At 42.2% G+C, this 69470-nt stretch overlaps 5 protein-coding genes across 9 annotated transcripts; 4 read left to right on the top strand and 1 right to left on the bottom strand.

Moving 5' to 3' along the window:
• Positions 1 to 1408: 1408 nt before the first annotated feature.
• sbk1 (SH3 domain binding kinase 1) lies at positions 1409 to 15172 on the bottom strand. The gene is made up of 4 exons (XM_080872079.1): positions 14489 to 15172; positions 7703 to 7944; positions 6795 to 6997; positions 1409 to 6367 (listed from the first exon to the last, which is right to left on the bottom strand). Exons 1-4 carry the CDS (start codon positions 14524 to 14526, stop codon positions 5543 to 5545), a joined length of 1308 nt encoding a protein of 435 aa, XP_080728205.1. The 5' UTR covers positions 14527 to 15172; the 3' UTR covers positions 1409 to 5542.
• A 4737-nt stretch (positions 15173 to 19909) lies between these two features.
• Positions 19910 to 25015, top strand: LOC308390403 (retinol dehydrogenase 13-like). Of its 2 annotated transcripts, none has more exons than XM_080872359.1 (7): positions 19910 to 20084; positions 21542 to 21660; positions 21775 to 21930; positions 22004 to 22108; positions 22211 to 22423; positions 22552 to 22653; positions 24395 to 25015. In XM_080872359.1, exons 1-7 carry the CDS (start codon positions 20020 to 20022, stop codon positions 24715 to 24717), a joined length of 1083 nt encoding a protein of 360 aa, XP_080728485.1. In that variant the 5' UTR covers positions 19910 to 20019; the 3' UTR covers positions 24718 to 25015. The 2 variants fall into 2 exon arrangements, with proteins under 2 accessions (XP_080728485.1, XP_080728486.1); XM_080872360.1 differs by having other exon boundaries at positions 19936 to 20084; positions 21444 to 21660.
• A 1290-nt stretch (positions 25016 to 26305) lies between these two features.
• Positions 26306 to 30749, top strand: decr2 (2,4-dienoyl CoA reductase 2, peroxisomal). 2 transcript variants are annotated; one of them, XM_080873587.1, is made up of 10 exons: positions 26306 to 26483; positions 26990 to 27099; positions 27185 to 27253; positions 28161 to 28212; positions 28297 to 28432; positions 28819 to 28943; positions 29134 to 29227; positions 29326 to 29430; positions 30069 to 30330; positions 30444 to 30749. In XM_080873587.1, exons 2-9 carry the CDS (start codon positions 26999 to 27001, stop codon positions 30287 to 30289), a joined length of 903 nt encoding a protein of 300 aa, XP_080729713.1. In that variant the 5' UTR covers positions 26306 to 26483; positions 26990 to 26998; the 3' UTR covers positions 30290 to 30330; positions 30444 to 30749. The 2 variants fall into 2 exon arrangements, with proteins under 2 accessions (XP_080729713.1, XP_080729712.1); XM_080873586.1 differs by having other exon boundaries at positions 30069 to 30257.
• An 879-nt stretch (positions 30750 to 31628) lies between these two features.
• rab11fip3 (RAB11 family interacting protein 3 (class II)) lies at positions 31629 to 58669 on the top strand. Of its 3 annotated transcripts, none has more exons than XM_080872841.1 (14): positions 31629 to 34528; positions 40535 to 40628; positions 43223 to 43299; positions 46573 to 46745; positions 50211 to 50411; positions 52264 to 52401; positions 53217 to 53252; positions 53395 to 53488; positions 53664 to 53908; positions 54320 to 54401; positions 55124 to 55261; positions 55421 to 55576; positions 55687 to 55827; positions 55903 to 58669. In XM_080872841.1, the coding sequence occupies exons 1-14, from the start codon at positions 32933 to 32935 to the stop codon at positions 56014 to 56016; spliced, it is 3285 nt and encodes a 1094-aa protein (XP_080728967.1). In that variant the 5' UTR covers positions 31629 to 32932; the 3' UTR covers positions 56017 to 58669. The 3 variants fall into 3 exon arrangements, with proteins under 3 accessions (XP_080728967.1, XP_080728969.1, XP_080728968.1); XM_080872843.1 differs by having other exon boundaries at positions 31629 to 32525; XM_080872842.1 differs by lacking the exon at positions 52264 to 52401.
• A 1937-nt stretch (positions 58670 to 60606) lies between these two features.
• On the top strand, positions 60607 to 67623 carry telo2 (TEL2, telomere maintenance 2, homolog). Its single transcript, XM_080872524.1, has 20 exons — positions 60607 to 61303; positions 61382 to 61659; positions 61762 to 61830; positions 62253 to 62400; positions 62506 to 62608; positions 62684 to 62752; positions 62870 to 63011; positions 63358 to 63494; positions 63608 to 63693; positions 63900 to 64001; positions 64125 to 64213; positions 64308 to 64399; positions 64505 to 64621; positions 64707 to 64778; positions 64872 to 65042; positions 65122 to 65213; positions 65294 to 65393; positions 65470 to 65534; positions 65634 to 65749; positions 66099 to 67623. Exons 1-20 carry the CDS (start codon positions 60963 to 60965, stop codon positions 66218 to 66220), a joined length of 2511 nt encoding a protein of 836 aa, XP_080728650.1. The 5' UTR covers positions 60607 to 60962; the 3' UTR covers positions 66221 to 67623.
• Positions 67624 to 69470: the final 1847 nt, after the last annotated feature.

The following is a 69470-nucleotide window of genomic DNA, read 5'->3' on the forward strand; positions in this document are numbered from 1 at the left end:
GTTCAGTATGTAGGCCACTGAATTTTGTTAAATAAATTTTTGGGGGGGGGAAATAGAATAATATCGATAGAATCGATATTTGGATCAATCTGCTCACTTTGAGCGATAGATGGTACAACCTGGACAGGTCAGCAATCTAGTTGCATCCACCCACATGCAACTTTTAGGATTAACTTGTGCCGTGTTTTCTTTTTTTATGTTAAGCCATTCAGCTGCACCTGGTATACATGCTGCAAGTGCACCTGTCCAGCGCTTTGATTCAATGAAACTGCAAGGTTCTGCCAGCCTCTTTTTTTCTGAGAACCATTTCACGCTGTGATAACATAAAGCTGCCAACACTTTGAAATCTTGCCACGTCTGCTTGAGCGGTGTATAGAGGAGGTGAAACCTGGTAGTTAGTGGTTGAGATCCAGTATTCTGACACGAATCTGTGAATGGTCTCCTTGTCAGTCAGCCGCACAGGCCCCTCACGCTGAGGAAGCATAACCAAAGAGGATTTAACACTTGATCTCACAGAGACAGCTGCATCCAGGGAAGATCGCTTTCCTTTGTGAACTATCTACTGAAGGCTTAACATCCAGCCATCTCCAGCCCTGGGATTCAATTTAGTTTAGCTGGCAGTCTTTAAAAAGGCTACAGTTAAGGAATAATCTGGAAAGAAAAAAATGCTTTTGGTATTTAGCCTCTCAGATTGTTGTGGAGACAGCTAATAATGAAAAAGTGCATGTCCTCAGAAAGCCCGGCAGGTCGCTGTGAGGGATAATGTCCTGTCTTGTACATTACATTCTTCAACTTTGAGTCAGTTTGACTGTTGCAGGTAACACAATTACCACACCACCACTAGGGCGGCTGTAGCCTTTTACAGGTGGATAATAGGCCATCACAAAGGACAACCTTCCCCCTACTACACAGGCCCAGTGTGCCAAGGCTGACCTTTCCTTTTTCTTGCAGTGTCTGAAGTGATTAGCTTCGCTCTGTGGCAGATATGCCACCCCACTGTCTAAAGTCAGCCTGATAACAACTTGAGCCAACTCCTCCACTCTGACAACAGTTGAGATGCAGCATGGACGGCTGGTGGGCTGATAATGGTTCCCATCTTCATATTCTAACCGTCCTTGAACTCACTTGCTCTTTGAGGGCCGTAGATAGCTCCTATCTACAGATGTGTTAATTGAGCTTTTTCAGAATGAAGTCAGCATATTCAAGTAGTCTGGGGGCTCGCTGGCAAACCAGACGAAAGCCAGAGCCTTGGGAAATCACATGATTGTAGCTGACCTTCATCTAATGGTCTTGGGACAACACAAAACTGCGGTGAATAAGCTTTGCCTGCAGTGACAGAAAAAAAAATCCCACAGTATTTTAAATTACCCTCAGAAATATCCAGCAGCCATTGCATGTGGTGCATAAATTTATTTCAACATATATTAACATTTTGTATATTCCTTTTTAAATTTTGTTAAAGACACAGTACATACAGTATTTACATGAGCTTCTACGATTTTTCAACAAAAAAACAAAAAACAGGCTAAGACGAAGGCTACTCTCTCTAGAGCTAAAATAAAACTCGATAGATTTTGACACCTCATCATTAAACTTGACAATTCCTGTCATAACAGTCCATGAGAAACAACAGTACACATTAGAACAATAGATAGCAGTTTGATGATGCTAATGGCTCTGATTTAAAACAAAACAGCAGCTGCTCACATCTGAAATTCGCCCCAGTTTACGCACCGTAATGCCATGTTGAACTTTGCAATACACCTTACTCGGTGTTATGCTGTATTAAGTTAGACTACTACTTTACATTTCCTAATGCACACTGAAGGTCAGTCTAATCCCTGTCTTTTTCTTTTATGTAGATCCTACATAGAGTAAACAACAAGTTCTAAGGAAGAGCTAATTCACATTTCACTACCATCTACTCTAGGATTACCCTTTGATTAATTCTTTGAGGCAGCCAACATCTCAGTATACAGTACATCCTTCTGAGAGGCCTTGATATGGTCAACTCTACAGAACCACAAGTAAAGATGGAAAGAGACAAGGAAACTGATAGGGACCATCATCAGCTTTGATTATTTGCTGGAGGAAAATGTGTCATTCAGTACAATAAGTTAAGTCAGTGGTTCCCAACCCTGTTTCATATGACGTGATCCTATAGCCTCTGAAAAACACTTCAAATCCATAGCTTTCAAAATCAGTCCGCTTTTATATTTAAAGGTATTCACCTGAAATAACTGAAACTGGACAACTTTAGCTTGCTGTACGCTCAGCTAGTCAGTTAGGTATTTTGGCCATCCATTACTACTATCGTCGTACTTTAATCCTACATTTCAGTACATTCATTTGCTACTTGTTTACTACTTTTAGCAAAATGATTTAAATGCTATTATCTACCAGTTTCACAAATTATCCATTATGTTTAGGTAACAATTTTGTTGCTACTTTTAGCTAACAGATTCAACTGTGAATTATACTTTTATTATGCTATTCCAGTTGATACTCAGTGCTGTTATCTAACAATATAACTGCTAGTAACAATTTTAGCATTGACAGTTTAAAAAATTGGCACAGCTTCTAAAACCCTGCATTTTATCGGAACACCAGCAGGTGGCGCTAGCCGTGGCTGCAAAAAGGCTACCAGTCGTGTAGAAGTCTATTTACCTGCTGAGTTAAGGGACTCCATCATTTACTTTGGTTTATGCTGAACAAAAAATTAAGTCTGTTTTGTAAATCTTCCTCATACTATGTTTCAAAATGAAGATTAAGTTTGCCGTGAAATCAAAAACTCATTAGCTAGCGACCCGGCAATCACAAGTCGCATCTGTTACTTTGCAACCAAGATGACAGCAGCTCAACTCGAGGCTTCAAAAAGGACTTCAGCAACCAGGAGGTGATGTAGCAATAACCACATCCATCATACACAGTTTTTAGTAATTTTTTTTAGAAGGTACTTTTTTGTTGTAATCTTGCTAGCTGCTGTATTCATTAGCTAACTGATAAATTGTTATCCAATATACTTGGCAACATATTTTTGTCTTTTTTTAGTTCTCTTAACTAATAATTCATCCATTAGCTATTTAAACAATCTATTTTAATCATTTACTTTTCTATTTTTAGCTTATCTGGCCCAAGAACCACTGAGCTTATGTAATCCCCCAGGCCCTCCATAATTAACCAAAATTACTACTCCTCTTAAAGTATTGGTCAGGTTATAGTTAAACTTGTACACTGATGTGTTTTAACCCAAATTGTGCTCAAGACTAAATTAACAATTGTTGTTTGACAGTCACTTATCCAGTTTAGTAGGAATTGCGACTCCTCCTAGAGTAGTGGCCAGATTTTGTCCAGGATACGATTAATCGTGAGCCTCCTTGACTTTTCAGATTATTTTAATTCATAGTGTGTGAAACACAACCAGCAGATTAATTTAGTGCATGATTTGTGATGGGTCATGGGCCGGATGAGCTACTATATCAATGATAATCTGGTGATAATTTATACATTCTGTTTGGTTGCCATTTACTTCTCAGTCCTCTTCAGCTTCTTCACCTAATATTTCTATGTACCCTGTGACTACCGCAGAAGTAGCCAGGGTTCATGAACTCAAGGTTAGGACTCACTGAGCTAAATCATTGTCATGAGGAGCTGTGGATGAGCACTTTTTTCTCTTTTCTTTTTTGTTCACTGGAGCTCAATTAGTCTTCGAGAAGCGGGCAGAAGCTATTAAACCTGAGGAGCGCTGGTACCGACAGTACAGGGACAGAGGTGATGAGCTGTCACAAGAGGAGTCGTTACATGAAACGAGAACACATTCGCACAAAGCTGAGGTGGACACACACACCTGACTGACATAAGAGTGAAGCAGTTCAAGCAGAGAGAAAAAAAAAAAGGTAATTAGCACGCAGTGAAGCGTAGAACACACTGCTCCGGTTAGATGCATTCCTAATAAGCAGTATCTCGATGGAAGCTGAAGCCGGGGCTCTGCTCCGGTCGGGAACAATCAACGGCTCGCTCATTGTTAATGGCTGAGACTTAGGTCATCCTTCCAGACAATGTTTAAGTAATAGAGGGGCTGCGGCGACATATACCGAGTAACAATTGCAAGGTGTCGACCTGCACAGGGGCTCTCGTTAGCCTTAACTTAAGACAGTCTGCTGCTGCAATTGACAAACAGGAAGCATAATGATTTTTTTTTTATGCAGGGAATGTGTGTTGCCCGTGATTAGGCTGGGGTGAAAGGACATGGCAGGAATTAATTAATTTGTGTGTCTGGCCAGGGTTAAGACCCAGTCAAATTAAAACCCAAAACAGTCAAAGAAGAAAAACGAAAAAGGGGACCAGCAGCTGCTACGATGATAGAGAAAGTGATATTTCTACATAGCACATCTATTTTTTTAATGATAGACTCTACACTCTGTCATGTTTTGATGCTACATATGATGCATTGACCCCGGCAGTAACCGTAAAACCCTTTCCTGTTGTAGAAAATTAATACAGCTACATCATTGAACTACCTGATATTACGGTGCCCTCCTATCAAATTATGTACAATATCGACCTTTTCTCCAAGAGTTCATTTACAAAAAAATCTTGTGCTTTTTTTCCTGTTGTTGTATTCCTCCGAAACACACATACACGTCCAAAAACGCACACGGCTGGTAGAAAAGAAACAATAAAAAGCCTTTTCTCCTCCTCGCCTCCTGTGTTCCTCCTCCATTTTCACTCAGAAAATGCACAATCCCTGCATTCAGTTGCGTTTAATTGGAAATGAATCTCACTGAGAGCAGTTCAAGATGTGGCAGATGTGTCTTCCAGCCACTCAAAGGATTCACGTTAATAATAAAACAGGAAGTGACCCACTGAAGTGTCCTGAGCTGATGCCTTTTCGCTGAGAGTCTGCCTCTCAGTCTAGACACCTACATGAAAAGATGCTTCATACAGACTGCTACATTTTTTTTTTTTCATTTTTATCTTTGTAAAACTTTATCTTGAAAACATCTATGAGTTTTATCCACTGGAAGTTTGCAGGAAGTCCGAGAAATGGCAGTTGAATGTAATTGCGTAGATTGCCTTCTGATAACAAGCTTCCGTCTGAAAAGGTCGCCTGTTCAGAAGAATTTGGGGGATCTCCTGGACATAAATAAACACTAAAGTAAAGAGACACGAAGTAAATCTAAATATAATATCATAAGCACCACCACAGTGTATGGGCAGGAGAGCACAAATGTTAGGGTGGCAATAATGAGCTGCCTTGAGGAGTGACAACAGACTCTTAAACACGGCTTCTCAGCTTGGGAAGCAGTCTTTGGTCACAAATCAAAAGCTGAATAGTATTGAATGTCAGTGATAAGCTGTCCCAGTGTGCATCACTGACTGATGATGTCCATTTCCACTGCTTGGGATTGGATCCTGAGCTTCTCTTTCATGTCTAAATTCTCCTTTTTCACTGGGCTCTCTGTGCTAGTTATTAACACCTCTTCACAGCTTGTTATTACTGTGAAAAGCCCTCTAGTCTCCAGTGCTAGCGCTAGTGTGATCACACACAGATTTCTATGGCCGTCGCCATCACCATCTGGCTTTTGTTCTTGTCTCTTCCCGGAGACTGGTGCTGTCCGGACTCCTCTCTGGGAGACAACGGGTCGGAGAGGACGCTCCTTTTGAGGGGAGCCGGGCGCAGGCAGGATGTTCCCGGAGGCGTGGAAGGCTCGGGGTGTCTGTGGGAGGAACGCGAAGAAGTGGACGTCGAAGAGGTGCAGCTGCCGGTGCACACTCCAGAGCTTGACCTCTCACCTCTCTTGGCTCGACAAGACGCTCTGCGCCTGAGCTCGCTGACCAGCTCGTACTTGACAAAACAGAAGACATCCTTGACGCCGCAGCGTTTTTCCGGCTCAGCGGCGAGCAGCCTCTGAAACATGCGCAGAGCATCGTCGGTGAAGCGGCGCCACTGAGACGGGTAAGTTCCCACGGGACACCCCGCTTTCTGCCAGCGTCGGAACTCCTCGTAGAAGGCGTCGGCGGGCATAGCTGCCTCCCAGGGGAAGTTGCCCGTCAGCATACAGAACACCAGCACGCCAAACGCCCACACATCCAGGCTGGTGGTCACCAAAAAACCCTCTGACCGGTTAGCGCGGCAAACCTCCGGAGCCGTGTAGGGGATGGTGCCACTCACCCGTTTCACACGGCAGCCCACACGTCGGGTCATACCAAAGTCAGCCAGCTTGATGCGGCGGCACTCGCGGTCAAACAGGAGCACGTTCTCGGGTTTGACGTCGCGGTGCACCAGGTTTTTACTGTGCATAAAGTCCAGGGCCAACCCCAGCTGCTGCATGCAGCGTTTGACCATTTCTTCTGGAAGACCCACCTAAGAGACACATACAGAAAAGAAAATCAGGCAACGTCGATTAATACAATCTGACGGGTACATTACATGGAGGAGGTGAGAGGTGACACAGAGAAAAGAGCCTTATGGTGAGAATACAGTACCAATAAAACATCGATGTTATATAAAGAAAAACTGAAACACGCAGAACCTCAGTTCTAAGTCCCGGTCCAGCCATTTTTAATGAGTCTTCAGAAGAACCTTGAAGTCGAGCATTCCCTGCACATCAGCCGGAATAGCACTAAAGGAAAGTGAAACGCTTTGCAGAGAGAGGAAACCGGGACAAAGACGAGGCTCCTACCCCAAGAGAGCTTGTTAAAACTGCCGTGACTGAACATCATGACTGATTGGAGCAGCTCAGGCTGACTGTGAGGCCGGTGATTGGTGGAAGGATGAATGATGGCGTTACCTGTGGGGGTATGATGTCGAAAAGGTCCCCGGCGGGGGCATACTCTTGTCCAAACACGTAGCTGTCCTCCGTTTCAAAAAGCACGTCCAGGACTTTGATGATAAAAGGACTGCAGCTAAGTGAGCCTGTTAGGCTGTATTCCCGCAGGAAACTTTTCAGCTTTGTCTTGTTCTTGGTAACAAACTTCAGGGCCATTTTGGTGCCTAAATAAATAAATGAAAAAAACAAAATCACACATTAACACAGAGAGCACACAAACACAGTTAAGCTCTGGTGTACTAAACCTGTGTCTCACATAAGTACTGCCAACATTTTGCTGTCCAACACTGTCCATGTGTTACCCAAAAAGCACTTAATGTGAATTTGGAACTATTTCCCGATACTCTCGGCGACTAGAAAGATTTCTGACTACTCAACCCTTTCTTTGTGACAGCTGCTGTGTTCATTCATCATTTACGCAAACGGTGCACGGTGAATGAAACTCACCTCCGTCACACACATAACCAGCTGTTCACAATCACAGCTGGAGGATCTCATTAATGCTCGCACAGCTCGATAAATCTCCGACACATTGTCATTCTGCTCCACGCCGCTTTAAACACTCCCTTATACTGCGCTTATACTGAGCCAACTCTCTAATCTTGGGTTTCTTACAACAAAAGATTAAAACCTAAACCTGAGAAATCCTCAACCAACCCTTCTAACTCTGCCAAAATTAATTCCCAGCAAAGTGCCTCGAGACTTTGCGGCGTGCTGATCAGCCTTAAGTGGTTATGCTCAACTGTGAGGCCCGCTGGCACACCGTAGATGCTGAGATTATAACAATCTGCTATCCTAAATTTCAGTTTTTACGCTTGATTAGTTTGGAGACGGGAATGGCGGCTGGAAGAGCTTTTGCACCAACTCACCCTGCGTCCTGTGCACCACCAGGTCCACCTTCCCGTAGGTGCCCTTCCCCAGCTCGCGGATGTGCTCGTACTGTTTGGCTACGTCTGCGGCTGATAGAGAAGTGATGGCCAGGGCCTGCATATCCTCCACGGGCACCCCTCCGCAGTAGCCCATTTTTGACGTAGGGGAGCCTCCGCCGCTGCCCACCCGCCCCGGTCCAGACGGAGAAAGAGACAGGCTCGCCTTGACGCTGTGGGGCAGACTGATGGGAGAGGAGAAATCCGATTAGAATCAGATTACTATGATGATGCCTAGCACTTTATACATGTGCTATACTGAACGTGTTTATCCTTCTTGAGTGTCACATCCATGCATTACCCATCTAGACCGCCCATCCCAGGGGATGGTTAAATCAGGAACGCCTTAATGGACCTTAATTTCCATACAATCAATGCAGGGAAGGCATCTACAGGGGGAAAACTTTCAGTAAATGTGTCGTACTTCCTGCTGTCTCTCTGGATCACTCTGTCCAGCTATCAAATGTGGCTGTACTCAGACAGCACTTACTGGCAGACAGCAATGGGAAAATCAATAACAACAGGTAGAAGGAAAAGGAAACATATCGAGAGGGCTGACAGCTTTAAGGTGTAAACATGCTGGTACGACATGCATGCCTATCTGAGACGGCTCTGAACTGATCGTCGTCCGTATAAGTAATTAGCTTCGCCTCGACAACACATCTTACTTTTGCGCCACAGTCGCCCTGAGCATTTCTGTCAAACTGCTCAAAGTGAGGAATAAATGACTGCAACGGCAAGGTTTTGGCCGCTTTTCAAAAGCGCTAAGTTTGAAATAGGTCAATGCGATCCTGCGAGAATTTAAAAAAATATAGGCGGTTTAATTGAGTGTTCAGACACACATCGCTGGTAACAAATTAAATATCAGGGATGAGTGGATGCACGCGTATTGGTTACAAGGTTGAGCGAATCAAAGGAAAGTGAAAGAAAACCGAAGCTATCAAATAAAGTACACAAAATTGAGCTTTTGGTGAAATGAAGCAGAACACCCTAATGATCCCATCCATTGTCTCAGTCTCTGTTCAGCCCCCTCCTCCCGACACACACAATCAAATTTAATCATCCAATCATGCACAGTGAGCACACACACACACACGCACACAAACACTAGTAGGAACCAAATCAGCACAAACAATTTTTGCTGATGGCCTTTTTCATCCGTCATTCAAAGCCAGCTGCCTTGCTCTTTGTTCTTTTTTCCCCTGGAGCCTGGTTTCTCAGTGCCGCTGCTTTAAAACCAGGCTCAGAATAAAGAGCATCAACTCTGTGTTTCCATTAACATTTTGGTACACCTTTGGTGAGAAACAAAAAAAAAAGGACTCTGACTTATTGCACAGTACTAGATGTTCAGCTGAAAATATGGCATGGGGTATATTTTCGAGGCATTTGGTTGGTGCTGCTCTTGTGGGTAAATATAGCTATTAGACAGTGAAGCCTAAAATAAGATACAGCCATTTGCAGCTTTGTGTTCTTGGCTCAACACCCTTTCTAAAAAGAAGAAGAAGGAAAAAAAAAACAAGACTGCAAATAGAACGAGTGCCCTGTGTACCCCATGTACTGTGCAGATAACACTTGTTTCTTGATTTTATCATAACCGTGGAGATGGTTATATAAGAAGCTATGAATATTGTAGCCATCTCGTGCTGAGCGTCCTCGCCGCATGTAGCCTTCAGCGAGTCGACACACGAGGCGATGACTTCCAGATCAGAGTGCAGTCCGGGTTTGGTGATACACAACACAGAACATTTCCTCTGACCGCCCACCCTGCATGGCCCCCACAGCCCTCGATCGGGGCTTGTTTACCGGCACCTTCCAGTCAGCTCCACAGGCCGAATGTGGAGCATTTCAGCATGGATCCATAATCGCGTTACTCAGCAGCTCCCACAAAGACATCTTCCCCCACCCTGCATTTCCCTTTGCAGTAGTGAATTAAGAGACCTAAAAATGCGACGGTGGATGGTTGGAAGATGCCCCCCCAACTGCACCCTGCAGAGATGTTGTAAATGTGAACAACAGGAAAAAGGCAGTGCAGTGAAGGTGGAGGTGAGGTGTGGGGATGAGGCTGTGTGTTTTTTTTCCGTGTGAGTGTTTGCACGCGAGTGTCTGGGAGGGGAGGCAGGTGTATCAGTCCCACAGTGACACTCTATTAAAGGCTCTTTGTGTTCCTACCTCTGAGAGGGAGCAGCTGTCAGCCTCAGCACGACTCAGCGTTTGTGCCCGACCTACTGATCTGCCCCGCCGCCCTCTGCTCCCTCCTCGTCCTCTCAGGCGGCCACAGACAAGGTAACGCGCACATGCTCCACATACAGATGAAGATTGGGCTCGAGACTAATTTGCATATCTGGGGATTTTTGGAGCCAGTCTTATTCATTTCAATCAAAATAAAACAGCTCCCTAGATTGGCTGCTTCTTCTCATATTTGTGTTTCCGTTTTGTGAGAGGCCTAAAAACAACTGCAAAAAACTAATGATTTTTTTTATGTATAAGAAAGAAACAATCTGTTTTCCAGATTTATTCTTATTCTGTTTGGGAGATAATGCACTATAACAAGCTGTTTCCCCTTCTTACTGTTTTACTTCATTATCACCACAGCGATGGACTGACATTTCGTGTTTCCTCATCCAAGCTTAAAAAGGGAGCTGTTCACCTTTTGTTCTAGCTGGAGACAAACATAGTTGAACCCTGTGACAGATGCTCCTAGCTTTTTCTTCCACTGTCAAATGCTCAGAGGGTGTAGCCCTAAAAGCCAGGGTTGGCACTGTTAGTCCATCTGTAGGCCCACTGCATCAGATTAGACTGAAGTCTCTCCTGTGTGCAATAATAGTGTACGGAGAATAAATCCTACTGGGGTGATCCTTTGATTTTAGCTTTTAGCTCTCATATAGTACCTTCAGTAGGTCTTAAATCTTACCAGTCATCCCAAAGGAAGTGCAGCTAGCTAACATTACAGCTCAGCTAAGGTGTCACACACAGGTAGATGCAGGCAATTTTTGTTTTCTTGGAGTATCCAAGTCGCAGCTCCTGACATTGATAAACACTGCTGGAGAGCTTTTCAAATATATTTTATGGCACTTTGAGCACCGTCACACAAGCAGGAAAGCAGACATCTCTACTCAGACGGAGTGACAAATTTCATATTAGGTTAAATCCCTGCAAAACTGAACTCCATCCTCTGCCTGCGTTTGTGTTTAGTGTCACCGTGCACACAGGGTACGCCAGCAGGTCAACAGGGCAAACGTTCTGTTCGTGTTGATCTGAGCATTTCAGCGTTTGCTTCTTCAAGTGCAGCTTCACAGAGATGTCTGGAGACTCTTAACGGAGCGATTTGTCCTCCAAAGATAAACTGTAATAATGTCAACAATTCATTACCATAAGAAATCAGAGCTCGGAAGCAGACAAATCCTATCTGTCACATTAACATGGGGCTCATTAGGGAGAATTACTGTGTATTCAGTGAGCTACTGGATCTCCTGGTGTGATGAGTGTGAACGGCACAGCTGCAATGAACTGTGGCCTGACTTTGATCAGGACATGAAGACTTTATGAAGGTACGATTCAGATATAAATCGATATAAATAAACATAATAGATTATATATAATAATAATAATATTTTTTAAGATGAAAATGTATTAATCAATCTCCAATTAATATGTTAATGTGCATAAAGCGTATATATTATGGAAAGCGGAAACAAATCCAGCAGCTTTACACACACACACACACGCACACACACACACAGAGTTTGTGCTTTTAAGTCCGTCCCTGCTTCCTCCCTCCTCTCCTTCATCTCTTTTGTCTATTGCTGAAAATGTAAACAAGGGGCTAATGAAAGAAATAAATAGATTGCAGCTTTACCTCTCTGTGTTACTAATGGACTAGTTGCTTGGCTCTTGGCAGAAGAGTCATTATGGGTGAGGACTGAACTCTTGTGTCCAATTTACTGTCAAAATGCCCAACGTGCCTCGCCTGTGGGTCAAAGTGAAACCAGCGAGTGAAACGCGACGTGACTAATGCTGTCTGTCTGGGAAAAAAAGCAACTGCACGCAGCGAACAACATGTACAGTATCTGTTGGTCTGTCTGTCTGCATTTCCTTCCTTCTTGTCTCGCTATAGGTGGGCAGAATAAAAACACTGATCATTCAATCTAAACTAAATGGCTTCCTCCTGACAGCCACTTGCAGGGAGGACACTCTGTTCTTTGCCCAGACTTTTTAAAAAAAGAAGCTGAATCTCCTTCGTCAGCAAAACAAAACTTCATGCCCAGTGAGTTGGTGGGTTTAGTGCCTCCGTCCTGCTGTGCTGTGATAGGTGAACCAGTATCCACAGACTGCAGACGCTCACTTTGACAAATCACCTGCTCTCAGCCCTGCACAGCTGCCCATATGGACGAACCCCTGCTGGGACCGAGCCTGCCGTAACCTGCTCCTGGCTTGCCTCGCTTCTGCCCTCTTTCCCCCATCATCCCTCCCTCCCTCTGCTGTATGTCACACAGCCTGGAACAAAAGCTGCCTCCTGCTGGAAAGACCAAAGACTCTGTATGGGATAACCCAAGGTTAAACCTTCCCTAACAAGGACTGAGAGCGGTGGTTAGCTGTGAGGGGTGACACTGCAAAGGACATGTCGTTCAAAGACGACAACCAAGGCCTATCTGTGACATAAAAGGGCAAAAAATATGAAAAAAAAACAACCTTAAGAATAGCAGCTATCATTATTGTAGTTTACGATTAAGGTCTGAGGTATAAGAACTTGTAAATATCTGATTATAAACGCCAATCAAAAATCAACGTCACCCTCACTGTGATGTCTGTCAGCGGTGCAATAAGCTGCCTATGGGAGAAGCTGTAAGCTACCCTCACTCTCTTACAGCCTCACAATCCAGTAACCTAAAGTGATGAGAATGAGAGAGAGACGGTGTGGAAATCCAGTGAGAGAACTGAAGCATTGCCTCCTCAGTAACCACACAGCTCGTGTCCCTGTGATGTCACAAAGATGGGGGAATGTGACTTTAATTTGAGCTCGGTAAAATGGGGTTTAAACGGGGGTGTAGATAAATGATGTAACAGCTCCGTTAAGGAGCATGTTGCTTTTTTTTTTCTCCCCCAACCCTGAAAAAAAACAACCTCTACTTCAAGGCAAGCTAACAGTATATGGTGCTTTGTTATCTTGCACAAACACAATAGCCTCTAAGCACAATTACTAATGCTGATTGCTCAGGCTGCATTCACTAACTCTGCTTTATCTCTCTCTAAATACATCGGTGACAGATTATTCGTTTAAATCTGAAGCTGAAGACAAGAACAGACACAATTCAAGAATTGACTGACCAGTTACTAGAATAACGCCATATTAACGCAAACTGAAAAAAGGCCTTAAATAACAGAGTCTATACAGTGTTATTCGCACAGGACGAAGAAGGAAAAGAAGCCAACAGAGAAAACACAAGCACATGTGTCACAATATGTACACTAATTGGGTGTCATTAGATGTTCTAGGATGTAATCTGCACGTAATTGTTTTGTTTGTGTATTTTTTATACCCAGCAGGGGCCAGACATCTGAGCAAGGGGAGTAAAGAGCTTCGTGTCTTCTATGCATTTTAATTGACAAACCATTTGCATTCTTTGTGTCCTCTGGGCAGCCATGTTTTACCGTGACAGCCACTGCACAGGCAAACCATGCCTGCTTAAATGGGATCTTTTGATAAAGAGATCTAAATCGGGCAAAACTTTGTTAAAGACGGCGTATTAGTCACGTGCACGTGGGTGTCAATGGGCGGAGATGGGTTTAGTAGGAGCTGGAGCTGGTTATTGCCCATTATAGCCTACTGTAGCTATCTGTGGAAGCTGGAGAAGTTCTGCAGGGTTTGTTTGGAACATTTTGGGTAACTTCACGCTGCTTTTTCTGTCATAAACAGTTAAGAATTTCAGCTGAAAGCGTAGAGCCCAACTTTAAGATCACATCATCTCTGGGGTGTTTTGTTTTCACACCGTTCAGGTCAATAATGTGCGTCTCCTACTTCACCAGAAAAAATGTAATAAATCTGCCAAAGCAGAAAGAAATGTCAGCCACTGCAGCTCCTTTATATACAACCGTTGGCTGCTGTTGTGTTTCAGTTAGAGTCCATTACCAGCCTCCAGCTTGTGCTTTTTATGGGATTTTCAAGTCAGCTTCTCATTTAAATGCATTAGACAGCATTAGGGATGAGATATCACCTGTCTGCTCTGGACAAAGTCTGAAAGGGCCATTAAAGACCAGGATGTCCTCACATCCACAGTGCGGACTGAATAACAAAAACAAGGAGGGGGGGGTGATATATGCAGGTATCACAAATAATGTGGATGAAAACACAGATCGGGTCTTTTCTCAACCATTAATACCAGTTAGAATGACTCATAGCCTGGTGGTGGGGAAAAGATAAAGCTGCTGTGCTGTATAATAAGTGCTGACACCGGGATATTTTTATGTGCTCCTGTATTATTCATGCACGGATATGTTGTGAGTGGATCAAAGTTGAAAGTCGCTCAGAGTGGGGAGCACCAGATTTTAATTGCAAGAGCGTTTTATTACATTTAAAGTATCGCAAATAAAAATTGGGACACTAAAAGGAAAAATAAAGATTTTCTACTTCAGCTGTTTCTTTCCTTCCTCTCTCATTTGCAGTGTCATGCATCATGCAGGCTGACCCGGTTTCAGGCACCTCGGGGTGCATGTGAGGTGTTACTCACTCACCTGCTGGCGACCTGTCTCTCTCCTCCATGGTCCTGCATCCGCTCGGCGAGCAGAGCCTCTGCGCTCTGCTCTGCTCAGCGCCGATCCGTTTGATCCGGTTCTCCTCGTTATTATCGATCACTCAGAAACGCCACAGAGTTCTTAAAAAACAACAACAACAAAAAACACCTTAAAGCCTTCGCAGTTTCACAGCGGGCAGCCTGCTGCCCCCCTGTTTTCTGGAGATGCTCTTCAGTTTGAGACTTTCTTTGGAGGCGGGTGGAATCAAAGCAGCATCTGATGCTCAGTGCTGAGATGGGGACACATGCTGGGATCCCTCCTCTGTGCGCCCACCATCTGAACCTGCCGTGCAGCGGGAGGATGAGGACGAGGAGAAGGATGAGGAGGGTGTGTGTTTATCTTTCGCTCCTCCAGCGGTCCGCATGACCCAGTTCAGCACCACACACACATACACACTCAGAGGCGAACCCATTCATTCGCATCCACGCAGGAACCTCAGCGCAGCTCCGCTCTGCACGCACGGACGCGTTTGCGTGTTTCCTGCGCTCCTCTCTGAACTCAGCCCAGCGGCCCCGCTGTTACTGACGGCCGGTCAGTCCGTACTGTCTTTCGCTCTAGAGTTGGACAGTGGGTGTAGGGGAGGGGAGGGGGTGTCTCAGATGTTTCTCCTGTGCAGGTCCTACCAGTCAGTTTCTTCATTGTTCGCCGTCTCCACCCCTCCGGCAAACTAATACGCTCACGTGTCCTAGGTCCTAGCGCCGGACGCGTCCACCCAACGAGCCTAAAATACCTCCAGGGGCTTCTTTAACTTTTGATTCATGCTTTGAACGAGCAGGCTTCTCCGCTCTTGCGTAATTCAACAGCTTATGGCCCCAATTGCGTGTACTTCACACGGTGACTTTGCCAACTGTCCTTATTAGGTAACAGCGAGGCAAGACTTTCGATTAATTCACTGCCCAGCAGCTCCCCCTTTACTGTACATGTTAATCAACAGGCCTCCCGCCACACTTGTTTGCCAACCACAACAGATTGGACTGAGGAAAACGCCGTGATGTAATGGCTGGGTTTGTTTGGAGAATGCAATGCTTTCACACGTTTATGATTTTTTTAGTGACATCCACTATTGATCCATGGGGTTTAATAAGATGTTGGTCCACCTTTGGCTTTCCACAAGGTTTAGGAGTGTGTTTATTGGAACTTTTGACCACTCTTCCACAAATGCATTTGTGAGGTCAGGCACTGATCTTGGATGCGAAGGCCTGCCTCACAGTCTCCACTCCGATTCACCCCAAAGGTGTTCTCTCAGGTTTAGGTCAAGACTCTCAAGTCAAGTTCTTCCAAACCAAATTAGCTCATCCATGTCTTTGTGGACCTTGCTTTGGGCACTGGTGCGTAGTCATGTTGGAACATGAAGGGGCCATCGGCAAACTGTTCCCGCAAAGTTGGGAGCTTGAAATTGTCCAAAAGTTCTTGATATGCGGAGGCATTAAGAGTTCCTTTCGCTGGAATGAAGGGGCTGAGCCCAACCTCTAAAAAACAACCCGACACCAAACTTTACACATGACACAGTGCAGTCAGAAAACTGCCATTCTATTGGCAACTGCCAAACCTAGACTCATCCATCGGATTGGCAGACAGGAAAGTGTTATTCATCACTCCATAGAACACATCGTCACCGCTCCAGAGTCCAGTGGTCATGTACTTTGCCACACTTCAACCAACACTTTGCATTGGTGATGTAAGGTTTTCATGCAGCTGCTTGGCCATGGAAACATATTCCATGAAGCTCTCTATGTGCTGTTCTTAATCTAATCTGAAGGCCACATGAAGTTTGGAGGTCTGTAGCCAAAGACTGCAGAAAGTTGTTGACCTCTGGGCATTATGTTCCTCAGCACACCGTGGCTGAGTTACTGTCATTCCCAATCACTTCCACTTGAGTGTATCCTTCTCTCATCCTCCCCCTCTTCTGATGAAGAACAGGACACTGATACCCAGCGTGTCAGTAAAGGTGAGTATGGTGAGTATATCCTTCTCTCATCCTCCACCTCTTCTCACGAAGCTTCTCCTTCAACCTCAGTTCTCACCTCCTCAGCAAAGAGAAGCAGAGAAGACATCTGCAATGAAGAGGTAAGTGCAAAGAGGTGCAAGGTAAGTGATGACACGTTCTGTGGCCCTTCAACATCATCAGGTTCTTTTGGTCTCAGACGCCTCTGGGACAGGCCTTTTAACCTTTCACTTGATGACAGTGACCCTGACTAGGTGATGTTAGAACTTGTTCTTAAACTTTAAAAGTTTAAGTTGGCCTTTGCGTCTTGCAGTGTTTGTAAGACACTTTCTTGCTTTGAGGACAGCTTCTTGTAAATATCCTTTACTTTTTAATTAACTTTGTAATGTTTAAGTTAAGCCTTTGTGTCTTGTGATGTTTGTAACACAGCTAACTAAGAATATCTGACTTTTAAAGAATATTAACTAACACATGTGAAATGTATTGTTTTTTTCTTAATATGTGACATTGCCTGTGTGACTGTAAGGTAGTGTTTTAGGTGTTGTTACTTCTATTTTTGTTAATATCACAGGTAACTGTTTAAATGACTTACATATTTTTTCTCACGCTCTAGCTCACCATGCAGGACAAAGGTAAGTCCGTACTTAATGTCAACACAAATAAGTAGAAATGGTTTAAAAATGATGTCGTAAACTGACTGTAGTCTCTTGTTTTTACATAAGATATAGCCTGTGGCTAAGGGATCACAGGTAAGGTGAAAACACATAACAGAAGAAAAGTAAATTGAACAAATCAGTGATCTGTGAATTCATCCTTTTCTCTTTGTCTTTTTGTCTTCAGGTGCTTTACGCTTGTCCTCTCCCAGCATTCCAGACGGCGCTAACACAGAGAGATGCTCCACCCAGAAGACAGCCTTACCCCAACCCGATGAGAAGGATGGATGACCAAGTGACAAACTGGAGAGTGGTGCTGTGTTAAGTTATCACCTCATATTGGCTACAAACTGTCTTGAAGACTAAATGCTTCCAATAGCTGGTATAAATCATCGCCCTACAGTACTGTAGGTCTAAGTTTATTTATAGTTATTGTGTATATATGTTGAGTTTAAAATAGCATTTTAACAACATGCTGCAGCTACCTACTATGGAAATGCTGTTTTGTGTTAAAATTAAGTCTTTCTTGTGTTATTGCTTTGCAGGGCAGCTGAGAGTGGACAGAGTCATACCTGACTGGCCACAGCACCACTCCTCTTCACCCAGGGTGAGGAGGGTCCTGACTCCGCCTGCACAGAGGGAGTTGTGAACATGCACTTCTGTGTCGGTGGGTTTAGGAGCCTCCTCAAACACACACGGATAAAGACTGTCACTGGAAGATGTCTCCATTGCATCAGCAGGACAGGACGTAAGCATTTGTATAATGTTACAGTTTGTGATGTTTTATACATGTTTTTATTGCTTCATTTCAAACTAGGAGATATAAAATAAACCAGTTTTCATAATAGTTTCTGTCTCTTTAGTTGTTTTCTTAAAGCGATCCATTCTTTCACAAATGTTTGTAGAAGCAGTCTGCACGTCTAGGTGTTTGGTTTTATACAGCCTCTTGTTTTTATACGTGGAAGTGATTGGACTGCTAATTTATATCAGACCAGCAAACTGTGCTCCTTATACTTTTCCTTATTTTCCCTTTTCACCCAGCATCGAAATAACAAAGAGAGGCAAGTTAGACTCAGATTACATATTGACAGTGAAAAATAAGCTGTTATGGCAGCTAAGGTTTTAGGAAAAAGAAGAATGACTCGTATAAAAAGGGGCAGCACAGGGGAATGTGATCTTTAGTTTCCTGAAAGTGAAAAAATCTGACCCATGTTGTTTTAATCCTTGTTGGGGAAGTGCTGGGTATTGAATAGCTGCATCTTCAGCAGCTCTCGGAGGCATTCAGGTGTCTCACAGTGCGCTGCACCATTAGGCCAACAGGCAGCGAGGCGAAGACTTTCCTCGGGGTTATCGTGGGAACGGAGCTGTCATAAATCATCGTGAAGGTCAAGAACTGTGCGCCGACAGCAGAGAGCATGAAGGGTCAAATACACTGAGGACACAAACACACACACCTCCAAGCTGTGAACAACTAGGGCTGCTACTCCTCTCCTCCCCTCCTCACTCCTTTTTTTTTCCAGGCACAAAACTCACGTCCCAGTTTTCACTTTTTTGTGTGTCACCTAAAGTTTTCCGCCTCTTGAAAGATGATGGCCTTGTTTTTTTTTTTCCATGTTCTCAAATTCATCTTCATGTAGTGTTTACTGCATTACTTTGTATCCTAGCTTCACTTCAAACCGCAGTGTCCTAAGAGGAATTTACACAAGGCCTCAAGAACCAGAAAAGCCTTCTTCCACCCACAGTCCAAAGACAGTTGGTTAGGTTAACTGGTGATTCTAAACTGATCATAGGTGTGGCCGCAAATGGGTTTTTTTTTTGCCTCTCTCTGTCTCTCTGTCCAGGATGTACTCTCTCACCCAACAGCTAGAATAGGCTCCAGCCCCCCGTGACCCATATTGGGTAATTGGATCAGCCAAGAAGAAGGAAAAGTACAAAAGCAGAAAGTTCCCTCAGAGATGGGACAAACCCTTCTGTTTCCACATTAATATGAAGACTAGTTAGCGACCTTAACAACCCTTTCCATCAACTAAATATCTGGGAACTGTTGCAACATTTGCTTTGAGTGGTAAAAAAGTATTTTAAAGAAGAAGATTTTCTTATTTAATGTCATACCCTATTAAAACGTTAGATGCTCATATATAAAAAATGGATGTTTTAAACAATGACATCAGCATATGTCTTCTTAGGCAAAAGCACAGGTTTTAGACTCCTGCAAACATGTAATTTCAGATCTTTTTTTTCTACTTTTGGTCCTGTGTGATGTCAAAGAAGTACAGCTGTTTGTGAGGCCAATCAGAAGAAAGCTGGCTTAAAGGGAGTGTGGCCTTAAAATAAGAGAAACCAAAGTGAGTAGCTGAAGACAGAAGACAAACTACTTTTTGGCTTCGTGTAGGTTAAAAGGGGATTATTTTGAACTGTGGAAAACCAAAACGTGTGGAAACTTGACCTTTAAATAAATACTGGAGAAAAGTACCCTACTGAATTGAAACTTAGGCTGGTGGATTCTTGCTGTCTACTGACTCTTATTCCTTATATTCCCACTTTATGCCATTTCCCCAGTCTTTTATTTTGTCATTAGAAAGTACTATTTTATTTTTAAGCGAAATAAAAGCGATCAATGTTGACTATTGATGCGTTCACAGACATTAAGAAAATTTTAATGTCATAATCAAAGTGACACAAACCAGACTGTCCAAGTTTCAAGCTGTTTCCTTGTCTCAGAAACTACATTTCCCACATTGCAATGGGCCCGTCACAGGGCGATGACGCAAAATTTACGCGCGTGTAACCTTGTCTTCCTACTCAGTAGTGTTTCTAAATCAGGCGTGGATACGTTAGTTCGTTTTTGATTGTTTTTTTTTTATTCCGAAGTTATGAGCAGATATATTTTACCCGTGTCTGTCTTTGGAACAGTGTTTGGATGCGCTGTTTTACTGAAGTGAGTAACTAATCATCATCATGAGTACACTGCGATGTTTCTGGGTGCTTAATTTACACTGGAAATGTGTCATTTCTCAAGTGCATTCAATTCAGTGACAGAGAGTCGTCATACTGGGTATTGTCACGTTATTTAGTAGTTTTTGGAGTAACTGAAAGGGAAACACTTCACTCTTACACAACCCCACAAGGTACAGCCTTCTTGGCTAAATGGTATAGCTGAATAGAGCAGATTTTACAGATTCAAAAGGTGTTAATGAAATTCTGTTCGCACATTAAAGAGCGTGAAGGCAGGGTGATTTTTGATTTTCTGCCTTACTTAGTCAGAACAAAAACAAGAACATTTTGGGTAGTGCTGTGCAATACTTTTAACCTATAAAGGAAGCTTATTATAAGCAATTTATTTATCCAACACAATTCATCGGGCTATATGCTGAACTTAGAGCGGGCAATACAATATCAAGTCGATACCGGATCAGGTTTTTTTCTGGTAATGTGATGAAGCACAAATAAAACCGGCAGAATGAACATTTCAGACACTGTGTTAATGCAGGCTCCCTTCTCAGACTGACACACTGTAAAGCCTCTCTGATTTCATTTCATTAACCTAACCCATGCATGTGTTTGGACTGTGGGAGGAAGCCGGAGAGCTTGCAAACTCCCCATTTGAACCCAGGACCTTCTCACTGTGATGAACGTCCTGTTAAATAAGTACGAAGCACTTTACAGGCAATAATCCTGTGTGGTGGCATGTTCTCCCTGGGTACCCTGCCCTCCCACGACCCTGACTTGCCCAGTGGTTAAGAAAATCGATGGCTGGATAGAAAAACAACAGTAATGCTGAGTTATAAAAGCAGCTATGTAGATTAGCTGCTGCAGGCCAATTAAGCTGTGAACTGAGATCTGAGGGTGGTTATGTAATGTTCACAGGTGTGACGACCTCTGGTTGTTTGCTCGAGTGAAATAAATCTTGCCGCTCTTCTCATATCTTACTTTCTGCATGCCCTCGCCTCCTCTCCTTGTGTTTTAGGCTTACGATGTTGATTTATTCGCCTGAACTGAAGAAAAACCCACTTTAGGTCAAGTCTTGTTGTTTTTAAACGTGGCGTATCAATAAAATTGACTTGACCTAACCTCCCACCTGAGATGCAAGCAGAGCAGGCGAGAAAGGAGTCAGGGCCTTTAACAAACTTAGATGTTGCTTCAGAGCTGTCATTCTAAAGCAGTCCCAGCATAATGTGAGATGCACCCGAATCATCTGCTCACTGTTTTGCTGATGCTGCCAGATGAGTTTGCAGAAAGTTTTGACACTCAGTGATCTGTGTGTCATGCTCACGGCTTCTTTTTGCTCCTTCTCGAGGTACATTTAAAGAACTGAGACATCCTTCAGGAGGGTGAGTGGCAGTCTCCAGTGTTTGAATAAGATACCAATAAACCTTTGTTTAATTATTTTCATAGAGACCGTATGACTGGAGGCCGGTGTCCTAGTAAGGCTACCATTAATGAAAAGACTGTGGTTATAACAGGAGCTAACACAGGCATTGGAAAAGAGACTGCCCGAGAACTGGCTAGAAGAGGTATGGAGAACCTGATTCCCCTCTGATTTGGTGCAAAAAGGTGCAACTACTTCTCTCTCACTGACACACCTTGCCTTTAAAAAAAAAAAAAAAAAAAATTCTCAACATCATCAGGTGGTCGGATTATTATGGGATGTCGCGATATGGAGAAGTGTGAAGCAGCTGCAAAGGAAATTCGGGGGAAAACCCTGAATCCTCACATTTATGCACGTCGCCTCGACCTGGCCTCCATGAAGTCAATCCGAGAGTTTGCAGAGAGGATCAAACAAGGTGATGAACCCAGAACAGTTCAGTTTAAGGTACGGGAGTAAAGCCTGCTTCTGTAACACTGTTTCTACTGTAGAGGAGCCGCATGTGGACATACTGATAAACAATGCTGGGGTCATGAGGTGTCCACAGTGGAAGACAGAGGACGGCTTTGACATGCAGTTTGGAGTGAATCACTTAGGTACACACTAACCTCTAAAAATCACAAGCTAGACTGACTATGCATTCCAGTGAAATTTCCCTTCGTCCGTCACGAGCTGATTCTGAGTTTGTCTCCCACCAGGCCACTTCTTACTGACGAATCTTCTGCTGGATAAGTTGAAAGAGTCCGCCCCCAGCAGAGTGATCAACCTGGCCTCTCTCGCCCACATTGTTGGAAAGCTTGACTTTGAGGACTTGAACTGGGAGAAAAAGAAGTTTGATACCAAGCAGGCGTACTGTCAGAGCAAGCTTGCCAATGTTCTGTTCACCAGAGAGCTCGCCAAGCGATTACAAGGCAAGTCTACTGGCTGCTGTATATGTGGGCATGTGTGGGAGAGAGTACGGCCTGTGTTCTTGTTTGTAATTGGCCAGTGGACACGTATATGTGCGGTATGTATTTTTAAACAATGCTGTGTGCAACAGGCACAGGAGTCACAGTGAATGCGGTGCACCCGGGAGTTGTTGCCACGGAGCTCGGGAGGCACACTGGCCTTCACCAATCACAGTTCTCGAGCTCTCTGCTCAGTGAGTATCCCGTTTCCTTACTGGATCCCGAATCAATAAAAGCTCACCACACTTAGCCCAGTCTGTGTAGACGCTAACACATCGGGAGAGGAACTGTTCTTTTTTTCTTATTAATTGGGGGGGAAATTTAAAATAACGTAACACACATCTAAAATAAGTTCTATTTAATTTTAGTTGCATAGCTCAACACTGTGACAAATGAATTTTAACTGTAACTCATGTTACCGCTCAAAGTCATGTAGTTTTTAATAGCACAATTACAGACAGTGTAAAACATGGTTGTAGCTTCTGGGTTGGAAAAATAAAGCTGATGCAGAAAGCTGATGCAATCTGTCTGAACACCACCAGATGGCGATAGATGTAGTTGCAAAAAGACATCTGAGGGAAATCTGCTTTCTGTCTTCACCTATGTAAATGCTTTCCTGCTAAATTCATGGGTTTAGTTATACTGAATACAAACTTAAATCTATTTTGTAAACGTTGGTCATGCCATGTTTCAAAAAGTAGGATTATCTGTGGTATTTTCCACTCGCTTATTGACTAACGACATATTCATCATAAGCTGTTACCCAAAATGGGACTTTTGGATGTCACAGTAGCTACGTTCATCCTTTATACTGTTTAAAACTAAAATGCAGGTGCTGCACATTTATTTCTCTGGTTCTCGACTTACAGTGCTGTGCAAAAGTCTTGAGCCACTTCCCATTTCTTTATATTTTGCTTTCAATGAGCCAGACTTGCTCTTTTATTATGGTGGTCTTGAGAAATACTTCCCCAGGATTTCTAAAAGACTTCTTTGAACACAGAAAAGTGCCATCAGATTTCAATCCACCATCTGGAAAACATCTGAGTGGTAATGGCTTTGTTTTTCAGCACAACAATGATCCTGAACACACTGCCAATGCAGTAAAAGCATAGCTGGATAGAAAAACACACAGGGGAACACAATCGGTCATGGATTGGCCTCAGCAGAGCCCGGACCTCGACGTTATTGAGCTAGTGTGGGATCATCTTGACAGAGAACAGAACAAAAGCAGCCAACATCCAAGAAAATTATTTTTGCAGGTGTTTCAATAAGTCGCTGCACATATTTCACATTTTCCAGCAAAATATAAAGAAGTGAAGGCTTGCTAAAGACTTTTTCACAGTACTGTAAAATAATCTAAAATATTAATCAGCAAAGAAATGACATCCCAGTTCTATTAAAGCCTCTTAAATCAAACACCAGCAGTGTGGCAATGTTGTTCACTTACACTGTATATAAAACACTGATGCAGCCCCCTCCCTGCCTCTAACCTATATTCTTTCTAAGTGTATAGTGTTACCCTGGCAACTCCAACACAGGAGATGAGGATTTCAACGACAACTTCCTTCTATATTTTTTAAAGCTGTGAATGTACTTTACTGCTAAGGGAATGCAAATTCCAGGGTTTAGACTTAATAATTAAAGCCCTTATCTGTGGATAAGGGTTAGGCTATAATACTAATACTTCAAAAATAAATAAATAAAAATAAAAACACCTTAAAACCTAAGAAAAAGGGCCTGCAAGTTCCCAGTTGCATCTAATAGAGGATGATGTTGTAGGAGGATAAAGCGGGGTGTGTTTAAAGCTAATGTTACTCAGTCAGATCCACCTCCTGCTTTTTTACATCTGGTTTGAATCCCCTTGGCTACATAAACATTTTCTACTGTGGAAAGCAAAGTTTTTGGTGTTGAATTAAAATGAACCTTTCCTCCCAGGTCCCTTTTTCTCATTGTTGGTGAAAAGCCCAGAGCACGGGGCCCAGCCCAGCGTCTACCTGGCCGTGTCTGAGGAGCTGGAGGGGGTGACGGGGCGGTACTATGATGTTATGACCGAAAAGGAACCAGCGCCCCAGGCCCTGGACGATGAGGCAGCTTGTAGGCTGTGGGAAGTCAGCAGCAGGCTGGTGGGTCTGGAGCACGAAGGACAGCCCAGCGTGTCAAACCCATCAGCGGAAGGCCAGAACAAAGCTGCACAGACAAACTCAGCGCAGACACTCGGGCAGAATGTAGGAGCAGCTGTCAGCACTGTAGGCCTATAGGTCCTCTGAGCCAGCAGGAAATAATGGACCTTTATCACTTGAGCTGTGCCAGACACAGGAACAATTCTCTGTCTCAGACTTTGAGTCTGAGTGTCTCTATAATAGCAGTCTTTTGTATGTTCATTTATGTTCCTGCCTCAGGATGTTCTCTCTTTTAAAGAGAATCTGTAACATTGAAACACACTTACGGATTCAAAGTTACATCCAGTTTGTATTTCTGACTTTTCTCTGCTTGTTCTAGTGATAAAATGCAAGAAGTTTTAAAATAAAGTGCTACCATGTCATTATGAGCAAAAAAGTGAAAGAGGGTTTTCAACATACTCCTAAAAACCTACCATAAAACATTAATGTTGTTTTGTTTTTTATGTCAAAATCACACCAACGTCCTGCTTTCTGTGGAGTTGAAACCTTGCACATTAAAATACACACCAGCAGAGGCTGTGTATGGTATGCTTTCTTTCACAGAGCACAAAATCAAATCTCCTTTGGTTGAATCATGTCTGTAATTGGAGAAGAAAGCATTGTTATGCAGTCTTACTGGAGGACTGGAGCTTTGAAACTTTTTTTGTGAATTCCGTCATGAAAAGTTGAAATAAAGCGCCACCTGCCTGCTTAAGATTAAAATACATGTGCTGAAAACCACATGAAACCCTATTTAAGAATTTGTGTTTTTTTTTTTATTCATACATGCAGATTTGGCAATAATTTCTTCAGCTGTACAGCGGTGTTAATTATTTTTCCTTCAAATTAATTTGGCTTAGAAAGCATTTTTTTTGTGCACTGAAACTATATATTAAAACAACTTTACAAACGTAACTGACGAATTTACACACTAACCTTAAATTGTTCCAATTTATTATTAGAAGTATTAGAAAATATCTAAAAATACAAAGTATGACACTAAAGTTAAATGCAGGATCGCTTATGTTATTGCACACTCTTATGAGTTCTGCTTCATCGTCCTCACAAAAACAAATCAAGTTACCAAAGAACTCACAGTGCAGGTCTGATCCTCTCAGACATGCAGCCTGAGTGCAAAGAAAAACATCCATCCCTTAAGTATTTAGAGGATCCATTGCACGGGGTCCTCTCCAACAGTGTTTTCCAAAGTAAAGATCAATAGGGGGTGAGGGAGGAGGACACTGCACTAATGCACACTGATCAGCATCAGCCGTGAAACCGTAAACCCTCAATCGTTTAATTCGGGGTTGGTTTACAGATGGAGACCCTCGCTGGTGCCATCCTAGAAGCTGATGGCGATTGTAGACGAGCAGCAGAATAATAACAGGGTTTTCCTTTGCTGGGGAGGAGACTGCCTCCAGAGGATGGTGCCGTCTGAATCAAACCAGCTTTGACCTCTAAAGTTTAGGACTCACAGCACCTTTTGAATTTTAACTTTGCTTTATTTGTATATTCATATATATATATATATATATATATATATATATATATATATATATATATATATATATATATATATATATATATATATATATATATATATATATCTGCCGTTTTTAACGTGTTTCGACCGGGATGTATTCGTTGTCTTGAATGCACCCTTGTCGGACTTCATTGCCCACAATGCACCACTAAATACGAAAAGTAAACGTCCAAGGTACAAATCGTTCCTACCAGAAAAAAAGGTGCTAATGAGTGAACTATAAATGCAGATACGGGTGGGCCTGGTCGTGTGTTAGTGTTTCGTGTTCAGCACAGAGGCATTGGACTGTCAGCGCTACTAACCAGCTCGTCGTCTTCTTCAGGTAACACGACGAAGTGCTGCAAGTACACGGAGCCATACTGTTAATTAAAGGTGTTGGCAAAAACAACAACAATAGTAATAGTAAACTCTATTTTAAAGAGACGAACAGCTCACAGTACTCTGGAGCAGAGGTAGACCACTGCTTTGAGTGAGGCATGTTATTTTGCAAGTCCTCGGCTTGCCGTTTTTATTTTTTTAAATGACAGTATTTTATTAAAAACGTTTATTAGTGACTATAAATGAGAGCCTGCTTCACAATTTTCACTGTTCCGCTTTGGTAATGCAGTTTTCTTGTAGTATGACCTCTCACCTTGGCAGGAATTACGCAAACGTGTGTTTAAATATGCTGCTAACTTGCATTAAAGTCTCTGCACTCTGCAAAGATTTCAAAATAAGAGCGTCATACTGGATAAAATTTGTTTGAATACATGACAGTCCCAATTTAAAAAAAAAAAAATCGTATTATTTGTTTTTATTTTGCATTTCTTTTCGCTATTTTTCTTACAGACAATCAACATGGCAGAGTCGAAAACAAAGGCAGAGCTGCTGCCTGAAGATGTTGACACGGATGACTGTCTGACTTCATACACTTACATCTACAGTCCGGATTTACTGAAGTAAGCATGAAAATATGCGTTTCCATCAGCACGTGTGATTTAGTCTCTTTCCTGACCGTTTCATGGGGTGTACTGTATTTTACAGAGACCAGGTTGCTTTTATCACAGGTGGAGGATCTGGAATCGGTCTGCGCATAGCTGAAATCTTCATGAGGTGAGAAGATCTGCCTGCTCATCTCCGTAACAGCCAATCCTGTTGCAGTCAGTAAAATATCACATTGAACTCTAACAACATTTTAATTATTGATCTGTGCATGGTAATGTGCCGAGGTCTCGCGCAAACCCTCAATTTGTTATATTTTACTTAGTTTAATCACAGTTCTCTGGGCTTTCTGAAGGTCTTTGAAAGGTTTTCTTTGGACATTGGCTCCTGTCTCACTCATTTTCAGTTCACTTCTCGCACCAGACCATTTTCTGAAGGATGTTTTTAAGTGTTTAAGCCACTTAACACTAACCAAAGGTGGTGATGTTTGTTTGTTTTTTGTTTTTTTTACTTTAATGATTCAGACTAAAGCAATGAAAGTTGTTTATACATAACATAAAACTTTGCAAAGAAGCAACTTTAAATTGCATCTTTAAGGATGAAGTGGTAGACAAAAACCCTGTCTACAGCAGATGAACGGTATCTAAAAATCCAGCAAAGAACTGACAAAGGACCAGAGAGATGACCCTTCATTTCATTCTTCTACTGTTTACTTTAGCCTCAGTTGAAGGTTCAGTGGTCTCAGTGAAAGGGTGACTTTCAAGAAACCATTTATAAGGAAGGGCAACTGGGTGAAAACGCCAAGGTATTCCTGATTACACAAGAATTAGACTGAAAATCAGGTGCATTTTCATAGCAAAATACACAGAAATGAGAGAGGGCTCAAGTGAGGCTCACTCCATGATGAAGCTACATTTGCCTAACCTTGTGCTGTTCTACCCTTTGTTACCTTACTTTCCATCCTGCCTGCCTCATATCTACCTTCTTTATTTATGGGTTGATGATCTTTTCCGGTTCTGATCAGCACAATGCAGCATGTGTTCTCTCTGCAGTGTTATACATTTTCTCTGTCTTCCAGGCATGGCTGTGACACAGTGATTGCCAGCAGGAACTTAGACAAGCTCAATGAGGTTCACTCTTCCCACTCTTTCCGCAATCATAGAAGATCATTATATAACACGAAGATGCCAGTGTTAATGAATATTTATCCCTAGGCTGCTAAAAAGCTGTCAGCTGTGTCAGGGCGGCGCTGTCTTCCACTGTGTATCGACGTGAGGCAGCCCGACAGCATCATGGCTGCTGTGGATGAGATCCTGAAAGAGTTTGGCCGTGTGGACATCCTTGTTAACAGTATGTGATGCCTCGTGCACAAAGACCAGCTTTATATATCTCATGCATCTTATGGAAAAAACAAACAAAAAAAAGGCGGGGCACCCCGCCACAAACAATTCCTGACCTTTGCAATCCAACCACTGAAGGTCCAAATGATTTTTAAAGCCAAAATAAGTGCAAATGTACTCTGTTCAAAGGTCAAGTGTGAAAGGTTTTGGTTTAATCATCAACCTTCCTGATACTTCATCTTTTTATCTTGTATTTTTACCCTGTTGCATCACTGTAGCATGATTAAGTGTTAGATACAGGTCATCTGTGCAAACTGATCTTTATGTCAGCAATTAGGCACTGCAGAGTTCTTTGCCTTGGAGTTGTCATAATTACTGTGCTGGTTTCAATTACAGATGCTGCTGGGAACTTCCTCTGCCCTGCTACCGCACTCTCCTTCAATGCCTTCAAGACCGTTCTGGATATAGACACGTTGGGTACATTCAACACCAGCAAGGTGGTTTATGAGAAGTGGTTCAAGGTACGGCGCTCGTTCTGTTTGTGTGATGCAGTGTTTCTGAGCTGTGCTGAAAGAGCCACAAGTACAGTTGTTAATGCTTTATCTGCCACAACATCAAAGTCTTCAATAAGATTGTTTTCCTGCAATACATGCTAGTCACCAGAAGAGGGCAGTGCACATTAAATTACTTATTGCATTACGATTCACTCAGGATCATGGTGGCAGCATAGTCAACATCTCTGCAACGCTTGGATACAGAGGACAGGCCCTGCAGGTGCACGCTGGCTCTGCCAAAGCAGCAAATGGTGAGGTGTTTTTGTTTTTTTGGTGTGTGTGTGTGTGTGTTGTGTAGTGATATTAAAATGCAAATCTAATATCTCCATGCTGTCTTTCTTGTACCCAGATGCCATGACCAAGCACCTGGCTGTGGAGTGGGGGCCCAGTGGAGTGAGAGTCAATGCTGTGGCTCCAGGTCCCATCTCTGGGACAGAGGGCTACCGCAGGCTGGGTAAACACTGAGCTTAAATAATGATCCGTCAGTTTAAGGGATCTGTATTTGATCTTATAAAGTCTAAAACAACTTCAGGCAAAGCATTGATACTGTTGCCACTGTGCAGGCTTCTGCTGGAAACGAGCATTTATTCCTGATTTTGTCAATTTTCCAATATAGAAAGTTTTTGTACAAAGCCACTGTTTGGGATGAGCTGCCTCTGCAGTGTTAAATCTACAGCATTGATTCTCATGGGTACTTCAGATTAAAAGCCCTGAAGAATGTCATTTGGCTAGAAACACTCTGTGAATCACGTGCATCAGCATGATAAATTTAATTTTTGGTTAAGGGAGTATGATGTTTATTATGGTGTGATGCTATGTTTGCTGTATCCAGTTAAAGGAATTCTAGGAAGTGTCAGAAATTGCCAATTAGGTAAAGCATGTTCAGGCACATTTTTATAACACATTTTATCTTAGAATTCTTTAAAGAAATCACTACCTCATGATGATGATGATATCAATCTTTACAAAATTATTTAAAAGCATGAGCTCTTGAAGTCACCTAAGGGCTGTTGGGTCAAAAATACTGTAATCATGGTGTATACGTGTAGCTTACATCATCTGAGGATGCTCGTTTCTTCTTAAAACTTTCAGGTGGTCTTAGAGTGGAAGCTGCTGGTGCTTTCCAGTCCATTCCTTTGCAGCGAGCTGGCAACAAGACAGAAATGGCCCACTGCGCTCTCTTCCTGGCCAGCCGGGCGTCGTCTTACACGACTGGAGCCATCCTGGTGGCGGATGGTGGGGCCTGGCTGACCTCAGCCAACGATGTCTCCATGCTGTTGGGTATAGCTTCCTCTAAATCTGCTAGACTCTGAACGGGGCTCTCCTTTCCTCCTCCTGACGCCTCCCTCCCCAGGTGTGTGGGAGGAGGTGAAGAGAGAGTACAACTAGGAATGTGATTGTGCTGTTTTATGTTGCAGGAATGCAGTGAAACCTGTAATAATTTATGTGTATGTTATTGTCTTTCAGGTTATTGGTCAGCTGAACACAAAAGAGACAAGTAATTGCTGAAACAAAGAAATATTGCAGCCATCTGTAGTACTGAAATACCACGTGTACAGTATTTGTAGTTCATGTAATCTACTGGTGCCTTAAGTCAGTATTGAGACTCATGGAGTTGAACACTAATGTACTATATTTGCTGTACTATAGTAGTTTACAGTCTTAGAAATTAAAGAAATACTTTATTACAAATAACCAACTTTGTTTCTCTCCATTCCACTGCTGTAAGTGTGCATTTAATGAAATCATGTTAAATAAAATATTTACCTAATATCTAAGGGTGCTGTTTGTATTTGTGGTCAAAAATCAGGTAACTGTTTCACTCTGTCAGATTGTGCCTGCACCATGGAGCAAACTTTTAATTTTAAGTTACAACTGTTTAAGTTTGGGTCTTCGTGGCTGATTCAAGGGGGGGGGGAAAAAAACTATGCTCATACAATGATTTTTATTTTTTAAAGTCTTACATGGCTCTAAAGGCTTATCCAACAGGTGCCCAATGCAAGAGTGAACACAAGGTCAGTAGGTGGGGAAAGTTTCTGAAGCACTCTGTTTAGTAAGATTTTTTATTTATTATTATTATTATTAATGTTATTATTGCTGGAGCAATTCTGCAAGTAAAACTGACCAATGTGTAGTGACTTAAAGTCTTCATCAAGGCCTGACAAATGCACCATACCAGCTCTGGGACGTTATTAGTGTGTGTGCATGAATGTATATTTCATACACAAATTTAACAACCAGTTCGACAGGGATTCACAGTACCGCTGAGAGTCAGATGGGGGCGCCAAAACATTACTTTACATCCAATAAACAATTCTCCACAATCGTTTGTAATTTATAAACATAATTATATGGGTTAATATGTTATATGAGGAATATTTGTTTTACCCAGACAACCGTGCAGCCTGCTGACTCTCGCTGATCACGGCACTCTGATCTCTGTATAATGTGGAAGCTCCTCTGCTGAACCTTAACTTTGACCTCTGTGTAAATAAACATGAGTGCGGACCAGTGTTTTGAAAATTGTCTGTGGGCTTTCCAAGCAACGAGAAGACAGATAAATCAATCCCAGTTGGTGGCTGCTCATGATGCCAGTGATACTGCGGGGTGTTTAGTACGCGTGCGTGAAACGTCAGTGGCGTGTATGCGGCTGGAGGAGGAGGATGGGACACTGCTGATGCTGATGCGAGAGCTTTCGGCGTCTGTAATCAACATCGATGGTCTGACTGCCAAAACGATGGAGTTTCTTGGCCTCATTTGACACCCTGTTGGTTTCACTGTGGTCATCAGCGGGGGACGCTAGCGCAGGTGTGCTTTTGAGGACAGCGGAGGGATTTGATGAGGGAAAGAAAACGGTTTCGTCTCGTCACTCGTCTGGCCTGGCTTCTGAGGGACACAGGTGGACCGCCGCTGGAAAACGGCATCAAAATTAGGCAGTGATATTTTACTGCGAAGAGGACGATACTTCACGTAATTACCCTTTGAACCCCGAAGCTAGCATTTTGGTATTGTTTTATCAAGAGAGGACGAAAGTTAAGCTTGAGGGTTTTTTTGGTGTGTTAGCCAGCTAATAGGCTAATTTCGTTAGCAAGCCTGTTAGCAGCTTCCCCGACCAATGGCACGGGAGAAGTGGGATGCTCGAAGGAGGAGTTAACGGTAGTTGCTGGCTTAAATTCATTCGAAGGAAAGACGGTCGGTGACACATGTGGGAAGCCGCTTTGCAACAACAGATTTGGCGTTAACGTTTTACAGCTTGGTGTTAATTCAGCTTCGAGTAACGCTGCTTACGTCGCTTCCCTCCGAGGCGATTGATAAGATTAGATAATCGGCTAATAAGGCTAATGTTGACAAACACTCTTGACCTAACGCGTTAATTCGTAACTCTAGTGTTTCATATCACCTCGCTGTCAGAGATGCTGTAAAGTCGTGTGCTTGTCGGTTCAGTTTCGAGACGTTATTGAGCAACTTTCAGGCCGCAAGTGAAGCATGCTGAAGCTGGAACATCTGACAACTACCAGGAGCGGACCTGTCATGGCAGAAAGGGATATAGTGAGTCCAGACGCATTTCCATCAGCACCATATTCAGTATGGCCAGGAAATCAGTATGATTTCTAGATTTAGGTAATGCTGTTCTCGAGATGTGGGGGGCAACCACTGAATTAAAAGTCAGAAATAGAGTCTTAGGCGTTTTTTCTAAACCTGCATATCTTCTTAAAACTATTGTAGTTTGTACTTCGTAAAATCACAATATCTGATAGCATCTTTTAAATGATAGCGGTGGAGAGCGCTTGTGGGGGCTCTCCACACTTGACTCACAATTTCACTAGAGATGTGCTGTGCCATATAGAAGCATGGCATTAAAATTGAAGGATTGGATCTTGACAGTAGTGAGATAAAAATAAATAGATACAAATCAGCAGCTTTCATAGGTTTCCAAAGGTGAACAGCCAGCATAAATGGAGCCGACAGTTGTGTCTGGCCCTTTGGGGCACACGCAGTGGGAGCCAGAGCAGCCATTTCCTCTTGGATTTGAGACACTGGATTCAGACAATGCAGGTGTGCCCTGTCAAAACAAGAGTGAACAGACGGGTTTGGACTTCAGGAATGGCGACCAGAACAACATATCCCAACAGACTCAGAAGGAAAAGGATTTAGTGGACAACCACCTGAATGTCTCAAATCTTTCTTTTGGAGATTTGCAGTTTGAGGGAGATCACACCACTATCTCCCAAACTTTTCTCCACAGTACTCACATTAAGGATTTGTCTTGCACAGAAAAAACAGAGGGACTTGATGAAATTAGTGACTGCACATTGTCCTGGCTATTTTCTCCCAACTTCGCTGATGTGATTGGAAAAAACTCTGCTCAAAAGGAGCTGACTCTTAAACGGGATTCCCCTCTGGAGGACTTAGAAGTCCTCAGTAGTCGGGTTGCACTAATAACCCTCAGCGTGCCATCATCTCCAGTGAAGACCGATACAGGGGATCCATTTTTGCTAGTAGATCTCTCCAATGAACATCCTGCTCCCAACTCAGAGTCTTCAGGCGAGTTAAACCCACAGGGTGTCAGTGAGGAGCTGGTAAAGGTGCCATGTAAGGAGCAGGTCGACCTCCCTCCCTTACAGAGCAGGGAGACTTTGTCACCTGAAATTGGAGACAAAGGTTTATTCCCTGATCAAGTGACCGATCTACCTGTAACCAGTAGCGCTACCCTACAAGGTTTACCTGAGAACTGCCTCCTTCATAACACACACAGCACACCGCTGGAGTGTTTTGAAGGATCTGTGCCTTTGTTGGATTTAGACGTTCCAGATTTTGACAGCAGCCTAAGCCTGTGGCCTGCCAGTGCTGCCTCTGTTATCTACACAGGAACTCCATTAGATGTATCATCAGAGGAGTCAGAAGTGGTACATGAAGAAGCTGCTGTTATTAGGAATCTTACTTTGGAGCAACAAGGTGAGAACGACCTGCTTGCTCTGGGTTTATTAAACGAACCTTCATCACTGACACTGCCTCTGGTTGAAGATGCCCTCATCCAGGGTGATCTCAGCAGTCAGAGTTCCTCTGTGGAAAACACGCCTAAGGATTTGATGGAAGACAACATCTGTTCTGAAGTCAAAAATCAGGGAAATGAGGCAATGGCTTTGGATCCGTGCTTGACTGTTGAAGAGGTCCACGATGACGAATCTTGGGACTTGAAACCCCAGGAGGGAGTGCGGAATGAAAACAGTCCAGCAGCTGAGGAGAGGCCGGCCGACACTACACAGCTCCAGGGTTCAGGCTGTGATGAAGTGGCCTCTTTTGATTTTTCAGTTCAGGATTTAAATACAACTTCTTCTGAGCCTGAGTGGACTAGTGAGCAGGCCGTGGAGACGGTCTCCCTCTCCAACATGGTGGTAGATGACTCACTGCCAATGGTCTCAGCTGTGAGTGCAGGGGAGGAAGAAGTCTCCCCTCTGAAAGCTGTGTTCGATGCTTTAGACCAAGATGGTGATGGCTTCGTCCGCATTGAGGAGTTCATGGAGTTCGCCACTGCCTATGGGGCCGATCAGGTGAGAAGCTTGGTTTTTTGTTTTTTGTTTTTTTAGGTTTTTTTTTTTAATTTTTTTTTTTTTAGTCTTGCCATTTTTGAGCAGGCAGCTTCTTTGTACCGTATGTTGGGTAAGATTCAGTGTAACACAATAAACTGCTCCATATGTGTAAAATCTTTAGTATTGATTTTTAGCAGGAACTTGGAGTGCTTCCTGTAAAACACTGGTAATTAAATAAACTAAAATCCATCTACGTCTCATGTCTGTGTTTTAGAATGTGTATGATCCAGATTTATTTCAGATAAAACAAGTCAACTGTCAAAATGTGGTCATTTATCTGATAGGTTTTTGGGTGAATGTTTAAAACCTTCATACAGACATGAAAGCTGGCTCAGGTGATGTTACAGTGTCACGTAATGGAGTGGTAACTTAACCCCTGCTGAGGTGCTGGTATGTTTCTCTGCAGTTTCCAATGCTTAGTGTAACAGACAATACTGAAAGTGCAACTTATTATGAAAACCATGCCTGGATTAGTTTGTCATCTATCTTCAGTGAGTGTTGAAAGGCCAGGACTTGTTTTTCTCTCTGATAAATCTGTTAAACATGCTGTCTGTAATGAGTTATGTCAGGCCTGAAACTCCATATGTCAAATGACAGAATGCTCACTTCTTCATTTGTACACTCTGTGGCTAGGGGATTACCCCTTGTGGTATAGCTGCTGTGTGTCTCTGTACCCATTAGCCTCACTGGTTTGATGTTATCTTCCCCTTTACATCAGGTATTCAGTTTTATTTCCACAAAAATAGGCCTGTCTGTCAGGGGTACCTAAGTGAGTATACATTAATATTAGAATTTTAACATGATCTTCTTTAGCAGTTTTTGATATGTATATATCAGCATGAAACTAGCCAGCTCAAAAGATGTAGGTCAAAAAATTTGGGCAATAAGTTAATTTCCGCTACTTTAACCAGCTTGTTTTTAACACTGTGAACCTTTGGTACACACACACTCACTCACACACACACACACACACAAAACGTAATGCGTGCTCACTAATGCTTTTTAATCTCTTCTTTCTCAGTTCAAAGCACCTCTATTGCTGCTGCTCTGTCCCGTGTCTAGCCATAGGCATCTGCAGCTCTCCAGGCAGGGAATTGTGAAGGATTAAGAATTAAATGTATTTTCCTGAGTCGGAGGGACTTCGTGCTTTGCGTGCAGTTCACCAGCTGCCGATGACCTTGTTTCGAGTGACACAGGAGCACAACGTCTCATGTTTGGTGTAATTAAAATAAGTTGCACCTGCTGATTGAGAGAGTGCTAAAGTTGACACATCTATGACACTGAGAGTTATTTTTTTTTCCCAGAGGTGTGGTCTGTTTGACTGTTATTTCCTGCCAAAAGGTGCTATCCAGATTGTGCAGGTGGCTTACTTGTTTGTTTGTTTGTTTTTCATTGTGTTAGCTATCCAATATCTGGTTTGCAAGAGCTCCATGAGCTAAATGTGCCCTCAGAGGAGGCTCCTCTCAGATTTCTGTCCTTTCCTGAGACCAAGGAGGCAAACGTTTAGGCGCGCTTGTTATTTCTAACCTTATTTTTTTTTCATTTGCAGTTGTCGAGCAGTCAGCAGACAGACTTATCTATAGAATTTGTGGAATGTTTTAAGCATGTTACCTTTAGGTGAGTTCATCATTCAGTAGCTCACACAAGGATCTGTAGAAAAGTCAGCTCTGCTTCAACAGGGCAAACATATTCACTTTATAATTGTTTCTTTGCTGAGTGTTGAAAGTGTTTTTCTCCTCCCATATCAGTGCGAACCACATATAAATGTGCTTTTGATATTTGACTAAGCCTTTCCCTGATATGTCATTGTATTTCAGCTATCTGGAGATAAAAGCAGTTTGAATAAGCTCTATGCCTGACCGAGTCCAAATGGGGAAATTATGACCTGGGCCTTGGTGGTAACACAAGTGTTTAAATATGTTGGTTCAAAAACCACAAGGCAAAAAGTAATACAGATCCATAAAAAAATGCCCATTGAGAATTTATGATAAGCTCATCGTGTCATGTTTGTTATGTCATAGTTTAGCTGGCAGCTAGGACTGTAACTTGGGTTTCTCTTTGCAAATACCCCCAACACCTGATAAACACCAGGAAGGTATTCATAAGACATTTGCATGAATGTTCAGATGGCGTTTGTATGCTAAGCATGCAAATGTTTCCTCTAGAATTATTCCAGGATGTGATACCGACTATAACCGCACACAAATGTAGTGTATTGCGAATAACATGGCAGGGAAACACTGAGCACCAAATGTCTCTCTGCAGTAGTGAATCCACTCTATGAAACCTTTTTGACTATTTAAAAAAAATTAAAAATAAATGTCCTGTCTGGCAGGTCTTAGTATGGCGCTATTGAAAAGACTTTCTAACTCCCACTCACTCTCTGGTTTTGACCCTGATTCTGCACAAAAGCCACACTGAACTTCATTGAGTTTGGGACTCTCTTCTGAGTCGACATCACCAAACCTACTTTGGTCAGCCTCCCTCCCATCACCCACTGCTGTTATGCACCACCCCTCTAATCCTCAGTGGAATGCCCCAAGCCCTGAAACATCCCCTCTCTTTAGTTCCCTTTTGTTTTCATCTGTGTTTTATTTACAAAGACTACTTATTTATTTTCATCCGAACCTGCCAAACTTATGATTATGGCTATCAAAGTTTCGTTTGACAACTGACTATTGCGAAATGCCCTTTAGGAAACACTCTCACCAAAGGGTATTCTTCTCATCGGGGTTATGCACAAAAGTGGTCTGTGTGGAGGCGGTCAGGCGTGCCCCGGCACTGATTAGACACAAATGGAGGAAAGCGAAAAACCACAGTGCTTTGCTCCGCTGAGCAGTGGAACCGTTGAGCTGCATCTGACTTTTTATCTCAGTCTTTCCTCTAGGTCTCAGGGCTGTACATCTGTCTAAAAAAAGACACTGTAAAAGCTAAAAATGTAAGTTACCTTTTAGAAATGGAAGAAAGGATTAACACAGACACAAATAAACATGAAAAGTGCTTAAATCTATTTAATATAAAATCTTTCTGGAAAATAAGTGTTTAAAGAAATTACTTTTCAGAGATTTTGTATTAAATAGATTTATCAAGTTGTATGAAATACTTGTTCCATGTAAATAAACTATGTTATTGTTTAATATGTTATTGTATCAGGCTTAAAATAGAAAAACAGGTCATATAGAGAACAGCAACAGTCAAAACAAGGACAATGATAAAAGTTATGTGAGTCTTAGAAGAGGATAATCTGATTTCTTTGCCCGGTTAATAGGTTGATGCAAAAATGAAATCACATTCACCTTTCAGTTTTTAGGTTAGACCTAGGAATAGCCAGCAGGCTCCACTAACAAGACCTGAGGGGCCTGGCACTGCTGTACAGCTGAAATGTAGGCCATGGACACTTTCCACAGGATAGTAGCTTAAAACTGATCTGGGAGCTTTGGCACTGGAGGTTTTTACAGTAGCGTATCCTACTCGGCTCAGTGGTGCATTTTTTTTCTTCTTCTAATGCCACAGAAACGATACCCAAAAGCTGTTCTTTGCTTTTTATATCAGACGTGCACAAAAACGTCACTGAAACCACTGATGCTCGTTAACTCCCCGCTCACACCTCAGTTTTCTCGCCTTGCCCAGAAAGAGGTGTTTGTGAAGAGCTGCGTGGAATAAAAGCGTTTCCTCTGAGCTGTGATGTTCTGTGATGTTGGGATGTGGAAAAAGCTTCAGTAAAACACCTTACGCTGACCTAAAGCACACTTTGTTTTTCTTCTTCCGTGGACTTGCATACATGAAATCACTTGCTGTTTTGTGGTTGTGTTTTGAAGCCCCAGTTTTTACACTACACCTGTCACCGTCTTGGTTTTGTTTAGTTAGAAGTGTTCGAGAGTGTGTAGAGTGTCAATTTATCAGGTGATTCAGATAACTTCTAATTTAAGCCTGATAGCATGCAAATAAAATGCTAGAATTTCTACCATCAAAGGAGTATTTTTGCATGGTCTGTTAGAACAACCAGCGGGCATTACAACCTACAGCCTTTCTGTCAGTTAAAGCAGTCACTACTGTAAAATGTGTAAATGGATACAATGTAAATGGATGAAGTTATTAAACAAGTTCACCCTTATGAAAGGAGTAATAACCTATGGAACCTAAAAGCAGCAGGCTGGTTATTTATGCTGTAGAGATGGGAAAGTTAATCTCATGCATTGTAGGTACTTTGTCCATGTTGTTTTGTTTTTTTAAATGCACAAAGCCACTGTGCCTGAGGTTTTGGATTCTACATTTTGAAGTGTCAATGTTAGCATTTTAGCTGTTGTAGCGCATAGACGTTACTATATATGGATGAAAGGTTGCTAAGCTATCAGCTATCTCTAGCAGTCGTGGGTAGCAAGCTGTATTCATTAACTGTGCAGGGTGCAGTGAAGAGAGTCTGTGTGGATTGACTTTTGGTCATTTAAGGAACGGCAGTTTTTCGCACTTATGCTTCGGCCCTTGGGGTCCTACTATTGATCAACATTTCTGACAAAAAATACTTTGCTGTATTTAGTGAGGATTGGCCCTGCTTTCATGTGACTGCATAGTTGTAGCACACATGTGTTATGCTAGCTATACCCAGTATTTTTTGCTGGATGTAGTTTTTGTTTATTTTAGAAGCGAGCTGTAGTACCCTTTGCATGTTTGTCTTGTTTGAACAGAGCATTTAGTTGGTAATCTATCCTTCTGTTTTTTTGTTGTTATTGTCCAATAACTTTTTAGTGCATGAGAACCAAAGAGGCACGGATGATTAAACAAAACAAAAAAACCCCCAAAACTTTATTTAAAAAAAAAATGTAAGGGGGGAAAACCTAATGATTCCTAGTTGCTAGGGTTCAGTACAAAAAACTGTCTTCATCTGTGCTCTTTTTAAACCTAGAAAATGGTGAGCGTATCAAATCTGCTGTAAGAAAAAGGGTTCACCATTGCAGACAAGCTTGCTGGATGAGCTGGATGCTTGAACTCAACATTGCTGCATGAACTCTTATTTAGCGATACCACTCACTCCCCTTCTCTCACCCAGTACAGCTGGATTTAATTAATCAAACCCAGATCATAAGCCACAGGCTTGACAGAGTCAGTTTGAGTAGTTTCAACCTTCTCAGCCTCTTGAGTAGGAGCTCAGTATTGCTAAGAAGATCAAGTTATTTTTATGTGTAACTGATATAAAAAATGTTCCAGAGACGCCACGCACAGAACAGCAATCCCTTTAACATGTTCACACTGTGCTGACGTTCTCAGAGAAGAAGTGATCCCAAACCACAGAAACCTCACGTCGCTGGTGCTCCCACCCAGCTGCTCTAATTCTGTTACATGCTTGAAAGTATGCTGCAATCATGTGTTAGTCTTTTTTTCCCCCATGTGTGACATTTTATGCTCAGAGGGTGAGGTACTTTTGCTGATAGCTAGTTCCCAAGTTAAATCTCTGGAAGCCAGATAACCTATCCAAACAAGCCCTCTTGGTAAATTAAAAAGATTTATTTAAAAAAAAAAAGCTATAAAGCTAACATCCTTATAAACTTGTCCAGAATTCAATAAAGTGAAACTCTTTACATCTGCAAAAGTTGATTTTTCTTCTCAAGCTCTAAAGTGTTTTATTGGTGACTTTCTGCTCCTGTAATCAAAAATGGAGCTTGTGTAATTGTGCAGTTAAACTGTCAAATGAGTTGAATGATCCTGAGTATGACTTCTTAACAGTTTTATGAAGCCCAATGCAATTTTGAATGCAGTGTGCCCCACCCCCCCCCCCCCCCCTCCCCCCCCACTGAAGTCAGTATGCAAACATTGCAGCTAAGTAGTTTGTCGTTCTTTGTGGAAAACTTCCCCTTATGTCAGTCATTACATCTCCCTGAAGCATCCATGCTGAACATATGGTAGGTTTATGAAAGGGAGCTTTTATGATGTCAGTGTAGTGAAATCTTTCTTGTTTGTGTCCCTCTTTAGGTGAAGGATCTGACAAAGTTTTTGGATCCAAGTGGGCTCGGTGTCATCAGCTTTGAAGATTTCCACCGTGGAATCTCTGCCATTAGCAATGGAGGTGAGTCATCGCGCATCTCCTTTTGTTTTCCTTGTAAACTTGTTCCTTAGTACCCTCTTTTTGTGGACCCACTACGTCTGCTTGTTTCAGACACTTGTACAAAAAATCTCTTGAGCTACCCCTTGCCCCAATTTCTTTACATTTTGTTTCCAAAGAGCCAGACTTGTCCATTTCAGTCCAGTCTGACCTTTATTTTGTGTGTATGTGTGAAGCCACTTAACAATAATCTATGAATTATTCAAGCATTAAAAAAAAACCCTGCTTCATACCTGAGCACACATCATTAGAGATGGCATGTTGCATCCTGAGTTTCTCATTCAGATCAGACACAACTCCTAATCCTTTTTGTGGGTTTGTTATAACATCAAAATCAAATCTTATCCAAATATTGAATTAACGTTCACATTTGCTCAAAAGTGGACATTAGTTCAAAGAGAGAGTGCTGGGTGTGTGGTGATGTCATTGCAGCAGTGAAACTGATGCCTCAATCTGCCCGGACTATTGATTTGAAGAACTCATTCCCAAGGCTTTCTAGGTTGCATATATCCAGTTTCTCAAACCATTAATAAGTCATGCACTGGAAAGTGTTAGATGCACAGACACATGGGCTGACTGGTGAAGTTTCAGAGCGGGATTGGCAGAGGGAGAGATGAGGTTTGGGCAGAGCGTCCTGTTCATCTTAATTATTTACAGTCTTCTCTCTCTGCCCTGTCCTCTCAGTTTTCCCCACTATATTTTTCTCCCACTAGTCACTACTGTTGATGCAGAGTACAGTGATGAAAACACAAAGGACAGATACTGCCTATATTTGCATCCAAGGATAAATATCTCAACGTAAACTCTGCTTTTGTGTACATTTTCTTACTAGATGCTCTTATTTCACTGCTCAAGCAGTCTCAAGTAACTGGTTTAATAGGCAGTTTTTGTGCTCCTGTCATTTGAGCAGAGTCGTTCTGGTTTGTTTTGGTGTTTTTGTTTGATTAGTGCACATACCGTATTCAAGGAACAAGGATGATATTGTTGAAACTGGCCACTAGTATTGTCCTGTGTTTCCCTTACTGCCTCTCCATTACTTTAGGTGCGTCTAGCTCTGTGGTTAATGAATCAGTTTTTTCCTCCTAGGAGAAAGTTTCTCATTGGTGTGTGAAGATCTAACTTCCCAAGTTGCTCACACACTGCTAACAAAATCACAGTGTGCTTGTCACTTTTCAGCTAAACTATTCCTATTTAGAGCCACTGCATCCATGTCGTATTCATTACCCCAGCAGTGACCTCCTCTTGTTGTAAACGGAGGCCAAAATCTGCTCCCTCGGGTCCCAGCCTGGCGTATACGTTCATCATAAGCTTCACTCAACTTTCTTCTTTTGTTTCCATTTTTGGATCACTCCTCACGGAAAATTGTACCTTTTTAATAAAGGGAAGTCTGCAGGCTATGGAAATGCCTTGTATCCCATAGTGGCTGTGGCATGTCTGGAACAACAAAACATTGCCTAGAAATATTTGTGCTCTGAAATTTTTACATGATGCCAAGAGACTACAGGTGGGCAGCCTGCTTCTCAGGCCCATTCTTTGTGCACTCCTTTCGCTTCAATAGCCCACAATGTCTGAGTCTCCAAGAGCAAAGGGTTGCATAAAAACCCTTGGGTCTACTGCCAGGACACTGTTTGTGTTCTGTTCTCCCAGCAGGGCGCTATTCATTCCTCTGTTTACTAGATACGGAGCCGCAATGGCTGATGGGACTGTCGTTGGTCCGTCTCAGGTTGCACTGTTGGTGCTTTCAGTGGAGGGTTTTATTGACAAATATAAAGTGGATATGGTTGCTTGTTGCCCTTTTTACAGTTTTATTGTACCAGTCGCTTGACATTCTGTAGCCCCTCAAACGTCTGTAAAAGTTACATAATGTTTGCTGTCAAATCACTCTTAGATTGCTGACTGTAAATATACAAGTAGGGCAGCTCAGGTGTAGACTCTGAAATGTGCTGATTAAAATGCTTAAGTCTGTTTTTCTCCCCCCTCTTAAAGTCAACATTTAAAATGAATCTTTGTTAACGGTGACACCTTTACTCATTTGCAAATTGAGGCTAATAATTTAATTAAATGGAGGTTTGTTCTTTTTACCACTGTAGGGAGAAGCAGGTTTCATGGTTTATTTATTAAAAAAAAAAAATAGAGAAATGTTAATGTAAACCGAAGACTGACATTTTAATAGAACCAAAGTAAGGCACGAATAGATTAAATAAATGCAGTTTTGTTATTGTGCTGTGCATGTAAGGGGAAACAAAAGCTGACAGGCTCTTCAATTTTAATCCCAAATTGTGCACAACATTTACATAAACACCTGAATCCATTGGTGATAATTTACCTGCACACTTGCAGGTGTCTTTTTTTTTTTTTTTTTTTTTTTTTTTCTTTAATTGTATTTTCCTTCAGTTGTTTCATTCACCTGCAGAGACATAATCCTGCATCCTGGCTCTCTGCTTTCTCATGGACATTGTACTGTGCAGACCAGTCTCGTGTTTGTTGAGCCTTCTTTTCTGTTTGGCTTTGTTTGTTCTGTACACATTAAACCTGTCTTCCTCCTGTCACATCTGCAGGCCCGGAGCCACAGCTATACAGTGTAAACTACAGTCCAGGGGATGGAGCTGTCGGCTGTCAAGAGGAGTACGATGAGGTGAGGAGCCATACAGGGAGGCTTAGTCGCTCTCAAGTTGTGCATGCGGTCCAGCTGTTGTGCTGTCAGTTCCTGGTGGTGCATGCAGCAGCACAGTGTGAAGCTTGCAGGCTGAACTCCCTGTGTACTCTCACTCTTCCCACTGTAATTCACCGAGTGGCTTGCAGAGCTATCATTACTGCTCTATGAATGCTCCACGGGTTGAACACCCTGGTTTGGCTGACACTAAATAGCATCTGGCCGGCGAGGCTTTTGAGTATTCTTTGACAAATATTGAATTAGCTGGAATGTGAGCTTGTTTTCATGTCTCTGGACTTTTTTTTCTTTTTTTTTCTTTACTGTTGTGGGCAGCATATCTAGAATTCCTGTCTTCTCTGGTGTATGAAACTTGTATATTTAACAATCATTTTTGCTGGCCTCTGCAGAATTGAAAGGTTTCTGCTATTATGTGTGCCTCGAGCTGTGCTGGAGGACGACTGTTGTTTTAGTGGCTTTACAATGCATGGTATCGGCTCCCTCTCTTGATGTTGTGTAGAAGTGCAGTCACGTATGTGAGAGACTGATTGAATAAATATTTAAGCATTCTTCACAAATACTAGGATATAAAAATAAATAAATAATAAAAACAGAATTGATCTTTGTGTACTTTTTATTTTGGCTAATCTAATTTGAGCACAATAACTGTTATAGAGCTTCACTTGATTGACAGCTGAGGCTTAAAATTACAGTCATGGCCTTGTTGCAAACTAAATTTAAATGCATTAAATGAATCCACTAGGTTGACAAGTTGCTCTGCACAGTAAGGGCTTTACATGTGAAAGCTTGGTTTTCACCTGAGTTGCTTAAGGTTTATTTTCAGATGAGGTCTTGCTTTTCGTAGATGTGAGACTTCTCTATAGATGACAAGACATGCCAGCCAGTCAAAGGGAAGGAAGCGAGAGGGCTCTACATGTTTGCAAAGAGAGGGGGGAAAAAGATAAGAGATACTGCTGGTGGGAGCAGTGTTTTATTGTCTGGCCATCTGTGAGTCTAGATGGATTCACACTTGTTGGAAAGCTTTTAGTTGTAGTTAAGAAAGCAACTTGTTATATTCTTTAAGGAAATGAGTGCACATAAACTGGGTAGATGACATACTTGCATGGGAATCATACTTCTGCATCAGGTCTACACTGTGACTTAAGCCATAACCAGAACCGCATTTTAATCCCACACCACAACCTTCTCTAAACCTGATGTGCACATCCTGAGAAATGCAACTACACGTCGGGTCGACGTATACCAGAACAACTTGAGTAAAAGGTTGCAGTGTAAGGATAAGAGGAGTTTCTGGTTGCTACATTAGTTATGACATAGATTTCCAACAGAAGTCTTATCAAGCTTCAAAGTACTTTTTTAACAGGGACAAAGCCTGTTATGAATTGTATTATTTCTCAGTGTTTTTGTCTTGTCATATCTGTTGATTCCTTGGATGTTTATGGGTGATTTCTTTTTATTATTTTCCAAAAAATAGCCATTTGAATTACTTACTACCTAATTACTACTAATTACTACCAATAGATGCGGCTATTTGAAAGTAACTGTAAATTATCATCACCGAGGTGAATATACCCTAGCTGTAGCAGTCCACGCAGTGTTAACTGTTTTTGTTTTATTCTCTTTAGACTTTGGTTCCTTGTTTTTATCCTTGATGCAATTATCTATAATATTTTTTCTACTTAAAATATCCCAGCCGCTTTGGCTGCAAGTTTTTGGAACCCATAAGCAGAGTCCGGGGGTTTATTCTGTGAATGTTTGAAGGCGACGCCACACCTGTGTCCGTGGCCTTCTTTTTTTCCTCGAGTTTCTGGCAGGAAAAAGTTCCCCTTGCTCTCGCTCTCTGTCAATGGCCGTGCTGTTCTGTCCCTGTTTGCTTTCAAAACAAGCAAGGTGAGGCTGTTCAGCTCGAGCCTGGCATGAGAGAGAAATGCAACACCCAGTCCACCACATTTTTCCTTTATTAAATAACTTCTGCCCTTGCTGATGTTCACATTTCCACCTCAGCTTTAATTGCTTTACAGGGACAATGACAGGTGTTGTTGAGCTGAAACTTTGTTAAACACTGCCCCCTCAGTGTTTGCACACAGACTGTTTAATTTAGGTGGTTGTAACGTGGAGACCTCGTTCGCTGTACAGTCTTAGACATGCAGAACGTGGCGTGATCATTTAAACGTTAACACTGTGGCACTAAGTGAAGTTCTGAGGGGCGAGCCGGGAATGATTAAATTGTTAATCTTAACTGTTAGCTGATTGTGTGGCATTTTCACTCAGAGCTGTTAGCAGCTGATTGAGCATTACAGCTGACTTCTGTTGCTCTTTGGACTTTGTCACTGTCTCCACCCCTCTGACCACCCAGTGTGCAACAGTATTATTATTTTTTTTCCCTTCCCTGACGCTCTCTGCACTCTCTCTGAGAGTGAAGGTGAGGAAGGAATAGTAGGAGTTATAAGTGGGCTCTTATGGCAGGCCAGCTTTTCCGTGAGTGAGCCTGGGCAGGAAAAATGGTTTTTGGCATGGTGGATACCCCTCAGGGTCCCTCATCTTCTGATACTCCATGTAGACTGGTATGTTAAATTTTCCAACATGACTCACCTTTGCCTTATTATCGCTTCACAGCTCTGACATCTGATGAGTCTCTGGTTGCTGATGACTTCAGATGTCTATTTTCTGCCGTGTATCAGTTTTAAGCAGTTGGTATTTGTTGTTTGCAAAGCATTTTGTTTGAACATGTTGCTTAGAGGTGTTGATGCAGCAGGTTTTGCTTGGAACTGCCATCAGAAGCAGTCTCTGAAGTCTGTTTATGTGCTGAGATTTATTTGCTCGCTGCTTTAATTGGCATCAGTACCTGCTGGCTAGACAGGAATATTCAAGATTAGCTCATCTTTGAAATGACTGCCTTGTTGACAGCTGTAGTTTGTGTGTGTGTCAAATAAACAACAACTGACAATCTTATTTATCTTCCCCAAAACAACCAAAGCACCATGGTGGTTAGTCTCATTCAAATTCATAATCATAAGAAATGTGTGGAGCACTGTGAGTACTTTGTATTGGGGCAGTGTTTGCTCGATGTTAATACTTACATTCGGCCAACTAAAATAATATTTGCGCATATTAAATTCCACCCATAAATATGCCCAGCTAGTACTCCAGTAAATTATTAAAATTGTGATGGATGTGGAAGTTTACCGCCTGAGTGCTTTCCTGTAATGCAACCTTATTCTGTTTTTGTGACTGCAGCAAAATGAGGTGACAGACAGTGCATACCTGGGCTCCGAGAGCACTTACAGTGAGTGCGAGACCTTCACTGATGAGGACACGGGGGCCCTTGTACCTCCTGAGATGCACGAGGATGTGGAGACGGACAGCGGCATCGAGGCCACGCTACACGACCCTGAAGATGGCAGCAACAGGTTGGTATATAAATTTCATGTCAGTGTTGGCTGCTATGCCTTTATTTCCTGGGGGAAAAAAAAGAACTTGTGTGTTTGTTCAAGGCTGAGAAAATTGGATTGTAAACTTCAGTGTCTTGAGTCATACATCATCCCTTTATTCCACTTGTCATGAGATGCAGAAATCATGTTTGTAATGGCTCCTAGGTACAGAAATCTCCCCCAAAAATGTGTGTTAAATCTCTAGCTGAGGGTTAGCCCTGGAGCTGCCCTGCACTGCCCTTTTACACAGATCATGTGGTTTATGGGTCTTTCGTGTGTGACACTGGATCACTTGGGTTCTATGTGGGTCAGCAGACAGGCAGATTAAAGAGAGGCAATAGACTAACTTAATGCCTTCAGTTCCCCTGAGGTCATCCATGCGTTACTGTGTTGTCCTTAATGGAGACACCTGTATTTCATATCTAAGTATAGATGTCAGTGGTTGATTTACCTGCTATCACTTAAATTATGTGCTGGTAAATTTCAAAAATGGTTTCATCCATACAGGAGACAAAAGGTTAGTTAGTAACTCTCTGTAATAAAGACTTTTGTTGTTTTGGCCAAATTGTTGTTCTAAGCTTCAGTATTGCCTCAAAACTTCGCCGGCAGAACATCAGTAATGTTCTTTAGCTTTTTTCTTTCTTACTTTTATTTTTCTTAGTGAAATCATACATGCTATAGAGTATTTGGGGCGAAGGTTCATAATCAGTGAGAACATTCACTGTTAGTGTTTTTAGTATGACTGAACCGGAAAGCTTATTCAGAGATAACTTGGAATCTGCACAGTGTAAGCACAAGAAACCTTGAACACAGAAAGCCCTTCTACTATTCTTTACCTACGGTGGTCGGAGTGAAGGAGTCTTTTTACTGACCTGAAAAGAGGCTGAGATCTACTCATCTTCTTTGGTTATTTAGTAAAGCTGTTTCTAATAACAGCAGGTGAGTTGTTTTAAAAGTTCTCTTTGCTAAAATTGGTCATTGTGTGTTTTCAAAAATAGTTTTTTTTTTTGTTTTGGTTTTTTTTTTTTTTTTTTTTTTTTTTTTTAAATCCATTCATGGTGAATGTGGGTTTAATTGTTTTGCTCTGGACTTTCTTTTAATTGGTTTTACTGTTAAATTTGAGGTTGTGCTCTGTAAAGCGTTCAGTTATCTCAGCACCAGTGCAGCCCACTCACAGTTGACAAAATTAGTAAAGTCTGCATTCCAGAGCTACAGACTAGCGGGAGGTGAGGGTTGGTGTCTGATTCTCACATTAATATTTTCGTCAGTAGTCCTCGTTTAATCGAATTAAAGACTGTAAGATCTTTTTTTTTTTTTTTTTTTTTTTTTTTTTTTTTTTTTTTTTTTTTTTTTTTTTTTTTTTTTTTGTCGTCTCAAACAGTCGGACACTTCAAATGACGGCCCACATAAATAACAGTGCCGGTTGCTGTGGCAGATGAGATTTATGTCAGCATGCAAGCGTTCTTGTTGATACAGTTTTTAGGGTAAACACGAGAGAGGAAGTGCACAGCTATGTGGCTTCATCTGCTGACTGTGTGACCTGTCTGTCCGGCTTGGTGACGGATCGGAGTGGACTGCCTGACATGGATGTGTTTGGACTTCCCATTCCATGTGTGAACCTTGAATTCCAGGAAGTGTTGAGTTGGCTCTTTTTTTTGTGTTGTTTCCCCCCCTTTTTTTTTTTTTTTTTTTTTTTTTTGCATGGCTAATCTGATTCTGCCTCTCCATTTACTCAAGTCATCACCCACACCTCTAAGTCTGACTCAAAGTTACATTTTAAAGTGTTTATATTTACTCACCTGCTTACTAAAAACTGGAAATGCATTAATTGCCAAAAAAAAGGACCCTTCCGTAATACCAGTGATATCATCAATCCTGTGAAAGGAGATTAGGTCCTATTTAAAATGTTATTACTGTCCAACACTGTCTATATAAGTTTTTTTTTGTTTTTTTTGTTTTTTTTTGTTTTTTTAATACAGCTTCCTTGTCAAATACAATCTTTGGCTTACTGTGAGCATTACTGATGAAATGAAACTAAGTGGACGCTACGTCAGCTGAGGTTTTGCCATGTAGCATGGTTAGCTGAGCGAACCCTAGCTCGAGTCTGCATTCAAAAGAGATTTTAGGATAGGAGTATATGCACTGAAGTGGGGATTAAGAATCTAACAGGATTAGCCACCTCCTCCCTTCTCTGTCCTACCCCTGTGTCCCCCACACACATTTGGCCCTTGGACAGTCAGCAGGGCTGTCTGTTGGTCATTGCTTAGCTTCAAATCTGATTAAGCCACTCACAGTCAGCCTTTACCAGTACACGGCCTTAAGTCTTTGCGGCAGCAGCATCCGTCATGTAGCGCTGGCAACTTGCAGCTCCGCAGGATTTGTTTTCTCCACACTGGAGAGTGGTGGTTTTTGTTTTTAGATTGAGGTAAACTGTGAAAATTCAGGATTCCACTCTGGTTGTCAGGGGTTTTAACTCCAGTTGCTCCGAGGCTTTCACGCCAGGGCAGCGGAGGGCGCTTAAAAATGCGTTCTCTCTCGTCACCGTCTCTCTGTGCGAGGGACCTCAATATGGGGCCAAGTAGCAAGAGCCTGAATAAAGGGTGAGTAACAATAACATTGGTTTTGTTCAATTTAATCCGTTCAGCTCGATGCGTTTTTGTTTTGGTGTTTTTTCGCTAAAACTGAATTATTACTTCTTAAGAGTGCTTAGGAGTGTTGGCTTTGAATTAGACAATAAGCAAAACAAATCATGTCACAATGCGCTGAAAAAGCAGAGATTTCTGCTGATTTAGGCATCCTCTTCCTGTAAGAGTGTGTTTGTGCACATTTAAGACCTCCAACATCCTGCTGGACTACAGGAAAGCTCTTCTCTGAACCTTTCCTGGTACATGAAAGTAAATCTTGTTTTGTAACTCAAATTTACTATAAAGTCCTTAAGACCAGCCCTCCACCTGAATTATGTTTTGCTGCACACAACAGCCAGAGCAGTCATGTGGGTGAAAGTCTCAGGTTTTTCAGTAAGCTTGACCCACATTAAACACCACAAAGACTCCAGTCACATGTCTCAGGTGTTGCCCTTGAGGTTTTGCATTAACAGAGTACAAGACATGTTGTTTCAGCCAAAAGCAGGCCTCGGGATTAATGTGATTTAACAGATTACCTTTGAAGACGAGCGATCGAACTTGTCCAGACTGTTGCTCTTCTCGGGGAAAGATTAATTGTGCTTGTTTTGATCTGGTTAGATCCAAGATTCTGAGCTTTAGAGATTAAGGTTTGTTAAGTTTATGGAAGTGTGGCTATTTATGCTCAGACAGATGTTACTTCTGTCTTAACCTGGCACTTTTTTTTTTTCCTCTTTTCTTTTTTTAACTCGGACTTGACATTAACAGTGTTGTTGTTTACGCCTGTGGGCACGCTCAGCAACTCTTCCACTGTGTGTTTCAGGTTTTCCCTGAACTCAGAGCTCCATAACCACTCCCTGGTGACGGTCATTGGTGGAGAGGAGGAGCACTTTGAGGACTTTGGGGAAAGTAACACTTCAGAGTTGCTGCTGGAGAGCACCACAGAAGGGCCCGAGGGAGAGGGTGACTCCCATCTCACACAGACGCCTGAGCAAGTCAATGGCTCAGCATTGCGCTCCCCCAGGTATGAGCTTGTCTTCCCTACACAACTCAACTCAGGCTTCCCGAAATTTAAGTTATTTGTAGTGCAAGTTATTTCAAATTTTAACCCAAAGTCTGTAGATCTGAGAAGCCATTAATAAGTGTAACCTGCACAAAGGTTATTTCTAAACGACATGAATCTATGAGAATTTAGGCTGTGAAATCATGGCTTTATTTTTATCAGCCCTTCCTGATAAGAGGTGTGAGACTGTCACATTCTCAGATGTGCTGTCCAGGCCCTGATGCGTATCTTTACATTCTTCAGAGAAAATGTTTCTCTTTTAACAAAGACACTGAGGTCAAGCATTGATAAGACATATCTGGAGACATCCTTGCCACCACTGTCTGCCTTCTTTTCTTGCCAAGGGAAAGATAAGATGGCCTGAACACAAAGTTCATTCTGGTTTAACTCTGCTTGTTGTAACAAAACTGAAAATGTGGATTTATTTCTCTTTTGGATGCTTCTTGGTATCCTTGGACTAAATGTGTTTTCAGTCAGTGTGTCTTAAAGGTGGCATCTGTTAGTGCAGGTCAGACAAAGATGGATGTTTTTGTTGCACTGAGTTTAGACGTCTTTAAGAGGCTCCAGCTGTGTAAAGTGCCCATTTAAAAACAGAAACGGCACGAGACACAAACGTATTCACGCTCTGCACCTTTATGTTGAATAAAGCTCCTGTTTTAGCCTTTTCCCGCTCATTTGTTCCCTTCCCCCCTCCTCTTTTTCTCATCAGAGACTCTAAGCCGGATAATGTGTAATATCCGCTTGGGTGATATTTCAGTGACTTGACTTGCCAGGAAGCTCTTAACAGCTAACTGCCTAGTTGTTGTAGCCTACTGACAATGCAGAAATAAGATGGGGTAACTGGATTGGCACTAATAATACCATTTCAGTTATCACTATTAAAGACGTCAAGTACAGCCTCACTCAGTTCCTGCTGTTTTAGTAAAGCCTTTGTTAACATTAGAGGAAGGCTACATCACTATAGATGTATTATAATTCTTAGATTTTTGTTAATATTTCTTTAGAGCTTATATACTTATGTAATATTTTTAAACAGAAAGTGCATCTTTTCCCATACAAGTTGAGTAAAAATCTGTTTAGTGGATAGACTCGAATCTCATACACAGAAAATAACCGCATCCCACAAGCTTCACCCACTCGGTGTGAATGCGTCACCGTGTTTTGAGCAAATCATGCTCATTGTTGGCGCATGTATCACTGCTGCCTACACACACACACGCCCCCACATTTATCTACATATTACCGTACTGAGTACATGTGCACACTCTGTCGGGTTAGTCCTGTTCTGCACAAACACACATCGCTGTGGGCATCGTTTAACACGCTGTCAGGATAAAATTGCTCAGTATGATGCTGCATATGGCCATCGAGTGACTCTCAGTCTGTCGTGTAACGCAGCCTCTCTGCCTCCAGGAACCGAAACGGGTGCCAGTTTATTAGGTAATTCAGGTCTGACTCTCCCTGAATAAACAGCAGCTGGTAGACGTGATGTGCAGAGAGCAGCAAGGAAATAAAATTCAGGCAGGCAAATTAATGGAATGGGTCTAATCACTCAATAAAGATAAGCACAGTCTTTATCTAAGAGATGTTTTGTTTCCTTACACTATCCAGAGCACGAGTCACAGCCACACTGCCGTCTGTCTCACGTCTCCTCTCAGCACTGCAGCCTTCACTTGTCACTCTTTTCAAACTCTTCTGTGGATTTCTCTGATACCCCAGTGGTGTCCCTTCCCACCTGTGTTCACCCCCTTACTTGTCCAGCACTCACCACATCCTCCCTTTCCTTTTCTTCCTCCTTGTTTCCTCTTTCCAGTGCACCCACTTCTCCCCCTGGCTGCTTTCAGAGCTTCCTCAGGGAGGAGGCGCTGGACTTTTTCTGTAGCCAGTGTCACAAACAAATAAGTCGTCTCGAGGACCTCTCCACTCGCCTCAGTTTCCTAGAGATGACTAGGTAACACGTCATTCACAACCTCCTCTGGGTATAAGCTGTGTGACTGTGTGTGCAGTGCCGATTAGATGCAGTGTCACGCATGTTGTCATGATGATTGCATGACATTGGCATGATGGATAGCAGCGTTAGCATGTAGTATATATTAATAGAATAACATTGCTGATTTTCTTTTTTTCCCATCGTTGCCATCTTAACAAATGATTTGTGAGTCTTAAAGAATGCTCATTTGAAAATAAGCATCATAGTCTGATTTTCACGTTTCATTCATTTGAGACATTAGCAGTATGAAATAATCACAGCTGAGTGGTGTCTGAGTTTCTTTTCGTTCCTCACATCATTGACTTCATGCTTCATTTGACTTTGACTGAATCCTTCTGCTAGTCAAGTGAAGGATCCTGCTTTTATTCCGACTTACTCGGATCCATATTACAGACACCCAGTAATTCCCAAACTTGGTTTATTTACAAACTGTAAATTCACAAGTATGTAATTCATTTTTGCCAAGTGCTGAAATTGCTATTTTATTTTAAAGGTTTCTGTAATACTCACATGGGTGTGTGTTAATCTGTTTGATCCTACATCAGCACCTGTTGGGTACGATTGATACATGCTGGTTTGTTGGTGTTCAGAGTGCTGTGGTGTGTGAATCCCTTGTAGCTTTAGTTATTATTCATCAACATGTTTTGTTTTGCTAGTAGATCTGCTAGTAGACAGAGGGATGAGGGGTTGGATAGGGATACCAAGCTGCGGTGTCTCTTTCCTTTTTCATCGTTTTCTCTTCCTGACCATTTTTCCTGTTCTGTCTCCCCATCCAGCGCTGGCAAGCGGCTATCCAGCAAGAAAGTGGCGAGGTAAGCCAAACTTTAGCTCTGTATTCTGTAGATATCAGCTCCCTTTTCTAGTATTATTGTAATTAATGGTTGTTTTTGGAAGCAGTTGTTTATCAAATATGAGTGGATAAGATGGAGTGATGTTTTTGCTCTTTACATGCAGACACCTCCTCCAGAACAGCTCAATGACTCTGGACACCATGAGCGACTTGACGCGGGACATCCTGGAGCTGGCTGACAACGACATCACAGACAAGGTGACAGTTGTGGTTACGCCGAGTGAGCTGCAACAGTTTTCACCTGTTACAGTTGTTGTGAAAGAAAGGAGGAAAACATTTATTGGCAGCCAGATCGATCGGTATAATTGTTAATAAGTCAAAACAAGTGTTTTTTTTTAATTTTTAATAACTGTGAAATGTGTATACTGTCCAGGTGCTCCTCCTTGAGCGCCGAGTGGCAGAGCTGGAGAAGGAGTCCGAGGCTTCAGGGGAGCAGCACGCACGCTTTCGCCAGGAGAACCTTCAGCTGGTGCATCGGGCCAATGCCTTTGAGGAGCAGCTTAAGGAGCAGGAGCTCCAAGCTGACGAGGAACTGCAGCAGGAAACCCGGCGTCACAAGGAGGCCCTCAGCAAGCTGGAGAGAGAGAGAGGGTTGGAGATCGAAAACATGCAGGCGAGGTGAGGAGACTGCGAGGGGGGGAAATGGGTGTTTTTACACCTTTGTGGCTCCACGAAATATCAAAATATAGATTTTTACTGTATTTAATTTACTGCTTGTAATTATAATTATAAATGCACTTTGATCCCTTGTGCCTGCAACAGATGGGTTTTTGCGTCGTTTATATTTAATGGTGTTTTATAACAGCCTTGCTCATTGTGAGAAGAGGTTGTTGTTTTTTTTTATTGGAGGACTCATGGCTCTGCACTGCCACCATATGGCAATAATCTTCCACTGATGCTATTTTTTTTTTTTTTTTTTTTTTTTCTCTTCCCCTTGTGCAGTCAGATTGTTAAATATTAATCAACTGAGCTGTTGTGGAGTTTTTGGTTTTGGTGTGTACTTTTGACAGATCTGTGCTTGTTCCTCAGGCTTCAGCAGCTGGACGAGGAGAACAGTGAGCTGAGGTCCTGCGTTCCTTGTCTTCGAGCAAACATCGAGAGACTAGAGGAGGTGATGACATCATTGTCACGTTGCTTTGTCTTTTCTCTTTTGTGGTCCTATCATAATATCTCCCTTGCATTCACTTGTAGGGACTGTAGCTCCGAAATGACAACACAGGCACGGCTTCCTCAAGACGGGCGCTTTGCTTCTATTTATTGAACGCCGTGAAAACTATAAACATAAAACACAAAGGCTGTAGGCATTTCAGTCACTTAAAAGTAACACATGTGCTTTAACAAAAATTACCTTGTGGCCGCCTGTCACTTCAGAGGTCCTAGACGAATAACCTTATAGTCTTGTGCATTCTAAATTAAATAATTAGAACACCATACATTACAAATTTGCACAATATTACACTTACAACAAATACCTTGTACAGCTAGTACACAAACCAGACTTCTGCAGATGGCTCACTAAAATCCTTTGTGTGATTATCAAACACAGGCCTCACAGCCATCACACCCAAACCTCGTGATAATAGCGGTGCAACATAAAAATTGTTCTTTGTGCCAAGACGAAATCATCTCATACACCAGATAAAACACACCTTCACAATATGTTCCACAGAAATTTACAAGCAAAAACATTTTAACTGCTGGAACGAACCATTAACCTCTTTTATGCAGAAGCCATTTCTGTGACACTTGCAAGGAATCATTTTATAATTGTTTTTGTCTCTTCTTGCTAACACTTCCCCACGTCTTTATTTTTTATTTTATTTCCTTCTCCAGGAGAAGCGGAAGCTGCAAGATGAGGCTGAAGCCATGGCCGACAGGCTGATGGAGGAGACAGAGTCTCGCAGGAAGATGGCCGACAAGCTGAGCCATGAGCGCCACCAGAACCAGAAGGAGAAGGAGTCCACGCAGGAGGTCAGACATGTTTTGTTTCTTTTCTCCGTTTGAAATGCGTAGCACAAAAATATAAAAAACAGAATACAGCTAGATCCCATCATATTAAAATTTTACATCATCTCGTTTTTTGTCATTAACATGATTTTTCCTCACATCCTTGATCTGTTTGTGCCACAGCTGATTGAAGATCTGCGAAAACAGCTTGAGCACCTACAGCTGTACAAATTGGAGGCTGAGGCAAAGAGAGGACGTTCACCTGGAGCAGGGCTGCAGGAGTACCAGACCCGCACCCGTGAAGCCGAGCTGGAGCAGGAAATAAAACGACTCAAACAGGTACCAAAAGAATCCTCATTCTGCTGTTTTTGTTGTCTTTGCGGTTTTGAGATGGAGAGGGGAATAATTTAGCAGCTGCATGGATTCAGTGTCTGACTTAATCTCTGCAGGACAACCGTACTCTTAAGGAGCAGAATGACGAATTAAACGGCCAGATTATCAACCTGAGCATCCAAGGAGCAAAGAATTTGATGTCTGCATCCTTCTCTGACTCCCTGGCTGCAGAGATCAACTCTGTGTCTCGCACAGAGGTAGGTTGAGGAAAGAAGTCGTGAACCGCATTCGCTGTCGGCTTTTCCCTCACTTCTGCTTCTCTCTGTTTCCAGCTGATGGAGGCCATTCACAAGCAGGAGGAGATCAACTACAGGCTCCAGGACTATATTGACAAAATCATCGTGGCCATCATGGAGTCCAACCCCTCCATCCTCGAGGTCAAATAAACAGCCAGAGGGACTCTATGGACTGCAATTAAGAAAATTGGAGATATTTCTAATAGAGGATATAAAAATATTCTGGAAGGAGAAAATAAACAGTAACGCCCAACTCCCCCCATCAGAGAGGATTTAACAAACAGTTCATGGCTGTCGTTGACAAATAAGCTAGTTTATTTTTGGTTAAGTACCCATCGAGTCTGTGCTTTTTGTGAGCGTCTGTGTCGGCCTTCCTGATAACACTTGGGTTCTGATGACGTCCATGTTGGTGGCTAGAGGGACCCAAGATTCCCCGTTTGAGTGAATGAATGTGTAAATGTGTGTGAGAGGGAAATATCCTACAAAGTAGAAACCCCTTTTCCAAACGATGCTAGAGCTAAAACCTGATCAGTTGTACCTAAAGGCCTTAAGTAAAAGGTGATCAGTCTTCATTAGTTATGCTACACATGCCTCAGTTCAGTCAGCGAAGGCTTGCTGGGATGGTGGCAGCATGATGGCTCAGATCATCTGAGCCGCGCTGAATCGTGTTTTTAAACAAAAGCCGTATGAAGCGCCGCTCAGGAGCCGAGTAGAATCTGTCCTTAACATTTTAAAAGTTTGCAGTGCTTCGTAGCACCGCGCGCTTCTCTCCTTTAACAGAGCTCAGCCGTCTTTTCCAGGGAACTTCTGCTGGGTCGCAGACAAGGAATGCCTCAAGGGGGGGGGGGGGTGTTTTTGATGTGTTCAACATTCCCCTTTTTTGCTCTGGTTTTGGAAGAAGCTTGGCAACACTAGGAGTGGAAAACATTCTTGAAACCTTCAAGTGATCTGTGTGCTTTATATCATTTATTTTTACAATGAAACAGGGTCCTGCAGGTCTTCAGGTGGGCTGGAAACACTACGCTTCCCATCACTCACTGGCACAAACATTTAGATATCTCCCATTTATTGCACAAAGTATAGGCTGGGTATACTGACTTTAACTCTCCAGACACTTGAACTGAACTTGAAGGGAAGCTGGCGAGTGATGGTGGAAACTGTAGTTTGGCTTCAGTGAAGTCCAGCCCACCTGACCTCTGCGTTCTCTTGCTGAGTGAAAGCGACAGGGAAGCTTATCAGTTTTTGTTTTTCCTTCACGAGCGATTTGTTGTCAGTGGAAATGTCGTTGTGACTGAAACGCTTACAAATGACAACTGAGAAGAATCCAGACTTTGTCTTTTGCACTACATTTTGATTTAAATATTGTTTTTGTTGATGGAATAGAAAAAAATGTTTATTGTAAAGGGATGAAATCATAAATGAAGATTGTCAAGTGTGGGATTTGTTCCTGAAGGAATCCCACTCATGCTGTATTGGGGGAGGGTGTTACATTGCTCTAATATAATTACATCAAATTGAGTTTATTTAGGAAAAAAATCCTGCAGCCATGACTTCAGATTAGTTTGTCATTGAGAGCTCAGATGAGCTTTCTGCTGACTGTCAGCCAGACCTAATCTGCATATAACATTGAGGAGAAGTGGCAGACCTTGGTAGCAATAATGCTGGCCCATGAAGTGGACATTGATGGGTGGGTTGAAGGGACAGGATAAAGAAAAGCTGCTCTCCATTTCCTCTGCTTAAAACGTTTCTCCTTATTGCTGTAATTGAGGACGGCAAGAAGGAACAAGGACTGATTCTGTGCTCATCGGTACTCTGCAGCCATCTTCAAACACATGGACATTTTTTTCCCCCTCTGACCTGAAAGTGGATGTTTAAGTTGGATTTACATGCCAGGCATCTTGTTGGACTCGTATCATGAAGACTGGGGGGAGGGGGGTATTTTTGTCCAAACAGCATGGCGTTCCGCACACACACACGCTAAAATGAATTCCTGTTTTTCATACGTTCACCTCTGAAGTCTATCTCACCGCTCCTCTTCTTCACCTGCCACTCCATGAAAAATGGCCTTGGATGTAAATGACTTGTACATGTAAAGTTTTTTCTACACTCATTCTAGATTCTAGGTATTTTTATAGTCAGGAGAAAAAAAAAAAATAAGAGCGTTTCTTTTCGTCTTATGCTGAGAGACGGCTGCCTGTACTCTTCTCTAGCATGTAGCGTGTACAGTATCGTTTGGGTTTCTCTTTTCTCTCATTTTAAATCACATGCAGATATTTATTCGACTTACACTCTGATCTGTGATCTGTTCTGCTGAAAATATATTTGTACATTTTTGAATTCATGAGGGGAGGTGATTAATTCACAGTGAATGAATCTATGGGCGAATTTACCGAATTCTGAGAGTTTAAAGCAAAGTTATATAATGTTTGGGGCAGTCAGCAAACACAAAACAAAGCTTGAATGTGACCTGCTCAGTGCGGTGATCTGTTGAGGTCTGGGCTCTCTTCCATTGTGCTGATGCTGCTCTGACCTCTTGGGTGTTGTGATTTAGATACGGCTGAGTCTGCAGTTTTCTAATGTCGTCTTCCCAGATGGAGTCAGGTACTGCATGGAAACACAGATTTCTTAATGTATATTTTACTTGTTTGACTTGTTCTCACTGAAGAATCATACGCTGAAACATCGGACGGCAGAGCTGTAGGTTGAGACCTCGATGTGACACACAAAACCTCGTATCCAGGCTCTATGTTCAGCTTCCTGCCCTTTTTTTTTTCTTTTTTTTTCTTTTTTTTTTTTTCTGTGGTTCTGGGGGTTCTTTGGGGGGGGGGGGGGGGTTTCCACGACAGATTCTTTATAATACTGAACCATTATTATGCTATAATGTAGAAACAGGACGACACCTGCGCACAGTGGGATACATGACACTCGATTGGTGTTTTGTCTTTCTGACAGACGGTTTGATGACTGGCGACAGTTTGATTAGTCGGTGAAGCCACAGAGCTGACAAAATCTTTTCTTTCAGCAGAGCTGAAGGTGATTGCACTTTAACCAGATCTCTCTTCATTTTACTCCTGCCTTTTAAAAATGACCAAAGACATATTTAAACATTGACGGATCAAGTTATCCATTAGGATTCACTTTTATTAACACTTCTCCTGTTCTAGTAAAAGATAAAAACATGCTTTCGGCTTGGAAAGGAAAGAAGAAGAAACTGGCCTGCTAGTCTAAACACTGTGCCTCTGTCTCAAACTCCTCTAAACTAACCTGATCATGAGCCCTGGGGAAAGCACTGACCACGTGACTGTCAGTTTGTTAAATTATAATGATGAAATCTAAACTGTAAATATGAATTGTCTTTTTTTTTCTCCTTTTTTTTTTTGTGGATTTCTTTTGTTTTTGTTTCTTTCATCTCACGCTCACTTCCAGTGTCCAAAGAAAGTTTGCTCAAGGCACAAACGTCACTACTGGAGTAGTGCATGGCTTACCATTATGTGACATGGGAAGATTAAAAGAGAATATTGTAGAGGAAAAAAATAAACTGTAAAACTATTTTCGAAGATAAATGTATAAATTATAACTATTGGTTACAGCTGTATTTTTTTTTTTCTGAGATCCCCAAAATGATCTAATCCTAATTGTTCTTGGGGAGCTATAATTCAGTCATTGTAAACAGAGAAAATTTAAAGGTAAAGGTGAAAGTAAGATTAGAAAATAAAGGAATAAAATGATCTGTGTGGTATTGGCTCGTTTTGTTCGCGGACTCGATGCCTTGTCTGATCAACAAACCACAGACGCCTCCAACCGGCCATTCAGCACCATCTGCTGGTTATGCTCAAAACAACACAAATCTCTCATGCTCAGTGTTTACAAACTGCCCAAACTCAGTGTGTCTGTTTTATTGTATTTTACACTGCTCAGAAATATTAGAGGAGTACTTGATCACCACAGTACAGCATAAATCAGTTAAACTCCATGTAGGTGGTATGAGGTGCCAATGTCCTGTGCTGACACCCCAACACCATTTCTGTCGGCATTTCCCAGAACACACCAAAATTGGAGCGGCTGTCTCCTTATTCCCCCGAGTAGCGACCAAGACACCAACAAAGAGACCTGTACAAACATAAAATTGTCCAGTTCTAATGAGTCTGTATTTGACATGACCACCTTTACTCTTCTGCACAGCGAAAGGTCACTCTTAGCTTAATTTGTCGTTTCTTTAAGTAGTCTTCAGAAATGGTTCTCCAGGCTTCTTGAGACCATTTCTGAAGATGTGATGAACCGTAATGATCAACTGAAAGTCCAGATGCTTGGTTTAACTACAGATACAATTTAAAACTCGTTTGCTGACCACAAATCTTTTGCAGTTTTCAATACTTGTGTACTATTACTTATGTAGCATAAAGACTTTTACCTAAATAAAGTACGTGAAGATTCGTCAGTTTGCTACACTATTTATCTCTGATCAGATACTCCAGTTACCAGCTGCTGAAACGTCAGTAATGTTGAAATGTACTTTTATATCTTCGCCTTTTGATGTTGGCATTAAGGCACGAAGTCATTATTTTATTTCTTGTTATATTTACAATAAGTTATGCGTATACAAGTGTGTTGTTAATCGATACGAGGGAGGTTATCCACTGATTAGACAATCTGCAACGTTACCAAAATAGATTAAATAAATCGTAGGTTTCTTGAACGCCACATCGGACCGATTATACCCGGAACCAATTCTATCCTGCTCACCACGAGCGTATTTTGGTGCTGCACTCTCGGAATCGCAAACAGCTACGGCGGCATGATTCTCTCGCTGAATCCACAGCTGTCCGTGGGGACGGATAATTTCCCCTGAAAATAAAGTCCTCATTTTACTGTGAGTGTAAATCGTGCTCATGAAAGCTCGTGTCGTTATAAAAATGTGCGGCTGCACATCAGCTTGACAAGCTAACAGCTGAAGCTAACCCATTCAACATATGGGACTCTACTAGACTTCATACTTTGTAGCACAAGTTTTTATTTCTCTACTTTTCTTAGTAAGTTGGAGGCTAGACCTTGGTAGAAACACTGCTGCTTGTCGTTATAATACCGTTATAAAAAAAATGGAGTCGCTAACTACAAATACTGACGTGCGACTAACGGTGACCCGGTGTTTCCGCACACTCAAGTCATCCACGGACAGCTCAGACATCATTACGGCTCTTCGGACACTCCACTCCTACTTGGATGAAGGACCGGACAGCACAGCCACCTCAGCTGAGCGTGCAGAGTTCAGGAGAGCTCACTACTCTTCCGCTCTGCAGCTGCTGGTCAGCAACATTCAGGCTGACTGGTTACACCAGCTGACAGCAGCCCAGCGCGCAGAGCTGTGGGACGGCCTCTTCCTCGCAGGACCTCCAGAGCAGGCGCTCCTGGTGCTGATGGATGCAATAGGAGAGCTGAGGTGGGTGGTGCTGGGTGTGACGTGCTTATCATCATCATCTTCTTTAATAACCTTAATGCCTGTGTCTCGCCCCTGCAGACCCACCTCAAATCTGGACCACGTGGTCAGCATCACTGAGAAGTTCCTTCAGCGTGGTCGCCTGGCTGAGCTGCTCTGGTCCTACTGTCTGGAGGCAGCGCCCTCTGACTCGCAGCAGCTCAGAGAGACGCTGCTGGGGCGTATTAGCGCGTTGCCAGACATTACCGCGAACAAGCTACAGCTAAACAACAGAGCTCTTTTCCGTCCTCAGCAGTACTACCCACTGCTGGCCACAGAAATGCTCACTGCCCTGGAGCACACCTGCCAGGCACTCAGAGGTGAAGGGCATCTGTAAAGCAATGATGACACATTATTAGGAATACTACAGTGTGTGCCAGGAGACATCGTAATCTCTCATTCTGTGTGTTTGTAATTTGTAGCTGGAACGGACTGTAATTTGACTTTTGTGGCTCAAACACTTGGAAAAGTGTGTATCCAGGGGCACGGCGGTGAGTTTAAGGATGTATTTGGTTATAGTTGTTTGTCTCTGTACTGCAGGAGTCCTTAAGCTTTTTCAGGTTGAAAGCCAGCCTTCAGAACCTGAAAAAAATTCATACTCACGCTAAATTAAATAAAGATCAGCGCATTAGAAAACTTATTTTTCCTAAAATAAAAATATCAGTTTATTTTTCACCTAGTTTTCCAGTGGCTCTGCTCCCCACACTTTGCAAACCTCTGCAGTGTGTCCTCCCATTGTGCCACAACCTCCTGCATGTCTTTTGCTGTCAGAACATCCTGTTATTACTTATACTCCCCAGCTACTTTATTAAATGCACTTTGCTACTACTAGCTTTGCTCTCTTTTGCCATCAGAACTTGTATAAATTCAGACCATTCTCATTTTTTTTTTCTTCACTTTTGTCCTGCTGCAGGTTCGGTCTTGGCTGTGATGGCTCCTCGTCTGTCCGCGTGCACGCGCTCAGACATGGTGTGGCAGAGGGTTTGCTGGAAGCTGCTGGAAAATGTTCCCCAGCGATGGATGGAGAGCGTGCTCACTGGGCTGGTGCAGGCTGTTAGTGGGTGAGACTGTTGCAGATTCAGAGAATCTGGGAAAATCTTTTTATTTTATCCAGCTGTCAGATCTGTGTTTAATGGCGCACGTTTGTTGTGTTTTTGTTTCTTCAGGCCGGACGCACTGGGCAGGATCATCGGAAACCTAGTGCTGACAAATAAAAAGGCTCAGTTTGTCATCACTCATAAACTTCTGTTACTGCAATATAAGTATGAGGTACTACAGTAACTTCCTCCCTGACAGTTATATGTGTTATGAATATCGTGCTTTAATCTGCGGCTCTTTTCCTAGACTCGTGTTCTGAGAATTATTCTTGGTTACCTCGCAGCAGACAGGGATCGCAGACCTCTTCTTATCCAGGTGGGTGGACGTGAAGTTAAGCAGCCTAATATTATAAACATATTAGAATATAAATAACCACTTCACACCCTCACTCAGCTGTGCTAATGTGTTAGTTAATGATTTTGGTGTTTTCAGGTTTTACGGTCTGTGTCCCAGGCCTGGGCTAACTCCAGCGCAGTGAAACACACGCCTCTGGAGCAGCAGTTATACGTCAGCAAAGCCCTCCTGCTGAGTGTGAGCCTGCTGAAAGACTCTGAGATACAGGAGCTGCGCTCAGGTATAACAAAGCCTTCTGCTTTGTGCCCCTGAGGATGAAATAAACCCTGACTGTTGGTCTGTTTTTGTTTGTTTTTTAATTAAGAAAGACCTCACGGAGCATAAGATCACTTCAAACTCCATTATTAACTATTCTGGAGCTTCTGCATGACCCTTACTAGATGATTTATTAGTTATATATTTTTACATCTTCATATTTGTGCACATTAAATAAAAATCAGTCAGAGTTTTCAGCAGTAAAATTACTACTGATACTAATCAGATACTACAAAACAGCTACTGAAGTAATAAAATACTTGATTAAACTGAAGTCAGTTACACTGACCGGTTGAATCCGTCTCTCTCAGAGTTACTTCAGTGTATGCTTGGCGGCATGCAGACCCACCTTGACAGCAACGTGGTGCGGATCAGGCATATGGGGATGGTGATTGGAGAGTACCTGAGCTCCCGCATGGATATCAATGGAACCAAGCTTAAATTTGAGGTACGGTTCATTTATAGCAGGAGCAAATATAACAAGCCACCACGAGGCAGCCTGTCATTGTTTGTACTGGACTGTGAGGCTCGTGTGTGAGGTGATGCTGTGTCGTGTTCTAGTACGATCAGGACGAAGAGACTCGTGAGCTGCTGTCTCTGTTGGCTCCCGGCGCCTGTGACGAACCAGAGGCTGAGCCCGTAAATAGGTAGGTCGTACTCCCTGTCACTTCTGCTTAAAGATGTAAAAAGATGAAACTGCCAATCAGCTGACTTGCTAAGTGATGAGAATATTATTTTTTAAGGATCCTGAAATGTTTTACCTAAAATTTTAAAAATGATCTGATTCATCTTAAATGTATGCAATATGTATTAAATACAAATGCAAAAATATTGTGTCATCTGTCATCTCCAGAGCTGACGGTCCTCAAGAGACAGCTGAGTCAGCTCAGAATGCATCGCAAACTACATCAGGAGCTCAGGCATTAAAAACGGATCCAGACTCTGATCTCGATAGGTATGTCAAGCATTCAGTAAGAATGACATCCTTTAAAGATTTTTTTTTTTTTTTTTTAAAAACCCAACTTTTACATGTTTAGAGCATATATAAAAGTGCACGATTAACCTTTTATCACTCCAGTGACGATGAGCTCACTCCGTACGATATGTCTGGAGATCAGGAGATCAGTAAGGCGACCCCGCCTCGCTACCTACGAGACTGCCTGGAAAGTATGACTTCACCCATCTCATCCCTGTTTGCCTTATGTGATCACCTGTGTCGTATTCTCACTCCAGCATGTCCTCATGTTTCAAACTTATCTAGTTTTAATATCCTCTGAGGACCCAGTGCGCGTGGAGCTTGCTTTGAAAGCTGCTGAGAGTTTGGTGCGGAAGAACAGTTTTGCAGCCAGAGAGGTACGACGGGAATAAGAGAGGCTCTAAGATTTGAATATTTCCTCTGGAAGATAGGGGTAAAATGAATTGATGTTATAATGTAGGTGTTTTCATTCTTGTTTTCAGATCAGTGTCCAGATGTCCAAAGTCCTCCTTCATATGGACGACAAATACAACATTAACGGCTTCCTGTACCTCAGGCAGGCGACGATGGTGGCTCTCACTGTCACTGACTGTATTCCTGTATGTTTGCCTTCTCTTAACAAACTACACACAGCTCCACAAACTTTCACTCATAACCAAACTGTATTTCTGTGTCCTTTGGTAGGTGGCTCACTATTTAACCACAGAGTTTTACTCCTTGAACTACAGTCTGCGCCAGAGACTTGATATCTTGGAGGTAAAACGAGAGGTCATAGTGGTTATCTGCGTGATGGTCTTTGATCATTGCTACATATCATGTAATTATGGCCTCCATTATTTGATATCACAGGTTCTTGCCTTAGCAGCTCAGGAGCTCTCTAAACCAGTCACTGAAAAGAAAGCTGCATCCATAAGCTCTGCTACAACAGCTGAGTCGACTCCATACCTCGGTGACAACCCTGTTCACTGGCAACAGGTGGTAGAAAAGCGAATCCAAAGCAAGACAAAACGCCTCACTAAGGTACTTCCAGTCTCTCTTGTGATTTGGAATTTGAGTGCAAGCTCACTCTGAAAAGTAATTTTGTGTGTTTTTGCCACAGAAAGTCAACCAACCTGTTACTAAGGCAACACCAAACCGCTACGCCCCTGTTGCCGGGCACTTCTTTTTCCCTCTGCTTAAAAACTATGACAAGTAAGCATGATTCTTGTTTTCAAATCCATGAACTCAGCTGTAAGAGAACATTTGTTTAATACATGATACCTTCCTGCTAGGCCTCAGGTGACCTTTGACCTGTTGGGCAGTGACCACCTGGTACTGGGCAGGCTGATCCACACTTTGGGCCTCTTTATGCATCTAGCAGTCAATGCACCGGTACATGAATTTCTCCTTCTCTGGCCTATTATAGATGCTGTATTTGTTTTACAATGCCTCTGTTATTTTGCTTCAGATAGCCGCACAGATGGGCTGCGCTTTGCTGGACTTTGTGTGGGCAGTGCGGTACCATGCTGACCAGTATGTGTGATTCATTATCTCTGTTTGTCTCTGTAGTGTAACACAGAATAATATCTGTGGACCTTTGTTGTCATCTAACCTGAATTCTGTGTGTTAAAGGATGGTGAGACGAGGCGTCCTCTTCGCTGTTTGCTCTGTGTTTCTGAGCATGCCCAGTCAGAACCTGCTGGTGGACATCAGTGATCAGCTGTTTGAGACCAGGTCTTGGCTGGCAGGTATTAAAAAAAATGTGGTGTGACATTTTAATGACAGAAAAGAAAAAGCCCGATGCCACACCTGCACCTGATAACTGTCAGCAATCTGTCTTTACAAACACACAAAAAGATAGTGCACAGTCATTCACAGCTGGACTGGACATTTCTGGGAAGCTGATGAGGAACCAGGATGTCCTGTAATACAGGGGTGTCCGTGATTTGATTGGCTTTTCTTTTTTTCTTTTTTTTTTATCCCAATGGGAATAAAACTCAGAGCTGAGTGATACAGGTCAGAGGGGTCACAACTTCCGTTTTACAGGTTGCAAATTGTCAATACTACTACTAATAATAATAATGTTACTGTCCACAGATGTTGCTGAAGGAGACCCGGATGCAGATTGCAGGAGTCTGGCGGTGCAGAGCCTGGTGCTGCTGGATAAGAGCTTGAAGAAGCAGCTACAGGATCCACAAGCGCCGACTGTGGAGACGTGACACAACGTCAGCAATGCACAATGACATTCTGGGTGTGTGAAAACCCACACATGAAGAGAAATGTGTCTTTAATGTAGATGTTCCTTTAGCTCAGGCATGAATCCTACTTACTGCAGGTGCTGCTTTTTTAAAAAAATATCCTGCAGCATAGTGCCAACCAGAAAACATCTTCTCACACATGCACTAATGGCACATACGCTGGTTTGTGTATTCAGTGTCCGATTTACAAACCAAATGAAATATTAGATGGAAGATGAAGTTTTCCTTAAATAAAAAAAATGTTTAAAATGTATTAAAATATTTTGCTATGAGGATATCCTTTCTCTGCTTCTTTCCTGTATGGGTACTCTCTGTACTTTGGTTGTTTGTTTGCAGAGGACATCCTGTGAACATTCACATGAATATCACTCTGACAAATAATGGAAATACTATTAGTACTTCCTGTTGTCATGGTCAGAGGAAAGTCCACCACTGCATTGTCTGATAAAATGAAACTACAACGTCTTTTTTATTAGTCTGTTTGAATTCATATGGTTAATTACATTAATTATTTTCATTGTTAAAAAGTTAAAATGTTTTATAATTCAGACAACTGTATTCCTTGTTCTATCTAAAGGTTACACTGACAGTTTTGTACATTAAAAAGATTCTAAATTTATTTTTATTGAGAGAAAGTGTAGGGTTTTGTTTTGTTTTTTTCAAATAATTAAATCTGATGACGATGGGAAATGATTGGGATTTCAGTGTTTTGCCATGTATAAATATACTAGTGCTAAACAAGGAAATAAAAATTAAATATGCCTAGGTTTTGACAAAAACTAACAATATGTAGTTTGGTCTTTAAGTTTTTGAATAGAGGCATTTGTTATTTTGTGGGTTTACCTGTGCACGCCACTACTCAGTAGATTCAATTCAAACTATATGACTGAAGTGCAGACTTTCAGCTTTAATTCAAATGAATATGACATTAGCTGGCTTTTATATAAGTAACCAGACAAACTAACGATTTAAGATATAAGGACTGTTTTTAATACTTGGATGAAAATCCTTTCCCCGATTCCATTGCCAAACAGCTGCTGCTTATTTGTGGGTTACTCTCTCAGTTTTGTCTTCAGCAACTAAAAAGCAGCTCTGTTAAGTTGAGATCAGAGCTTTGGGGGTGCTGAGCACCCAGAGAGCTGCCCATCCAGGCAAGGTAAACTGTACTCGTCACGATGAGACTTCTTCCCTGTCTCTGTCGGTCCCTGCATCCTTAAATGTCTCCAGATGTCCCGAGTTCCCTCTGACTGTCTCCTTGGTGCATTTAAACCCCTGTTCCTCCCTGTCCTCGTCGTCTGTTGTATTCATCTCCATTATCAGTCATAATTTTACCATCTCTGTGCAAGTCTGCAAATTTCTTTATTAAATCATAAGATTCTTAAATTCATCAAGTCTCTCTGTGCCTGGGTCCTCGTCACAAAACATGACATCACTGTTTTGTACATTTTAACAATTTAATCCCACATTTTTTGAAAAGATGTAAGAAAACCATCAAATGTGATAAAGGTTATTTAAATGCTGCTAAAGAAGAATGGATTGGAAATTTAAAAAAAAAACAACAACATAGCCTAACCTTAATTACTGCGGGAGAATAATGAATGATGCTCATAGTGAGTAAAAAGTAAACTGAGTGCATTTTTTGGACAGAGATTCACTTTTAAAGTGTGTGTTTAATATAATACAGATACATAAAAAACACTCCAAACTGTACAAAATATTATTAAAAAAATTACAAAAATGGAGACACCTTGGCCTTTGGTACAATGTATGAAAAGATGTTTACTGCAGATACTACTATGGCTCTGCAGATTTGTTCTTTTCTTTTATCCTATGTCGCCTCACCTTGAGGTTGGTAAATCTGTCTATCACATTTTGGTGGTCAAGTCTCTCAAGCATCTCTTTCTCAACTGACATCACAGCCAGGTGCTGGAGTCTGCTTTGACCCATGGTCCTTCTCAGCCAGGTATGGAGCTGACTCAAGTCACTAAAAGACCTCTCACAGCTACAGCTGCTAACTGGGTTTGTTAGGGCAACCTGAATAACAGTTTTCAGTGTGGGGAAGATCTGATTATCCAGAAGATTGTACAATGTTAACATATCTGGAATGGCACCAGCCTCACTCTTGAGCTTCAAAAAGTTTTTGGCAACTGTGACTTCCTCTGACTGAAGTTCAACATGGTAATGCAGTGCCAGGCCAGGGCTGACAACCCACTTTGTTTTGCAGATTCTGTACAGCAGAACACAACTTCCAGATTGTACGAGTAAAATTAGTTGGGTTTTTTCTTTGCCAGTTTAACAGTTTGTGTTGTGCCTGTTAGTACTCCCTGTCTGTTTTCTTACCTGGTTCTTCCTGACCTTGTACTTTCTCCTCATGTTCTCCTCTTTCCTCTCTCCCTCTTTTGACTGACTATCATACACAAATAGATTGTATTCAATTAGATTAAAAAATACTATTAAGATCACTAATAAAAAAAGTCCTCTCTCAGTTTCCTTTTAACCAAAAGGCAAATAACCAAACCACATGTACATCTAATAAAGGACATAAATATTGAAACACTGATCCAACATTATCCTTTATTGATGGATCATTTGATTTCACACTTTTACCTGAATGTGGCTACTTTAAAAAAAAAAAGAAGAAAGAAAACACTTCCTCATATCCATTATGAACCTGGCTGCCTCTCTGTACACACACACGCACACACACGCACACACACACGCACACACACACACCATATAGTGCTACATAGGGGGTATGCTGAAAATAGAGGGTGATAAACTGGGAAGGTGAAAACTAGTGAGTGAGTGACAATGAAAAGGCAGTTTTCATACCGCTGTAGCTATAATGGAGCAGACTAACAGCACTAATGTTTCTATTGTTGTCCTCTTCTATTTCATATTGTGCTGAGTGAGCGTGCCATCAGCCTGACCAATAAGAGCCAAGAGTTGCAGTGATAGGCAGGCTGAACCAGCAAATAGCCAGAAACAACTGGTCAGTGCAGCACCGCCTCAGGTACCACATACAGATTTTAACTGGCTTCTGACTTTGTGTGGTGTGGAGTATGCTAGATTTTATATAAATATGGATGAGATTAGCTGGGGATGAACAAAATCTCCTTCAGCAACTATTAAATAGCCAGAAGGGGCCAGACAGTCAATATATTAATTCAGCGTTCCTACAGAACAGACCGTAAAGCATTCCCAAAAAGTC

This window comes from Rhamphochromis sp. 'chilingali' (assembly GCF_963969265.1).
Source record: "Rhamphochromis sp. 'chilingali' genome assembly, chromosome: 22".
Lineage (NCBI taxonomy): Eukaryota > Metazoa > Chordata > Actinopteri > Cichliformes > Cichlidae > Rhamphochromis > Rhamphochromis sp. 'chilingali'.

Coding starts and splice junctions, on each gene's coding strand:
- sbk1 (XM_080872079.1), bottom strand. CDS start 14,526: ATGCAGGACCATGGAGGAGAGAGACAGGTCGCCAGCAG. Junction 6,998..7,702: donor GGTGGTGCACAGGACGCAGG/GTGAGTTGGTGC, acceptor TTATTTATTTAG/GCACCAAAATGGCCCTGAAG. Junction 6,368..6,794: donor TCGACATCATACCCCCACAG/GTAACGCCATCA, acceptor TGTGTCTCTTAG/GTGGGTCTTCCAGAAGAAAT.
- LOC308390403 (XM_080872359.1), top strand. CDS start 20,020: ATGAGCAGATATATTTTACCCGTGTCTGTCTTTGGAACAGTGTTTGGA. Junction 21,661..21,774: donor CCGAGAACTGGCTAGAAGAG/GTATGGAGAACC, acceptor CAACATCATCAG/GTGGTCGGATTATTATGGGA. Junction 21,931..22,003: donor TGCAGAGAGGATCAAACAAG/GTGATGAACCCA, acceptor TTTCTACTGTAG/AGGAGCCGCATGTGGACATA.
- decr2 (XM_080873586.1), top strand. CDS start 26,999: ATGGCAGAGTCGAAAACAAAGGCAGAGCTGCTGCCTGAAGATGTTGAC. Junction 27,100..27,184: donor TACAGTCCGGATTTACTGAA/GTAAGCATGAAA, acceptor TGTATTTTACAG/AGACCAGGTTGCTTTTATCA. Junction 27,254..28,160: donor ATAGCTGAAATCTTCATGAG/GTGAGAAGATCT, acceptor TCTGTCTTCCAG/GCATGGCTGTGACACAGTGA.
- rab11fip3 (XM_080872841.1), top strand. CDS start 32,933: ATGGAGCCGACAGTTGTGTCTGGCCCTTTGGGGCACACGCAGTGGGAG. Junction 40,629..43,222: donor CTCTGCCATTAGCAATGGAG/GTGAGTCATCGC, acceptor TCACATCTGCAG/GCCCGGAGCCACAGCTATAC. Junction 55,577..55,686: donor AAATAAAACGACTCAAACAG/GTACCAAAAGAA, acceptor TAATCTCTGCAG/GACAACCGTACTCTTAAGGA.
- telo2 (XM_080872524.1), top strand. CDS start 60,963: ATGGAGTCGCTAACTACAAATACTGACGTGCGACTAACGGTGACCCGG. Junction 64,622..64,706: donor CTGTCACTGACTGTATTCCT/GTATGTTTGCCT, acceptor GTCCTTTGGTAG/GTGGCTCACTATTTAACCAC. Junction 65,535..65,633: donor GTGCGGTACCATGCTGACCA/GTATGTGTGATT, acceptor TGTGTGTTAAAG/GATGGTGAGACGAGGCGTCC.